This window comes from Diabrotica undecimpunctata, chromosome 3, assembly GCF_040954645.1.
Source record: "Diabrotica undecimpunctata isolate CICGRU chromosome 3, icDiaUnde3, whole genome shotgun sequence".
In the NCBI taxonomy this organism is placed as follows: Eukaryota; Metazoa; Arthropoda; class Insecta; order Coleoptera; family Chrysomelidae; genus Diabrotica; species Diabrotica undecimpunctata.
Window position 1 is genome coordinate 96,340,967 of NC_092805.1, and position 72,089 is coordinate 96,413,055.

The 72,089-nt window shown below is 32.6% G+C and overlaps 2 protein-coding genes across 2 annotated transcripts in view; one reads left to right on the forward strand and one right to left on the reverse strand.

The window, feature by feature from the left end:
• Window positions 1-10,044: 10,044 nt before the first annotated feature.
• LOC140435973 (uncharacterized) lies at window positions 10,045-41,591 on the reverse strand. The gene is made up of 5 exons (XM_072524685.1): window positions 41,585-41,591; window positions 37,374-37,496; window positions 37,095-37,295; window positions 18,383-18,746; window positions 10,045-10,332 (listed from the first exon to the last, which is right to left on the reverse strand). The coding sequence occupies exons 1-5, from the start codon at window positions 41,589-41,591 to the stop codon at window positions 10,323-10,325; spliced, it is 705 nt and encodes a 234-aa protein (XP_072380786.1). The 3' UTR covers window positions 10,045-10,322.
• A 28,213-nt stretch (window positions 41,592-69,804) lies between these two features.
• LOC140435974 (uncharacterized) overlaps window positions 69,805-72,089 on the forward strand; it is an 11,847-nt gene continuing 9,562 nt past the window's right edge. The window contains exon 1 of the mRNA XM_072524686.1: window positions 69,805-72,089. This exon is cut by the window's right edge and continues 1,223 nt beyond it. Within this exon, the coding sequence (XP_072380787.1) occupies window positions 69,805-72,089 (2,285 nt within the window).

Consider the following 72,089-nt stretch of genomic DNA (forward strand, 5'->3'; position numbering starts at 1 on the left):
TGGGTACTTACCCTGGATACTTACTCCAACATATAACACCTTGGTAATTTACATCATTACTTTGAATTAATTTAAGCTAAATAAATAGAGACAATGGGATACCCCGTAAATAAATAAGTAAATGAGCATAGGAATAAAAGTGCCCTTTTTCTAATGGGGACCATGGTAAAGCCCAAGATATCGAACTATGGAGTATTACATCAAGGTCTAGTTTCAATATAAGAGAAAGATAAACTGGGCGAAATAATTAAAACAATATGGATTATTACCTTTATTTAATAAAGTATTTATTTTATTCACATAAAATCAATCTGTTCGTGTACAACCATTAAATGGGCGCGTAGACGACTTCGGTACGTGAAAGCTCTCTGACAAATAGGACACGTGAAATTCTTTACACCAATTCCACATTCATATTTTTGGTGCCTCCAAAGGTTTCTTTTATACTTGTAAAAGTTATTGCAGTGTTGGCATCTCACACCATCGTCTACAATTACATAAAACTAATACATTAAATTTAAGTATATTGATAAAAATTGATTTTTAGCATTTTTTTTAAATTATAGTGAGGCATATAAATACCAGTCTACACAACTAGACGTAAATATATACATACAAAATACAAAGCTCTTATATTTCTTGATTTAGTACATGTTGTCACACATATAAATAATAATCTTTGTATTAGCTAAATATATTATATTATGTATATATATATATATATATATATATATATATATATATATATATAGTTTGAGTTTAGTTCTTGAACCTTTTTATATTTTTTAGTAGATTTTCTTGGGCTTAGGTTCATAAAAAAGATCTTCATATAAGATACTAATTAAAAAAGACATTTTTTATTTACTTTTTTCTACGTTTCGGCAGGAAATCCATGCATTTTTCAAGAAATACTGTTGACAAGCACGTAAAAGTTCATCGCTAACAAGTATGCATTAAACGTCACAACTAATATAAAAATAAAAGCATAGGACAGACCCACTAAGTCACTACATGTATAATGTATTTTAAAAATTAATATTTTATTTATTGATGTCTATCTCATGACTATCTCAAGTATATCAGCAGTTATAATTGCATGAAGAGTACAGGTCCCAGTACTGAAGTACAGTATCATTTGCTCTAACAAGTTGTTTTATATTCCTCAAGTAGGATTGGAACCAATTCAAAGAAATACCTCGAATTCCGTAGAAATTTAGTTTGTTTATCAAAATGTCGTGATTAACACAATCAAAAGCTTTGGCATAGTCACAAAAAACAGTGGCAGTATAAAGAATTATTGTTTAGTGCTTAATAGACCTCATGTAGTGCGGAAAACATAGCATCGCTGGTACATTTATTAGATAAAAAGTTGAAGTGGCTTTGTGATAAAATGTTGTTTTCAACGAGAAGGGGCATAAGTCGGGCTTTTATAAGTCTCTCAATATTTTGGAAAGCACCGGTAGTAAGGCAATAGGTCTATAGTTGCAGACATTAGATTTATCACTACCCTTATAAAAAGGAATAATAATGACTATTTTTTGGCACTCTGGAAATATACCTTCTTCAAAGGAATCGTTAATTACTGAGACCAGGACTTCCAACACATTATTTGAGAGATTTAACAAAATTTTTATGAATAATCCATCAGTACTACTCCATTTATCAACTGGTCTCATAAAGAATGAATTCGAGACCTTTTTTGAATTGGGAAGATAGGAAATAGGATGTTGTTGTGGCAAAATAGCTGATGTTATATTTTTACTCACATTACCGAAGTATTCATTTAGATTTTCAGGGTTTGGAAGAAAAAATGTTTGAGCTGTGTTAGTTTTATTTCGAAGATCGTTTATTATGGACAAAGTTTCCCTTGTAACATTTTTAGAGCTTCCCAGACGATTCTCATAGTACATTTTTTTAGCTGTTTTGGTAAGTTTTGGCTAGATTCCTCTGTACTTGGAGATATATTCAGTGACAAAGACATTGGTAGTAAATTTCTTGATGTACAGTAGTGAACGCATATTCTTGGCTAATATGCGGATACTTTTGGTAGTCCAGGGTTTGTGATGTTTTGACTTAATTGTAATTAAAGGAAATGCCTTTTTAAAAATACAGGCAAGCTTATCTAAAAAATCACTGAAATTATAGTCCACGTCCACAGGGGGAAAGTGCCACCCAGAAGTCAAGTACACATTTTGGAATTTACGAAAGTTCTGAGCTGAAAAAATCCTACCTAAACGTTGGGTTTTCGAGGATTGTTTGTTAAGAGTGTTAAACTTGGTATATACTGCTTCAGGATCAGAGAGTCCTGCAATAATAATTGTAGAACGTACATCAAGGAGTAAGAAATCTGAGTCAATATAATCAATTACGGTAGATGTTGTTTTAGTAATTCTTGTAGGAGAATTAAAGTGCATTGTGAAACTATATGATTCAAATATATTGACCAAGGATAATTGGGTAGCACTAGCAACAGCGAAATTAATATTCAAGCCACCCATTGAATTTTTCTGCTTTTATTGGACAGATTGTCTAACAAATTTACCAGGTTCTGAAAAAATAGTTCCCTGGAAGAGTCAGGCGATCTATAAATGTAAAGAATGTATTGATTAACATTCTTGTTATAAAAAGGATTCATTCAACAGAAAGTCATATTTTGTTATAGGAGAGAAATCATTATTTGTAGAAAAGATTAGGGTGCCACCATGAGCTGAACTTGGACGATTATACCTAGCAATTGTGGTATATTTTTCTACAAAAAAACCGCAACTATCGGGGGAAATCCTAATTCCTCTAGAAACAAAAATAGTTCATGTGTTTTATATCTCACAGAACGAATATTAATCAGAACGATGCTAAAGTTGTCATCACTATAATAATTTGAGGTTTCTAGTTCTACAGAACACGTCATATTACTTAAAACTTTGTTTTGGAGAGGCAACGGAATAGCAGTTTCGGTGACTTTCCCTTGATTTTTGGAGGTGGATAAAGGTGAGCTTTCACCTCAGTTTTACCAATTCCATAGGCATCGCTTAATTCTAGAAGGATTTTTCGTAGATCTTCAGTCGTAGTGAGAAGTCCTTCGGAAGCCAAAAAGAGTTTAACGCTTGTATTCGTGAATCCTTCGTAACATACTGAAGCAGATTGGTCGTGTAGAAAAGCAAGATGTAGTTTAATGGCTTTCAAGATATCTGGATTTAATATTATTTATGCACATTTGTTTTTATTTTATAAATTGACTATAAAATTAAGTTGATTAGTAAATGTTAAAGCTATTTAAAAAAAAGAGAGAAATTAAAATGTGATGATCAGGGAAAGTAAGTGAATTAAGAATGAGTTAAATGGTTGAATAACTAAATGTGAAAGAAAAGAAATCTTATAGACCACTGGAAGCGCTTAAATAGCCTGTATAGTAATTATAATAAATCCATCTAATAGATGGATCATAACCATTGTTAACTGCACTGTCACAGAAGCTGTAGATAAAATTAGTATCTACACAATAGGACAAACATGAAGAATGTCCTAAAATGAGATAGAGAGTAAAACATAGATTGCTGGTTACAAAATATGAGAGCTCTTACCTGTAATATAAGAATGTCTTAAACACTAACGGTTCAAAAAGCTATGCAAAGGTACAAAACGGTTTATTAAAGAGAAAAGAAGAGAAAAACAAATAGCATAAATAAAATCAGTACAAATACATAAAGAACTAAACAAAATTTCTACTACTAAATACTACTTACTAGTAAACAAGTCTTTCGAAAGTGTATGTGCACTATTGTCTATCCAAGAACTGTGGAGATGTGGTAACAATGTGTCAAAGACCACCCAGGGAACCATGCGAAAAATACCTTTAAATACTTCTAGTGTATACAAAAACGGGCACTACTGTATTATAATCAATATGTATATATATATCACAATGTGTGATTATAATTGATTGCTGTTATACCAACAGCGGGACAAATCGTTGACCGATTTGGAGAGCACTGTACCTGTTTTGAGGATTAAATCCTTGACGGATTTTTAGGGACTTCTGCCAAACAGAGATGTTGCTTCATCCACGTCTAAATTCGATCTGAGGGTAAGCGGGGTGCCTAATTTTTCGGGAAGTCTTTTTTGTAAGAGTTAAAGAGATTTAAAAAGCGCACAAAAAAACTATAATTCTAAAAACTATTGACAAATTGAAAAAGACAGAAAAGATTTTATTTCACGTTCAAAGCGTCTATGTATCTATTGATACGTATTTCGACTTAAAAAGTCTCATCAGAATAGTTATTCATAGCCGTTCTTAACGTGAAAAATAAAATTCTCTGTCTTATTAGAAGTAACAATAACATGACTTCGTTATGGACGCAATAGCGACATCTGATAGAAAAATCGGTAAGATAGTTTCGAAACAAATTCAGATTTCTGCTTTAATCTGGAGCCTTCTAAAAATTGCAAGACATGACCAGACGATGATAAAGTATATTGTATATTGACAAATTGTTTGACATTTATGACATTTATAGAGTGGGTGCATTTTTGTCAAAAGTGGAGTTAAATACTAAATTAAAAATATTTATAAATAGTTTTACATGTCCGAATGGAATTATTCGAACAGAAGCTTTCTGCTTTTCGCAGTTTTATTTACAGATTACATTCCATACCTCTTTTACCAACTGATTTCAATAAATAATTGAACATTATTAAACAAATTAGAGTTAACAATGGTTATAATCAATCTATTATAGATAAACTTCACAAAACAGAACTCAGACTCCTCCACCAATCAGCCTTTCCCTCAATTTCCAATATTTATTCCATTTATGCTTCTTTACCGTTCAATTATCGCAAATTATCCGAAAAAATTAAACAAATCATCACTACTTCTTTTGATAACATCAAAATTTCGGTTAAAGTTAACAACACCCTTAATAAGAGTTTAACCTATACCAAGAAACCCATACATCACATGAACCGCAGTGGTGTGTACAAACTTTCTTGTTCAGATTGCGATGCTACCTCTATATTGGTAGAACTTACAGATCTTTATTCACCAGATCCTCCGAACACTCCAAGAGAGAGTACACATCTGCTTTTACACACCATATAAAATTCAACAAAAACCAAAAAGATTCATGAAGGTGTCCAATTAATTCACAATATAAAATAAAGAAACGTATTAGGTTTTGATCTGTACGAAGACGTAAAGATCATTAAAAGCATGAAGAACAGTCCCAACTGTGTCAACAGACAGACTTCGCAGACAACTTTGGAACTTAATTAAAAAAGTATGTAAACCTTATAGATACTCCAAATCACAAAGAGTTAAAATATACTATTCTTTCACACCATCTGTAAAGAACAGCAATATTCAAAAACGATGATATGTTTGTCCACGAAATACTTGCCGTGATTGTAGCAGTATCTTGGCATGGATCACATTGTAAAATACTTTCAGAATTGTATGGATGCATGGAAGAGTATTTTACATATATTTAACTTTAAAATTTTTGCCATTACAGAAATTTCATGAAATTAAATACATTTTTTATTCTTTTGCATCCCAAAATCGTTTAATTTGCGTTTTTTATTTTTTTGTGCTAAACAAATTTATAAAATTAAAAAAAAAACAGTTTTTATAACATCTTACCCCTTATTATATCATTTATTTACTTGACTGACGCCAGGTTAAGAATCTATGATCTCGAATGAAACCCTTAATTCAGAAAGTTATCTTTTGCTAAGCTTCATGAAAGAAACAGAAAATTTTACAAATATTTTTTAATGTACACATAAAAAATTCCCCACGAGAAAATCTACGAATAAATAGCAGAATATAAACAAGACAATTCAGTAAGTTTGGATTGTTTTATTAGAAGTAACTTTAACATATTTGTCAATTTTTGTAGGAATATCAATAATACTATGACTAGCAAGTATTTATGTTACTTCATAAACTGAATAAGGAAACTATAGATTCTCTCGAAAATTGTACAAAAATTAGATTGCAGATTGAGGATCTGGGGCCAGAAATGTAGAATTTTTGATGGTGCAATTCCTTGATTTCTGGTGATACTTGAGATGAGATTTCTGCTTAAATTTGCCGTTACACTTATGGCAGATAAATTTTCTTTCACCGCCACATTCCCACTTTATATGTCTTCCCAAATTGGCTTTGTGGACATATAAAGCCTGACATCGCTTGCATGCATACATTCCTTCTTCAGTGATGTAGTAATCTAAATAAAACACACGTTATGAGTAATACGAACAATTATTGTCAGTGCACTCAAATAACACGATATATATTTAAGCAAACAGGTCACAAACGGGGCAAGAGCTTGGTTTAAATCGATCAAAAATTTCCAATGCGTTACAACATACTGGATTATGTAAAAGATTATCGAACAACAAAAGAACGAAAATAAATATTATAAAATTGTATTATTTTAGGTTAACCATATTCCAACAAATTGCATTTTGAACTGAAAACAATTTTTATATGAAGCAACAAGATGTAAAGAGACGTATCTTTGATGGCGAATTAGGTGAACTGCAAATCCAAGCTTAGTGGAAGCTGTTGAACGATATTAGGAGTAACCTTTTATTCCACCAATACACCTACAGCTTGCCCTTAAGTAACATCATCTTTCACACTCATTACGTAGAGAAAAGACGTTAAAATAAAAATAAACGATTGCATTTCTTTTTAATTGGAACTCCTCCATTGTTCTACATGTGTTTCGGTTTCTTACTTTCATTGCAACGTCGTTTCTCTACGTAAAAGTGCAAGAATGGTGGTTTTCAAGGGTAAACTATAAATGTACTGTCGAAATAAAAGGTTATTACGTGGCTGGCAAATTATGCCTGGCTGGCTTCCATGATTATTTGTCGATATTGTCCTTGATCTTGCGCGGCATGCAACAATTCATCTGATAATAAGCCAGGCCATTGACGAAGGTTTCGGAGCCATGAATATTTTTTCCTACCAATTCCTCTATAACTATGTATTCCTATATATATATATATATATATATATATATATATATATATATATATATATATATATATATATATATATATATATATATATATATATATATATATATATCCTATATATTCCTCAGTATTAACTGCAGTATCCACTATCTGCTACTTCTCATTATAGGCCCCAGGTATTCAAATTTTTGCTTTTTTGATATTTTGAGACATAAATATTCTACGATATGACTACATCTCGAAGGTTTCTAATGTGTTTATTATATTAACCTTCATGATCTAGGTTTCAGATTCATATAGTAATATAGGATACATATAAAATTTAAGGAATTTGATGCTTCGTTGTAACTTCAGCTGAGAATTGCACAGTATAGATATAAGTTTCATAAACGATACTCTTGCAATTTCTATACGAGTTTTAATTTCTTCATCCGGATTTCGTGTCTCTTTTATCCAACATCCTAGTAATTTAAAATGGTTAAATTTTGTAATCGGCTCATGGTTGACAATTAGTTGCATAGGACCAACGTCGTGTTTACTAACCGCAAGTAGCCTTGTCTTTGATGTAATTATGCCAAATCCGTTATTGGGGCATTCTCTAGTGACGCGATCTATCAATTCGAACTCCACATTGCCCTTCCAAGGCTTTGTTAAATATTATTTTTAAGTACACGTTAAACAATGGGGATAATACACAACTTTGTCTTTAAATGAAAATTTTGTCTATTTATTTGTCATCTACTAGAATAGAAGCTTTTTGATTCCAATGCAGATGTTGTAAAAGTCTTAAATCTCTATCATCTAATTCAATCTTTGTAGATACTCAGACAGCCTATCAAGTTGGACACTATCAAACGCCTTTTCAAAATCTATAAATCAGAGGTAAATTAATTTCTGTACCTCAAATATTTTTTGAAATTGTTCATTTTCCATTATTTGTTTATATTTCTGCTTAATTATATTAAGAAGTATCTTGAGAAGCAGTTTGAGAGAGTGACTAATAAGACTAAGTCTAAAGTCTTTACTACATGATGTATCGGTTTTTTTTTTGGGATTAGGATAAACGTAGACTCCAATCATGTTTCTGGCGTTATTAAATTTTGGTATATATGTATATAGTTATAAATGTTTGTTAGTTCTGAAACATTGCCGTCATCTAGAAGTTTGAGCCAGTGTGATGGTATTTTGTCAGGGCCTGGAGATTTTCCATTTTTGCTTTATTTGATGACTTTCTCTTCTTCCACTTTTAAAATACTAGGGCCAGTATTCGTAAATTTTGCGGTGTTAAGAGCGTAGGCGCAAAATTTCGGGCCAATGCTTTATAAATGCAATCATTTTTTTCGAATCCCGAGAAAACTAACAAATATTTTTGAAAAATTTAAACGCAGAATAAAAGATTACATTATTACCGAGAGCCGAAAGTCCCTTAGAATAAACAAAAAAAATTTTTGAATGAGATATTTGAAATTAAAAATCACACTAAATTTTCTCTTCTTTTTCACCCCTGTAACTTATTAAAATAAACATTATAGAAGTTTTTAGGGACTTTCGGCCCTCAGTAATAATGTATTCTTTCATTCTGCGTTTAAATTTTTCAAAAATACTTATTAGTTTACTCAGGATTAAAAAAAATGAATGCATTTAAAAAGCATTGGCCCGAAATTTTGCGCCTAGGCTCTTAAGTGGTGACCTCGTATCCAGAAAGAGGTCCTTTATGTAATTAGTCAATTCTTCATTTTTTCCATTTAAGTCGAGAATTATTTTAGCTTTGTAGATTTTCATGAAGTGTGGTTCTTTTTCTCTGAGTGTCGGTAATTTCTTTAAGTTTTTTGTGTATATTAAACTCGTCATGTTTTCTTTGTAGTTCTTTAATTTCACGACATCTTTGTTCCATACAGGACTCTTTTGCTCGGTTAAGTTCGTATCTTATGTGAGGATACATTTGTCTATATCGTGGTCGTCTTTATTTTTACACTTGCGTCTTTATTAAATTAGGTGTAAGTATTTTATCGGCCATCCAATCCTGGTTCTTTGTTGGGTCTTTTTTGGTTTCAAAACTTCGTTTGCTATGGTGGCCATAGAGCAATTCATTGTAGTTAGATTTTGGCCGATATTTTTTTGTTAGATCTTTCTAGCTGTTTTTTTAATCTCATGATTTATCTTATCTCTGAACTTATCTGCTATCACGACATTTCTTAGGAGTCTATTATTAGGTTTCTTCTGAGTTGTCGGAGCTTTTATTCTTATTAATTTTAGTTTGCTCCGTATGTACTTGAATATATTTTTGCAGATGTTTCTAAACCTATTAATGATAATGTAGCTAATTTGATTTCTGACTAACTTTCCCTCTTGATTAGCTGGAGATTTCCAGGTACATAGTCGTCTTTTAGGTTGCTGAAACAAAGTATTCACATACTTTTCAGTTATATCTTGTGTGATTATGGCGCCAACTTTTAAGTTTAAATCTTCCATAATAATAGTAGCTTCATGTTTTTTCGCGTTCCGAAAAATTTGTTTAATTTGGCTATAGAATTGCTTAATTTCTACATATTATTTGTCATCTGTTGGTGCATAGACTTGTATTATATTGATATTCAGTAATTTGTTTTGCATCAAGAGGTGATCATTAAAAGGAACACAATTTCGAACACATTTACAATAGCTTCCAATATGCTTGATTTGCAGTTAATTATCCATTAAAGAGAGGTTTCCTGATTTCTTGTTGCTTCATGTAACGGTCGCTACTAGCGTACTTAGGTTTGTTATACATATAGATGAAAGGCATTTTATTTTAGTTCAAGCTACCACAAGTGTTCCTGATGAGAGCTAAATAGCTCGAAATACATGTAGAACAATAGTGGAGCGCGAATTGAAAATAAATCAACTCGTCTACTTCCATTTCAGAAACACTTTAACTTATTAATGGATTGAATATGTTAATGTGTTCTCATTTATTGCCATTAAAGTAGATGACGGCTTTGTAAGGTACTCTCTCTGATGTCTGAGTAATGTCTGGTGAGAGGCAATATGAAATAAAATAGTCTCACAATATCAGCTTTTATTGCTAAAAAGGCTACACAGATCGTTGCTTTGTTATATTTTTTAAAACTAAATTTTTTTATAGTGGTTGAGCTGCGTTACTTTTTGTCTTTGCCAAATATATCGGAAGTTTTTTATCCTTATGAACAGACATTATATGATTGATCAAATGATGTTTTCTCTTACATTTGTGATGACAATATTCGCATTTGAATTTTGGCTCTTGTCCGCACTCCAATCTAAGATGGGATCTCAAAGATGTCATATATTGATAGCATTTACCACAATTAGCACATTTAGGCAGACCTAAAACATAATTGTAAATAAATTTTGACGATACATTAGGATACATTATATTGTTTAAGAGGATATTGTCTATACATATTTCTGTAGGAATAAAAAATGAATTTTCATGTAGAAAATGAAAACTTTCGAGTAGTTTTGTATATATAGAGCTGAAAAATTACCCCACCTGATTTTATTTGTGACAGTGACACCTCTTCTTATTGTGTTTAGTGTTTTTCAATATCTCTAGTGGAGTAGTGGAGTAGTACAGAATTATCTCTTTTGTGATTTAGTTATTTTAATGTTTGTTAAATAATAATGAAATATATCGATACAGAAACATGTATTTAATTGTGATTTCTCTTCTTTCTCTGTTTCTCTTCGCAAACCTTTATACATAACCTCCTTGATGTAGATATCTCCCCATTGCTACCATCTTTCTCCTTCCTGTGCAAATCTCATTGTCTCTTTGCCCGCCACTGCTCTAATGTTGTCTACCGATCTCTTTTGAGGTCTCTATGTGCTCCTTATCGTCTACTTGGTCCACACTACATGTTCCACATCAATTTTTCTTTAATAATAAGAATATATTTTCTCTCCCCTATCTTAAACGTTATTATTAATAAATTATTAGGCATTTTTAATGTCTTCTTCTTTTTATGTAGACATGACTCTTTCTATTTTTCAATGTGCCTCCAGTAAGTTGTCGTCTCATCGTTTTCGTGGTCTTCCTATTGGGGAACCGTCTTTACTACTCTATTTGTTGTCATTCGGCTTATATGATCGTTCCATTCTACTCGTCCATTTTTTACCCAGTTATTGATTTTCTCCACCTTGCATCTACGTCGTATATCTGTACTTCTAGCTCTGTTCCATAGTGTCTTTTTTTTTAATTGCCATATTGCCAGATTCCAGTAAGAGCCTAAGAAGGTATCCATTGAATTCTGACAGGAAACGGCAGGGGAAATCTTTTTTGGACATCTACGTCACGGAACAAGACACCCTGGCATCTTTCGGCCGAGTAGGATACTAGACCAGAAGACCCCAGAAGTGCCGGACTAACCGTGTTCCGGCTAAATCCTTAACCACCGTTCCAGAGAAGTGGGCTTGCCACTCAATAAACAATTAAACTAAAAAACTAATAATTTCTAAATAATCATACCTATTACCGTAAATCAGATAATGTTTTAGACGTTAGGCCATAAACTAATAAAATAATATTAGCCATAAATTTCATATCCCTGGCTCAATTTCCTCCTCTGTCCTCCTGCTCCTTTTTTTTCATCACCCAAGAAATCAGACAGTATACTTCTCTCCACTCTTTCTCTCCTCTCAACATTATGTTTCGGTACCCCACAGCCCTACAACCGGTACCCCATAACAGTACAGTCTGCCGAGGCAGATTTGCCTATTCTATTTGTGAAGGTGCCAAAACTACCATGTCCGATCAGAAACTGCGTCAGGAAGTAGTCTAGTTTCCTGAACTTACATTCCCACCACGGTCTCAGATCAGGAATAAGCTCCACCTTGCCTTTCCACTATCATTCGCCCATTCTCTCTGCCACTATACTATCGTTCTTTCTCTCTTATTCTCATCTGTATTTACATCCATCCTCCTCGCATACATCCTCGCCCGCTCGTTACACAACAAAACGATCGGTATCACCGCTCCAGTGACACCTAGAGCCTCACTTGAAACTGTCCTACATGCGCTAGATACCCCGAGGAGCATTTGCCTTTACGAAGTCTCCCTCAGTTTAGCGTATTTCGCAGTGATTAGTACGCTACACCCCACGGGGGCAGCGTAGGTTACCACCGACTGGAAAACTCCATTTAGCACCTTTCTTTTGGTGCTACCTGGGCCTCCAATCAGCCGTATCAACGCCTCCAGATTTAAATTCGCCTTCTCTACTGTCTTTTTGTTGTGTACTCCGAACCTTAGTCCTTCCACTATAAAGCGAAGAGAGGGTTTTTCCCGGGTCCCTTTGAGAACTAACACTATATATATATATATATATATATATATATATATATATATATATATATATATATATATATATATATATATATATATATATATATATATATATATGTTTGTTTTGAGGTTTCCGCGGGAGCTATATGTGCTGTCACTATTTTTCCGGGATTGACTCCGCGTTGTAAAATGCTGGTTTTCTTGAAAACCATTGTTTTGGCGACGTTTCGGCAAGGTCTCACTTGCCATTCTCAAGCCTGGTGGATCTACTTCTCGTCGTTACTCGATTAGTACTGGTCTAGTACTGGACCAGTACTAATCGAGTAACGACGAGAAGTAGATCCACCAGGCTTGAGAATGGCAAGTGAGACCTTGCCGAAACGTCGCCAAAACAATGGTTTTCAAGAAAACCAGCATTTTACAACGCGGAGTCAATCCCGGAAAAATAGTGACAGCATATATATATATATATATATATATATATATATATATATATATATATATATATATATATATATATATATATATATATATGTATTTAAACCATGGACGTATAAACACAGATTTACTCAGTTATTTACATAAAAATGCGAAGCCAAAATTATTTGACTAGGTTACATTCTCAGCACCTTCAAATGTTGTCACGTTTTTTTATTAAAATATCTTATTCACGTATCGCTGAAAATATTACTATATTTTATACTCTACAGGTACTATCAAACCAAAATAATAATTTATTACTTATATTAATATATTTAATTGTAATTAAAACATCAAGTGTGCACATAGTGTGCATATCATTTAATAATAGCGTATAAAACAGATATCAACCAATTATTTTATATGTAGAAGCACTGAAAACTATTTATTAATGGCAACGGTGTTTACATTTCTCTGTCTTATGGCTCTACGTCAAACTTCAAATGCTGTTCCATGTGATGTCCATGTTTGTTTACTTTTTACCCAAGATGAGGAAAAGTTGTTTCTCGATATTTTGGCTGTATTTTAAGTGATATTTGTAAATAGTGAAATAAACATAGGGCAATACGCATTTTAGTGTACTCTTATATTATAATAATGGTGCTACACTATTGCATTTGCAAAAAAACGAAATATTTACATCTCAATGTCTCATTTAATTTGTAAGTACTGTTTGTTTACATTATTAAGATGAGGAACTGAGGAAGCCTATTTGTTTACATTTTAAAATATGTCTTTCATAGGCGTACCATTGGGTTTATTCATATTCATTAATGTATTGAACAAGATATTAGTTCATGAAATTAGTACAGACATTTTTAAATTGTAAGTAGATATCATCTGATTAAAAAGATCTGTTTAGTAGCTTTTTAATTTAATATTTCTCATGAATTCAAATAAATTAGTGAAATGAATAAAACTCATTTATTTTTCTATGTAGGTTTCCAAATAATATTGATTAATGATAAAACTTACTCCAAACTTCAACAGAGAAAACAGTATCAAAACCTTTCAAAAGCATCGTTTTTGGTTATTAAAACTTGTAAGGAAGCTGAAAAATATTTCAGATTTTTTAATAAAACTATAAATATCTACAACAGACGAGTTAAAAACCTTATGAATATTTTGTTTAATAAAACCATAGAAAATGTCCCAAAATCAATTTATGAGCATTTTGGTGACCATATTTATGATGAAGATGCAATCGATAGTCACTCTATGTAACTTTTAAAATTGGTTCTTGAGAAATATTTTAAAATTGGAATTCATCATGAAACGAGGACTACTTTAGATGCTAACACCGTGCGCATAAGAAGCGTTCTTACTAAGACGGTTTTATTTCGCAATCAATAAAAATTTATTTCTGTACCAACGTCTTCTATTATGTCTATTTACCATTTTTACTTTAATATTTCTGTTCGCTAAATAGCTTTCCAATAATTTATACATTTTCACGCCTACTTTTTAATAAGTAGGTATATTTGCAAATAATTTTATGTCAAATGCCAGCTTTGAAATGATCAATAAATATTTTTGTAGCAGAAACCCTTACTACGAGGAATCTATTCATATTTTATTAAAACAAATTTGTCACAATTTTAAAAAATATGTTTTAATACAATTATCAATAAATATAGGTATGTACTTAAATTTGACAAATGTATATTTTTTAATTTTAAGTTTTTTTTATCGTACAATTATTTGATACCTATTAAAAAATTAACTTGAGCTCAACTATATTTTATTGTAATAATTTTAAAGCAAATAAAATTGTATTTTATTTTTTCTATAAAAACGTGTTTTTATACATTATTACTACTTCCAATTATTAACGTCTGAATAATTATCCCCGCGAGTAAAAATTCAAGCACGCTTATGTTCATTGAGGAAGTATCACAGTCTATCGATACCCGTTTTACTCCCCTTTACCCTCTTGTCAAGGTATATCAAAGCTTCAAAACAGTGTGTGTTTAAGGTATCTTATTGCTGTGTCCATCTATGTTTATACGTCCATGATTTAAACAGACTACGACTTCGAACTTTTCAGTCTTCGAAACTGCGACCTGAGCAATAGGTCGAACGCACCTAGTGCACTCAACTCTGACTTACTTATGATCCGAGAGCAGGTAGATATTTTTGAGTAGGTATTTGAGCTATTCTCAAAATTTTTCATATACCTCTTCCATAATATTCTAATACAGAAATGCAGATCTGACTGGAGTGTCGCGGTTATTAAACAACCCTTAAATGTAAAACATGTAAAAAATTTTATAACAAAAAATATCTTTGAGGCAACTTGTTATATTCTTTTAGTAAATTTAAATACATATTCAAAAATAAAGAAAATAAACAAGCCAGACGATTTGCGAGGAACTCTGCAATGAATACAAAAAATATGGTGGAGGCGAGTCGTTATTTCGACAGGGTATTTTGTAATAATAAAAATAAATATTCTAAAAAAGACAAGTCATTTTAGTGAGATTTTCTATCTGCCACTTGATTAAAAAATTACGCGTGCGTGTGAGTGAAAAGTATATCGACAGCTGTTTACGTCCTCGATCGCAGCGATTTCATTGGTTTGAGCAAAATTTGGCCAATAGACTTTGCCAAAGAATTAAAAAATATTAAATTTAAGCAGAGTTTTGTAAAAAATTTAATTGAACATTGGTCTACAGATAAGATGGTGCCTTTTATTGGTAATTTATGCATAAATTTAAGTTTATGTTATTCATATGTTATTCATATGTTGTAAATACTAATTGTATAAATATACGAAAATGGTTGCGTTTCGATTTAATTTGAGTTTCTTACCACTCCCTGACACGTGTTTCTGGGTCTTCCCGTCATCAGAGAGAGCTTGTAAGAAAACTCAAACTAAACCAAAACGCACCGACTACTCTAGCAATTATAGAAAAAATAATTACCAGAGTATGCTACTAGAGACATCTAGTGATGAAAGATGAAGTTAAATGTGTCGATAGCAATTAAAGTAAACTGTATACTCACGCTTAATCAAGCCATTAAGAGCGATGCTGGGAATATTTATATTCCACTATGCATTAACAATTTACTCATATAAATTACCATCTTTCTTGTACTCATTGCGTCGAGTAAGAACGATAAATATACGAAAATCGAGTGGTAAGAAACTCAAATTAAATCGAAACGCAACCATTTTCGTATATTTATCGTTCTTACTCGACGCAATGAGTACAAGAAAGATGGTAATTTATATGAGTAAATTGTTGATGCATAGTGGAATATAAATATTCCCAGCATCGCTCTTAATGGCTTGATTAAGCGTGAGTATACAGTTTACTTTAATTGCTATCGACACATTTAACTTCAATTGTATAAATATGACGATAGATGATAACATGGCCTGCGAAAACCACGAAGAAGTCGATATGAAGATAGTTCACCATGTGTCAAAGCTTGATACATTTGCAAATACCAATGTTCTTATTAAAACTTCTGACACAAAATGTTTTAATAATTATGATTGGAAACATGGATCATTTTCAAAGTGACCACCTGGAGATTTTTATGGAGCATGGTACTGGAAATCCGAAAAGATACATAAATATAACAAAGCTACACATGGAATTGTAACCATCTTTATGCTCGTACAGCAACTCGTACGAGCCTGGTTTTCACAATGGATGCGATTATAATCCTTCTTTTTTTTCAGACGAGAAAGGCGAGATAAGACCTTTTAAAATATGAATGAAAAATATAATTTATCAGAAAGCATTAACGGATCTTAGATCACTACCAGTTGGCGCGATGAAATTTTACAAACTTTGGACGAACTTGTGTGCGAGATGTATGATTAAAAAAATTTTAATATAAATATTGCAGGATTTCAAACATTTTTCACACAGTATAAGGCTAATAAGGAAAATGAGTCTTTTAAAATAATTGTAATCCACCTACTTTGCCTCCGTGAAAATCTGAATTAAGTAAACATCTGTTAAGAAATTTTCAGTTCTTTAACACGAAAACGGATGGATATTAAATATTGACAAATTCGATTTTCATTGGTGTGAGGGTGATTATTTGTCTCAATCAGTTAATTACTGCTCATGAGAAAACAAAAATAATTTCGAAAATATTGCTTAAGGTAATCTTACAGGTACTTTTTAGAACGTACCTTTTTTAACAAATAAAAAAATATCTGAGAAATCAAAAATATATAATAATTACTTCAAAATTTTGAGGCACAACAGCATGGGCACCGAATAATAAAACAATCAGAATGTCCACTCTGCTTGTCAAGATAAGTACGCGCATCTCGTTCGCGCAGACGGAATCAGCCATGTTTTAAACGGAACTAGGGCTGAAGTGAAATTTTATCTGGTGTGCATAGAAAAATTAACCCAGTTCAATTGCTTTACGGCAGCCATAGACATAATAATATGCAATATGTTATGTTGTGCTTTTAGTTGAAGTATAGATTAAATTATTTCAAATTTACTAAATTATATAATATTTTAAATTATGGTTCTGTCATAGCTTGTCACAAATTTCTCAATCCGAGTCTGTGTTTCCGTTTAAAATATGGCGATCGCGTGCTGACGCACTTCAAAGCCGGCATCTGAGAGTGGGCATTCTGATTGTTATTTATTCTGTGGCATGGGTATCGGTCAGGTCACGTAATATTGCTTTTGCCAATGGAATCGCTGCTATCGAAAATGCAAACAGCTGTCAATATAAGCTTTCTCTCGCACTTCAGCTTACCTATAGCGGTTTTTTACTCACATGCACGCGTAATTATTCTGATCACGTGGCAGATAGTAAATCTCACCAAAATGACCTGTCTGTTTTGGAATATATATTTTTATTATTACAAAATACCCTGTCAAAATAACAACTTGTCTTAACCATATTTTTTGTATTAATTTGCAAAATACATTTGCAAACATCTTGAAGAGTTAAAAATCCCCGAAATCGTCAGGTTTGTTTATTTTCTTTATTTTTGAATATTTAAAATAACTTTAAAAAAATAACAAGTTACCTCAAAGATATTTTTTGTAATAAAAATTTTTACATGTTTTTTTTTTAATTTAAGAGTTGAATGAACGCTACACTCAAGCCAGGTCTGCGTTTTTGTATTAGGATATTATGAAAGAGGTATCTGAAAACTTTTTGAAATGTCTCAAATATCTACCCAAAAGTGTCTACCAGCTCTCCTACTATTAGTCAGCCTGGAATTGCTATCATGAATCAATCGAAGAAAGCCGGTTCCCAAAGGCAGATAAACTCACTTCTAAGATACCTAGGCAGACTGGACTGGTTATCGAAGGCGAATGGAAGATGTACAATAAACCAATATGCTATTTTACGACCGGTTTAAAACAGACGATTTCCAGAAAAAGGGTCCAATAATATAAAATCTCTTCAAATCACTTAAACAACTAAGGACAAGGTTATTTAAAATATTGTAAACCAGTTTTATTTATTTAATGAACTTATTTATTTAACAAATTATTCGCAGATTTTACTATTATAAGTATAATCTATAACTAAAATACAATAATAACAAAATAATATACATAACTAAAATTCTTCTACTTAAAAATATATTTTATACATAATATTAGTATTATAACCTACCGTAAATTATGAAACTGCTTGAAACAATTATTTTTGGAATGAAAACATAAATGAACTTTGCATTTTTCACACTGAACTTTTGATTTTCCTTTGCATTTGATAAACTTGCATCTTTGACTGTTCACGGTCCATGACGGCCAGTGAGAAAATTGATCAGTTTGCACGTCTATATTGGGTCTAAGCTCAATATATTTTCCTTTACGTGGTTCTTGTGCAAACGAACTTGTAGGTTGATCTTTTTCTACTTTTTGCAAAGTTCCATTCTCAAGCAGTTGTTCAAGTGGGACGATTTTGAAATTAAGTATGTCAGGAGATTTTCCCATTTTTCGTGTTACTCGTCTATTTAATACAAATTTTTCTTCGTCTAAAAAAAGTTAAATTTAATTAAAATTTAATAAAAACCAGCAGTTTGAAAGTCCGAAAACGCAATGCAAAATCAATTGGGATACAAAAAATATAGAATGACATAAACATATTAATAAAATGGCGCCAAACAGAATATTAAAAATATCTCAAAGCCAATCTTAAATAGGACGAAGAAATATTGAACAAACTAAAAATTGTTGATGTGACAATTTAAAAGATACCCAGATTGAACAGGTACTTTGACTATTTAAAATGAAGAAAAAAAAGAAGGCAGTTAAATTTTTAATTAATCTTTTATTTTTTAATCCAAAATTTAGCCTAGCACATATTGTTTCAATAAAGAAACAAAACGTTTGGAATATTTTAAAATTATTTTGTTTTTTCAATGCTTTATTGAAACGCTATCAAGTCTATGAATGTATGTTCAAAATTAATAATTTTAAATTTACTCTGTTTTTAACCAATATCAGGAATGGTAGGTGAACATCTTGATATTCATACTCCATACTCTATACTGCATTTACTGAGCTTTATTTATATAAACAGTAACGTATAGGAAGAACACTTAATACATATAAAATATAAACGTTCCTAAAAAGGATCAAAATTGTACGTTTAAAATACTTACGAGATTTCAATGTATTTTGTTTCTGTTTGAGTCCGTTATGCAATAAAGCATGGGTTTCAAACCTTTTGCCAACAGTGCCCCACTCGATATGTTTCGTATCCAATTGCGCCCCCTGCTCCTTAAGTTTTACATTGTATTTTATTTACAGGATAACTAATACAAAATTAAACACGACTATTATTGATTGAAGCACTGTTTTTGTACTACAACTAGTTGTTTAATTTTCGGTTTCATAGTAGGAACTTTCCCAGCGGGAATGATTTTTAACCTGCGGTTTGTTTCATATTTCCACCAGTGTCGAAAAGTCAGGCTCAAACCGATACGTAGCCGAGAAAGACAATACTAAACACAGAAGTTTTTTAAAAGTAACCAACTTTAATTTAATTATAGATTTAAAAAAAAAATTAAGAAAGAAAATGTCTATGAAAAACGGGCGAATGGCCAACTTAACTTGTTGTGACTATCACGAGGGAGAGCTTCCTCTAGATCTTTTGCCAGTTACATTTGTCATCAACTCATCATGTCATCATTCTTTCATACCTTCTCTTATTCTACTAATAAGTATCAGTGTACTTTGATTGATAGTTTTAACAACTCTATTGCTTATGCTGTTTTTTGTAATGCAAGTCTTTATCCTTCTGCAGCTACCATAACTAGTGAAAATTTATTTTCATTTATAACTTTCTAAATAATCAACTAATTTTGATGAAATTCTCCTATTCCTATGAAATTTAGATTAGAAAGTGATTAAAAGAAAACGAATTAGAAGAGCCTGAGGCGTACAGACCTATAAGCCTGTTAAATATCTTAGGCAATGTCTTTAAAACTCTTGCGAAGACAAGGCTGGAGAGGTAGAAAATGAATAAATTTAGCATATACCACCACCAGTATGCATCAGGAAAGGAAAATCTGCGGTAGACGCTATAAGCAGGTTCAAGTGAGAGATATTTACATTTAGTAGCAGGTGGATAGTGTCTTTCTTTCTCGATATAAGACATGATTTTAATAGTGCTAGCTGGAAAATTATCGTCAGACCACTGGAGGACTTGGAAATATCTCTATCTGCAGAACTTTGTCAGGAATTACTTCACGAAAATGTACATCAATGTTACGAGGAGAAAGTCTATGAGGAACACGGTGAGAGTGCCGCAATCTCTGCCCTGAGACCATGTGGATGACTTGTGGGAACTAGTGGAGCACAACAAAAACTGGTCAATCATGCATAGAGAGAACTGAACCCTCGGCAAACTGAAGACGTGGATGGGAAGCTCATACTGACAGCCAAGAAGACTAAAGCTATGATCCTCAAGTGTACGAGGGCCAGAGAACTTCGGCGCCGACAAGGATTATGCCCAATATAGGAGAACCAGGCAGTGCCAAAAGGAGAATTTTAATGGAAGTGGTTTATTCTAGAATACTCTATGCATCACTGGTATGGCAACAAGTGCTTAACATCAAGAAATATAGGAGAATACTAGAAAAGGCTTAAAGAAGCTACCCAAGGAGGGTAGTACGTGCATACAGAACAACATCAACGGGGGCCATACAAGTGATCGCAAGGGTGTTACCCATCCACTTGATGATAAAGGAAAAGCGGAAACCTACGGGAAGGATAAGCAGGAGAAGATAGTAGCTAAGAATAGCAGCATAACGGAGCGGCAGAAAGAATGGAGAAACGAGCCTAAAGCAGCCTGGACGTTGGTATTAATTCCAAATACTGCAGTCTGGATAAAACAAACTGACGGCGACAGAAACACTAACTACTTTTTCATCCAGTTCATAACAGGGCACGGCTCTTTCAGGGATTACCTAGAAAGAATAGGAAAGGTAGCGGATGTTAACTTCGCAGAATGTGGAGGGTCTGATATGGCCGAGGACTGTGTATTTGAGCGCAAAATTTTCAATTACGACAGAAGTGAATTACAGAGGAAGGTAGGTAGGGTAAGCGCAAATACAATAATGCAGGTGGCAATGAGGGGAAAGACTGAATACAAGGTAATACAGGAGGCAGTAACTCAAATTGTCAGAAAGAAGGAAATAATAGAGAGGAATTTGTAGCAAAGGTAAGACAGGGAGAGGAAGAAAATTCGTGTCTTGAGAGGACCAACCGTATGAGTAGTTCAGTTGAAGGGGTGGACTTTAGTTGGTAGGCAGGGAGCTATGAGTGCACCTGTGAGCACGCCTCCCCGGGAGGAATGACCTTTCCACCCTGAATTCAACACACGCCAGAACATCCTTAACAGTACATGGCCTGGAGCGGACTTTAGAAGATTTACCACGTCCTTCCCATAAAAAGTCCAATGAAATAGTTAAAAACAATTTTCTCGTATGAGAATAAATTATGTAATAGAACTTAAAAAAAAAGTGTGTGAAAGTAGTTAATTGTTTATCAGATTTTGTGGATATCGAAGCTTGACGCGGGGTGGGATATATACACAATATCATAGCTAACGAACAAATGTGTTTTTGTTTTATTTTCTCGAAAAAAATTTTTCACCTTTCATTTAAAAGTTTGCTAGTTGCAACCCCCACATGTTAAATGTAAGAATGAAATACGCAATTAAATGAAAATTAATTTTAACATTTTGTAACCGACCCTTTACTAAATACCACAAAAACATCAAACATATTACTTTCCAATAAACCACTGATAAAGAAATTTATTAATACATTGACAGAATGTCAAGCAGGCAAAACTTAACAATAGATTTTTAAAAAGTATTGAATTATTTGCGCCAGTGACTGGTGTATTTGTTGCTAAACCCGGTGAATTTGTTCAGTGGTAGGGACCTGTGTCCTAAAGCCAAACTGGTGATGAGGTATTATTTGTTTGTCAAATAAAATTGTATATCCTGAATAACATCAGTTTTTCCAGTATTTTAGACATAACAAGGAGCAGGCTAATATATCTGTAGGACCATATTTCTTCCAAGAATTTTTCGGGTTTTGGAATTAATATTATTGGGGTAATTTCCAAACTGGAGGAAAATGTCCTGTTCTTAATATGGCGTTATACAGATGTGTAAGATAAAGTAGTGCTTCCTTTAAGAATCTTACTGTAATTAGGTCATATCCTGGGGATATTTTTGGGGTTTACTTTAGTGTAAATAATATTATTGACTTCGTTTGATGTCATTTTTTTTAGAGTAGTTTCAAATTAATAGGGAGATTCTAGATAAATTGGGATTTCATTATCTATATTAATACGTTCATCTGCAGGAAAAGGTTAAAAAATGCCATATTCACAGCAAATTGGAGAAGTGAGGATATTCTATTTGCCTGGTTGCTTTTGAGAGTGAATACTCAGTAGATTATGTAGGTGAAAGATGTCTGAGATAATAATATATGCCATTACTTTTGTAGTTATTTAATAACGCTTTTAATGGTGCTGTAGCTCTATTCAGATTGGTCTTGTCTTGTGGTGCTTACGTCAGCTGCCATTTACGTCTTAATATTCGTTTCCCAACAATTTTTTTGTTTAATTTTGTTGGATAATTCATAAGTAGGGCGGTTTATTTCCTTGATTGTCTTGGATTCCCATGCAGCTTCTTGTGTGGATTGGTTAAGGTATTCTGTGGCATTGTCAATTTTCAGGTTAGGTTAGGTTTTTGGTGTATTCGTGTTGTCGTTCTATACTCCAAAATTCTGTTATATTTATTCAAAGACATATAATACAATATAGACTGACTTATGCAATACAGTCGCGTTCCCTCGGTGCGACAGCGAAACTAACGCAAAGCAGTTCCTGCATCTCTGTCTAACGGGCCGGGTTTATCGACCACATTACATTCTTATTGGTCATTTTAGGTCACTTGGTCGATAAATCTGGCAAATTAGAAAGATATGCAGGGACTGCTTTAAGTCAGTTAACTATGTCGCACTGGGGAAACGGTCTGGTATTGCAACGATTAGTCTATCTTGTATACGTCTTCTTGTTTTAAGCTGTTTAAATTGTATCTATTATCTCTTAGCATTTTTAGATGACTTTTAATAAGTTACTTCTGTTATATAGTAATTATCGTTATTATTTTTGACTTCAGATATTTACTTTCTCATTATGGGCTCTATTGCATCTAAAGTCTTGAAATTGGCTAAGACCATCTTGTCTACTTATTATAAAGTCTATAATGCTGGTTGCGTCCATGTATATTTGTGTACTTCTCTATGTTTAAAGACCCATTGAAGGTAGTAGATAATTTAAAAAACAGTAAATATAAAACAAAAATCGACTGGTTTCGAGAATTTTTAATAGTATCATTAATGTACCTAATAATTTTAAATTAATGGACGCATCCTATAACTCATAGTAATATAAAAGATGGTAAGTTATAGGTCAATAATAAAATTTTTATACATCCATTTTATACATAATTTTAGTATCCTAACCTACGGTAAGTAAATTATGAAACTGTCTAAAACAATTATTTTTGGAATTAAAGCATAAATGAATATTGCATTTTTCACACCAAACTTTTGTTATTCCTTTACATTTGATCATCTTGCATCTTTCCCTGTTGATGGTCCATCCTGGCCAGTGAGAAAACTGATCAGTTTGTACGTCTGCACTGGGTCGCAGTTCAATAGATCTACATTTAGATAATTGTAAAAGTGGACTTGTAGAGCCACTTCTATTAATTTTTTGTAAGGTGTCATTCTCAGTTAGTTCTTCGATTGGGACTATTTTCAAATTAAGTATTGGCATAACTTTATTAGCTTTTCTCATTTTCCGCGTTATCCGCCTATCTAATACCCATTTTTCTTCTAAAAATAAAAATACGTTAATCTCAATTAAACTTTTAACATAAAAAAAACTATATGGTAGGGATGAAGTAAAACTTTTCAATACATTGCAAAATATATCTGGGACAAAAAGTATTTTTTTGTTTTTTTGTATCGAACAATAAAACACTGAAAACATTTGTTTTCAACACTTGCACAAAATTTATTACAAACTATTTTATCACTACAGCTGTTATGGTAGAGCAACTTGTATTTTTTAGTTTGTTAATTTCCATAAATTCTAATAAATATAACTTAAGAAATTTATCTTGAATGTGAAGAATTTGCAACTGGTCACTAAAAGAACGATTATGATCTAAAAGGTAAAGTGCGTACGTAGAGTATGTTATTCTATTATTGAAAACCTTTTTGTGTTCCTATATGTTTGTTAAAATTTCTACCAGTTTGACCAATGTAAGTTTTTTGGCAGTTGCTACATTTAAGTTTATATATACCACTGTGTAAGTGCTTTTACTTTTGGATCGTGTTGTTCTTATTAAATTGCTTAAGTTGCTTTTGTTCTGAAATCTGGTGTTATTCCTTTCTTTTTATGTGTTTGGCAATTTTAGTTGATATCTTGCCTGCATATGTAATCGAGCAGAAGTCACTAGGTTTTTTCTCGGGTGGTGGAAATACTAATTTCAGGGCTTTATTGTTATGTAGTTTTTGATGTAAAATTTTGTTGATTGTTCATTCGTTGTATAGTCCTACCAGAGATCTAAGAGAGTCTCTAAGAGAGAGAGAGAGAGTATTTATTATCAATAAGTGTCTACCGCAAGGCAGCGGGGATCGCCTCTGGACAGGATCGTACTTTTATTTTCGATTTGCATTACTTATTCGATTGTTAGGTGTGTTTAAAAGCCGGTCTTTATCATTGTCTACTAAAGTAAAAATATTTACATACACACTTATAAAACTTTATCGTTTCTAAATAGAATACAAAAGAACAGAGGCAAAAATATTTTAGAAAATTATTTTCACAATTGTGGTATGTCTAAAAGCTAGTTTTATACCGTTATCAACTGAATTTAAAAAATATTGACATAAATTACGTATACATAGAAAGTTTACCATTTATAAATACAATTCAAAAAGTACTTACATTAAAAAAAATACATGGACAAGTCAGTTTCACTATCACTGTCGTTATTTAGATATATAATTGTTTCTTTAAACAACCGATCTGTAGAACATGGGCAACACTATTTTTCCAGCTGTCATTGGCTATTTTCTCCATTTCGATGCCTTTTCCATACCGATGCTTTTAGCTCATGCCATATGTGTTTAATCGGATTGAACATGCAATAGTAAGCAGAAAGTCAATTTTATACCATCAATTTACGTGAAAATTTAGTGTATTCTAAAATAAACTCTCACAATTTTTTTGAGAGTTTATGTGACGGAGCTGTATAAAAAGAAACTACAGGTTTTATTGGGTTATCAGGTTTGTGTAGTTTAATAACAGAGTATAATTTAGAGGGCTGCGAGGTCATAATATAAAGTATATTTCTGTTCTATGCTGTTCTAGAATTTAATATCGATTTTGATATTTCTAACGCCAGTTTAATTTGTTTTTGATATTTTTCCGTCGGATCTTTGTTTATTGTTTTAATATTTTAATTATTTAAAAATTCTATTGTTATATTACTATATTCATTTTATCTTTAGCAATAATAGTGTTACCTTTTATTTGCTTTTGTAAATATCATGTTGTTTTCTATTAATTTATTTTTAACTGATATGGCGGTTTGATTCTCTTTGTAACAGAACTTTCAAATTAATTGTTTCTCTTTGGTTACATAGAAAGCATACAATTATAAAAAAAAACACAAAACTCGGAAAAATATCCACACTTCGTCCGTACCAACAAATTGTATTTACATCGTCATCTCTGGACAACACATGGCATACAATCAAAAGTGTTTTGCAAAAGAATAATGTAACCAGCTTGTGCTGTAATGTAATGCATGTGCCAGTTTTTCAGTGTAAATAAGTAATTATATAATAAAAAAACACAGAAGTTAAAACACTTCACACTTGTACTATGGTATAAAAAACATAGTTAATACTTTATAAAAAGTGTCGTCAAAATTTAAGTACTAGCATAACGTTTTCGATCTGAACAGATCGTCCTCAGTGCCTTGTGTAATTGTAGCTAACAATAAAGTTATATGTGAGACCTCCTATATGGGTTTACATCATTCCAAATGTTACATTTTGATTATAATCAAGGAATACAATTTCTGTCACCTCAGCCAGTTGGTCTATGTCGTTTTAACTGACAAGTACCATGCGTTAAAAATCGAGCAGGGAGATATGTAGTCCCTAAAGTAATTCAAATTTATCCATTGTCATCGACCTAGAGTCACAACATAATCAAAATGTAACATTTGGAATGATGTAAACCCATATAGGAGGTCTCACATATAACTTTATTGTTAGCTACAATTACACAAGGCACTGAGGATGATCTGTTCAGATCGAAAACGTTATGCTACTACTTAAATTTTGACGACACTTTTTATAAAGTTTTAACTATGTTTTTTATACCACAATACAAGTGTGAAGTGTTTTAACTTCTATGTTTTTTTAAACGATGGTATACAGCGAACTACTGGGTTTTTCCCATTAATTTTATAATTATATAATGTTGAACCCCCTTTTAGAATACGGTTTACTATTTTTAATTAGAGGATAGCTTTTTGAACTTTGTCAGTTACAGTTTTTGATATAAATATGTTTCATCGAATAATCTTGTAACTGCACTTACGAGGTTCCTATCAGATAGGTCAATATGTATTTCAAATAAGTGCTCATTGTAGGTTAAGGTATATAACAACAGTACAGAGTTTTTAAGATACAAGTTTTATTACAAACTACATAAAAATTGAAATTAAATTTAACAATTAACATATTTATTTTATTTGAGTCTTCCATATCAATATCTACGTCTTGATTAACTATATTTTTCCATTCATTTGGGAGATTTTTAAAATTATCGTGGTAAGTGTTAGGAATCAACTCTCGCTTTGACATAAACTCTGCAGATTATCATATTTGGCTTTGTTTATCTCTAAATATGATGAATAAGCTAGATCTAGCTTCTTAGAAAGGTTTTTACTAGAAGTTGCTAAGCTTTTTCTTTTCCTGGAGGTAGGTATCTTTAGCAAGTTTAAATTAATTTACTTATCGAATAGAAAATCATATTGAATATTGCCCACTCCAGAATATGTTTTAGAAATATTTATGTGTTTTACTAAGGTCCAGACATTTTTTTCGTTATCTTTATTTATGCAGATACCAATTTGGAAATGTCATACCAAATATATTGTCGTTATGGAGTTCAGTTGCCAAATACGATTCATATGTTGTTTTTGTACATCTTATTAAGCTTATCCATTGTTGGGGAATAAAAACTGTTTGGTTCTTTTTACGTCGTTTATTTCTCTTATTTTGGGAATGACCTATCTCAAAATAATTGTGCATTATATTTATAAAAAAAATTTGAGCTGCAAAATTTTGCAGATTTGCTCCATAAAAATCATCACTATAATACGAGAATCATTCGTAAAAAAAGTTCTCTATGCCGCTGAAAAAGAATGCAACGTAGTAGAAGAAATTTGGCAACACTGCCTTACGTATCAACTCTCCTTCTCTCCCTCACCCACCACTCATTAGACGAGAGGTTGATTGCAAACTTGCGTTCCATTTTCTCATTGGACGACTGGATGATATTTTTGACACGAGTTATTGAGGTAGGTAATCAGCATGTTCCATCTTTTCATTCGACAGTTTTGTCATGTGACCTATTGAAGTTATGTTTAAATGGTTTACAGATTGATTAGAAAAAAAAATATGAAAAATAATTATTTCTTGAGTTATAGAAATAGCAGGTCGCCGGTTAGATTCTGCATGATGAAAAAACAATAAATTCAGTTGAGACATACAGTCGTGTAATAATAGGTATAAGACGGAGAGATCAATAAAAGTACCAAATTAAAAATGTTAATAATCAATCGCTCGGATCAATCTGCATTGTCTCTATTTTTTAAAATAATTAAAGAGATATGTCTTATAAAGAGAAAAGCTGAGTAACTTATTTTTTTAGGTGGATTTGATTACCCAATACCAGGACCATCTTCATCAACAGCTACCCCAATTGGTAAGAGATTGTTTTATTATAAAGCTAAGTTACTTTATATGTTTTTTTAGATACATGCTATTTCCCACTACAATCTATAATAAATCTCCAAATGGGAGGTTTGTTGGAGAGTACCAACCAAAGTATGTACTACCAAAAATTATTTGTAGAAGGATAAAGACTAACTGTTTATTTTGATTACAGTTTTGATCCAGTTGAACTGTGCCAGCCGCTTAATATTGAAGTGGAGCAAATTGCAGAAGCAGGTACAAATATTTATTCTAACCCACTATTCTTCTCAAACAAAAAGGAGGCACAGGAAGTTTGGGGCAGGAGCCAATCTGAAATCGTAAAAGAAACAAAGGCAAGAAGTTGTGAAAAGCAATCAATAAGGCCAGAGAGAAATTGGAATATTTTAAAATATTATAATCTTTTGACAGATTTGAGGACTTTTGGGACAATTTGTAGATAGTTTGTGACAATGCATCATTATTATCATCAGTGGCATCACATCTTTCTTCAGAACAATCCTCCATTCACCCCTGTGTCTGTCAACTCTTCACCATGTTCTAATTCCAATAGATTTTAAATCATCCTCTAGGTTGTCTTAATACTTAAGTCTTGGTCTTCCTGTGGCTCACTGTCACATCAGCCCTCTTCTGTCATAAACCTTTCTGACTGTTGCACCTACATCTTGTCTGATTAAATGCTCTATCCATGTAAGGCATGCTACCTTAATGAATTTTATGTCAAGATTCCCAAAGCTTCTATACTACGCAAAGTTTTAATATCTGTGTTACAAACCTTGTTCTTTATATTAGTATCTTTTGGGTTTATTTGTAGTTTATTTTAGGTATATTTCTAGGTTTACTTTGTAGTATATTTTAGGTTTGTTTTAATTTTTGAAATTGTAATTGATTGTAACATACATGATATATGCTTATTATATTTTATTATAAACATTTTTATTTAACAATTTTATAACACAAAGTAGGCTAACAGAAATAGGTCCATATATTACAAAAGAAGAAATATTACACGCATTAAAAACAATAAAGAGTGAGAAAAGTCTTGGACCTGACATGCTTCCTAGAAGGAAATCCTAAAAATTCTAGATGAGAAGCACACTGATGTTTTAGTGACACTCTTGAACCAAATTTATGGTTTGTGCGTATTACCCAAAAAGTGGTTAACGTCGATTTTTATTTGTCTCCCCAAAAAGAAAAACGCAAGAGAATGCAGCGATTACCGCACCATTAGCTTGATGTCTCATGTGCTAAAGTTACTACTAAAAGCCATCCATAACCGAATATATAAAAAAACTGGATATAGACGTTAATGATACACAATTTGGTTTTAGCAAAGGCCTAGGAACGCGTGGAGCTCTTTTTTCACTTAATATACTGATACAAAGATGCCTGGACGTCAATCAAGATGTATACGCATGTTTTATTGACTATAATAAAGCATTCGATAAAGTACGACATAAACAATTAATGAATGTCCTGAAATCAAAGAAGATTGACTACAACGAGCTCAGGATCATATCAAATTTATACTATAAACAGCGAGCAAAAGTATGTGTTAACGAACAGCTGTCAGAAGAAATTGAAATAAGATGTGGAGCGAGACAGGGATGCGTATTGTCGGCAATTCTTTTTAATGCCTACTCCGAAGAGATCCTGAAAAATCTTGAGAGTGAAACAGAATAAAGGTAAATGGAGTTCCCATTAACAACATTAGATATGCGGACTACACTGTGATCTTAGCCGAAAATATTGAAGATCCTCAGAGACTGGTGACCAGAATAGCGGAGTATGGAAAAGAGTGTGGTCTAACAATGAATAACAAGAAGAGAGTAGACGGTGAGACTCGCAACTGGAAGGTTGACCATAGTATCACAGTCTATTTTCCTGCTTCTTGGCTTAGGTCCGAGCGACTGACGTCAAACAGCTACCCCAACCCAAGCCGGTCGGCGGTAAACCGAACGGTTTAACGTTGTCCGAATTTGCTCATGTAAGAAATCAGGATATCTCTGATTTAGTCTTTTTCAAGACTAAAAAAGACGATAAAACTGTTTTTACTAATAAAATTACAGATTTAATTTCAGCATCCAGTCCAATCAGACGGGAATTCCCACTTCACAGGAAGTTATTCAAGAACAAAAAATTCAGGCCCACCTCAAGGAGAGGTGGACCCGCCCAGGAACAGCTACAGGATAACGAAACAGAACAAGAAATAACATCAGTAGAAGAATCCACAACCACGATGGCTTCAAACAACGTAGAGATCATGGAAGAAGAACCATTCCAGGCAGTGAAATGCCAGAGAAGAAATTCAAATGAAAACTTAGCAGGAGCTAGACAGCGACCATCAACAAGTAGTGGAACGGTTACAACTCAGAACCGTTATCAAGTTTTATCTACAATCAACACTGAAGAAACACCTTCTACGACGACAACCAGGAAAGAAAGAGTGCCCCCTCTGGTCATAGCAGGACAAATTGGGAGTTATGCAACCTTCATCAAGGAAATAACGAAGTTATTAGGACACAATAACTTCCAAATTTCACCTTCTGGAAAAGCAGGTACAAGGGTGTACCTAAAAACCAATGAAGATTACGAAAAACTCAAACAGGATTTCATCTCTACATCAACAGCCTTCCATACATTTACGAAGAAATCGGAAGTAACGAAGAAAATCGTCATGAAAGCGGCCCCAGGATTGGACCTCGATGAAGTCGAAGCTGACCTCCGTGAACAAGGAATCATCGGAAAAGTCACCGAACTGAAAACCAGGAAACCAGGAGCACAAAGCAGCTCCTACCTGCTCCAAGTGGACAAACAACAGGATCTGAAGGAGATAAAAAGGATCAACGGAGTGCAAAACATAAGAGTAAGATGGGATGCTTACTCTAAACCATCCAGGGCAACGCAGTGTTTCAACTGCCAGGAGTTTGGACACTCTGCCAGAAACTGCTTCAAGCAACCTAGGTGCATGAAATGCGCTAACGGACATCAGACGAGACACTGCCCTCTCCCAAAAGGTCAGGTAAACAAAGTGAAGTGCTGTAACTGCCAGGAGGCACACACTTCCAACTATCCAATGTGCAGCAAGCACATTGAGTACCTAGACAGGCAAGCTGCGAGAAGAGCGAGGAACCAACCGCAGAAAACGGCTCCACCAGCGCCACATCCTTCGACCTTCAGGAAAACCACCAGCAGTGTATCATATGCAGAAGCGAGCAAAGGAGAGCAACAAACACCAAGGAATGATGGAGTCAAAAGCACCTGGGCTGAAATTAACGAAATAGTTAATGTACAGAAAATGATGGAAATTCTTCAAGATATGAAGAGGGAGCTACTACAGGCAAAATCATTTGCAGAAAAAGCAATGATTTTCATGAAATATGAAGAGATCTACAATGAACCATAAGCACCTGAAGATACTCCAGTTCAACATAGCATCACTGAGGCTAAGGATCAGCGAACTTCGAGAGACAGTCGTAAGGCATAACCCAGATGTCATATGCCTGTCTGAAACAAGATACATGACGGACTCCCAACTTCCAAGGATAACAAACTACGATGGATTCGGAAGAAGAGACGAACCAAACGACAGAGGAGTAGCCATCTATGTTAAGAACAACATAGAATGGAACCAGGTTTTGATGGATACACACCATTTCGAAAGTGTTGGAATCAAAGTAGGTATAGCTAATATCTTTTCAATTTACAGGAAGCACTCGGAAGAACTAGCCATAGAAGAACTGGATGCCTTACTCAACTCTGCACCAACCGTAGTCGTAGCAGGAGATTTCAACGCCAAACACACAGCATGGGGATGTATGACGGACACAGCACCAGGAACAACTCTACTAAGATACTGCGAGGACAGAGATAGGATGTTATTCGCTCCAGACGAACCAACAAGGATCAATCCAATAAGAGGACACAACAACTCAACACTGGACCTGTTCATCACCAAGGATGTAATAATGGAAGACGTCAGAACATACTTCGAATGCAGTTCGGACCACAAGCCAGTAATAGGAAGGATGACATCGAGAGTCGACTTGCCAAGGATAGAACCAGTAGAAAGATGGAGATGGAAAGATGCTAACTGGCCTAACTACAGAAGACAGCTAAACCAAATGGAAATGAAGAGAGAATTCCAATCAACAGAAGAAGTAGAAGAAAAGATCGAAGAAATCACAAGAAGAATCCAACGAGCAATGGAAGCCAACATCCCAAAATCAATGACGAACAACAGAGGACTGATCATCCCAACAGAGCTACAGGACATCATCAAGGATAGAAACAAGGCCAGACGAGCATTCCAAAGAACCAGAAGACAGGAATTCAAGGACTACGGAGACATCCTATCCGAAGAAATAAGAGTAAGACTGAGAAGTCTTACTGAAAACCAGTGGCACAACAACATCAGAAGAGCTGAAGAAAACCATGGAAACGTTTGGAAAATGCTGAAGGCAAGAAGAAGAGGAAAACAAAAGATGCCACAAATCATGGACAACGAGGGAACACACTACGACACCCAAGGAAAAGTTGATGTAATATCAAGGAAGATGGCAGCCACACACAGACAAAACCAGGATATGTCGGATGCAAGAACAAAGAGGAAAGTCGAGCAAGAATACAACAGGATCAGAAGAAGGAACGAGTTCCAAATAGACGAGGAAGACCATATCAGCCCAAGCGAAGTTGCAAAAATCATCAGGAAACTGAAAGGAAGCAGAGCACCAGGACAAGAAGGAATCCACAACATCACCCTCAAGGAACTTCCGAAGAAGATCATAGTACAGCTGTACTATATCTTCAAATACTGCCTGGAAAAAGGACATTTTCCAAACAACTGGAAACACGCCAAGATTATACCTCTTCTGAAACCAAGGAAAGATGGAAGAAGACCGGAAAGCTACAGGCCCATATCACTCCTGGAAACGATGGGAAAGATCTTAGAAAAAATCATCTACAAGAGACTCGTGAAGCATACAGAAAGAAGAGGAGTCATCCAAGAAGACCAGTTTGGTTTCAGAAAAGGAAGAAACTGCGAACTCCAATTAGCAAGGATCATCAGCGACACGAAGATAAAATTCAACAGGAAACAGAAGACAGGATTAGCCATACTGGACATAGAGAAAGCCTACGACACGGTTTGGAAGAAGGCACTAATCTACAAGATGGACAAGGCTAGACTTCCACACTACCTCATCAACATCTGCGACATGTATCTATCTAATAGAACATTCCAAGTTTCAGCTGACCAAAAGATGTCGACGATTCAAGAAATCCAGGAAGGAATGCCTCAGGGCAGCATTTTATCACCCATTTTATATAACATTTTTGTTTCAGACCTCCCTACAGATCCAAGGACTTCTACAGCCCTGTATGCAGACGACACAGCAGTGTATGCATCCGGAAAAGACGAAAGAAGAATCATAGATAACATGGAGAGCCACCTGGAAAGAATCACGGACTACACCGAAAAATGGAAAATCAAGATCAACGCCGAAAAAACGCAGTTCATCATTTTCGGCCAGGATAGACGACAACTACGGAATCAGATCACAGTAGGAGACAACAGAATTCAGGAAACAGAGACGGTCAAATACCTAGGAGTCCACCTCGACAGAAAACTCAACTTCCGGGTGCATACACAAAAAACTAAGGTAAAAGCTAATGCAGCTAAAAAACTAATACTTCCTTTCATTTTTAGGTCCAGTCCACTCTCGAAGGCGAAGAAAATTCAACTCTACCAAGCATATGTTAGGTCGGTGATTCTGTATGCTATACCAGTGTGGAGCTCCATTGCGGAATCACACTGGAAAAAGTTGGAAGCAACTGAGAACTCATGCTACCGAATCATCGACGGAACAGCATGGGAGGATAGAGTTACGAACGCGACAATCAAGAACAGGTTAGGATACACGCCACTAAGGGAAGTGGCCGAGAACAGAACCAGGTGGTTCTTCAACCAGGCCACTCGAAGACTGCGAAAGACCAGGGATATCCTCGAGAAGAACAGGATCCAGAGGATACACAGATCCACCCATAGACTGATCGACCACCTGATCAGGGTCTAACCAGGCGTGCAGGGAAGTAGGTACGTTTGCCGATTTTAGTACCTACAGAAGCAGACGAGGACACCACCCAGGAAAACCCAGGAACCGAAAGGAGAAATCTTCAAGCGCTGGCGGTGCACGAGCGGGACGTCGAGGAAGAAAGAAGGCTAAAATTTCTTAAGTTTTGACATGTAAATATCTTAGAATGGCAATAAACGTTTTTATTTTTTATTTTTTTATTTTTATTTTTATTTATTACAAGAAGACGAAATTTATGAGAATAACGAAAACTCAAAGAAATAACGAGAATCTACTAATAAGCGGGACCAACGTCGAACAAGTGGACAAATATGCAGATATGGGAACAATGATTAACTCCACAAATGATTACATTCAGAAGATCAAAATCAGAATAAAAAAAGCTAGAGCAAATTTCAACAAAATGAGAAGAGTGCTATGTACAAGTCATTTAAAATTGGAACTAAGAGTTAGGTTGGCGAGGTGCTATATTTTTTCGACTTTATTTTATGGAATGGAATTATGGACCTTGAATGCGACATCAATGAAAAAACTGGAATCATTCGAACTGTGGGTGTATAGAAGAATTCTGAAAACATCGGGGACAGAACACGTCACAAACAAAGAGGTTCGGAGAAGGATGAATAAAGAAATAGAAATTTTAAATATAATTAAAACAAGAAAATTGGAATATCTCGGACATATAACACACGGAGAGAAATACATCTTGCTCCAACTGATTATGCAGGGAAAGATCCAAGGAAAGAGAAGCATAGGAAGGCGTAGAATGTCATGGCTGCCAACCTGAGAGATTGGTACGGATGTAGTACATCAAATGAACTTTTCAGAGCCGCCGTCTCAAAAGTCCGAATAGCTATGATGATTGCCGACCTCCGCCGCGAAGATAGCACTTGAAGAAGAAGATAACACAAAGTATGTAGCGATAATATTTCTTAGTATTTTCTAAGGGTTTTCAAAACTTTTGAACCACTTTGTAATATATTTTGGCAAATTGCCAATTAGCCTCTCGTCACCACTAGGGTCTCGCTCTATTGCTTGGTGCCGGCACTGCCGGCCTAGCAGCCTTCGAAAATGGAGCTTCCGATCGACGTTACAGCCAGTTGTGAAATTCGTGCTGTAATAGGGTTTTTAAATGCAAAACGGATTTCACCTATTGACATTCATCGTCAGTTAATCGAAGTTTATGGGGAAAAATGCACATCTCTTCAACATGTTCGCAACTAATCATCGGAGCGGAAGGAGAAATTGTCGAATATTACTTGAAGGTCAGAGGTTTACCATTAACGACCTTGCTTTGCCTATTCCTGAGACTTTCCACACCACAATTCATGTCCAGTTGTGTGAAGCTTCTCCAACGCTCGACCTCATGTCTCACATCAAACTGAACAAATACTAAGAGATTTTGGCGAGAGTGTTGCCCCCCCCCCACACCTTCAGTCCGAACCTAGCACCATAGCACCAAGTGATTATCATTTATTCCCAAAATTAAAAAAAAACACTTGGGTGTCTTACGCTTCAGTACCGAAGTCAAGGAAGAGGTTACTTGCTTCATTAATCGATTGGCGAGAAAATTGGCGTGGCAACATGGGCATTTGGTGCATTGTCTGCAAAATTGTTTAGATAACCAAACGGCAATTATGTAGGTTAATAACATAAGTTTTAAAATTATGTGTAACACTAAGAACAAAAATAAAGCTATTTTTAAAATGCATGGGAATCTTTTTTACGAACGGCTCTGGTATATAAGTATATAAAGTTTTTATATCTTTTTCATACTTTAGTTGCAATGAAATTGTAAATACTGCTACTTCATCACTCATGTAGAAAACTCTTTCATTGTGTCCTATGTCAACTATTGTGAAATTATAAACGCATCATTTCCGTTTCTAATAAAACTGCTGACAGTTCAGACTAAAGTGTGTTGTCTTACAACAGTTTTATTAGCAATGTGGTTAGTGTACTTTAAATCCATCACTGCTTTTTCGTCTTCACGTGCATTTTGATAAACAGCACATAAGACACACCAGTCTTTTTGGTTTAAAAAACTTAAATGTTAAACATTTAAAACGTAAATAATGTACAAATTTCACGGTACTGTCTTAATATTACAGTAGACTAGATAGGATGTTCTTTTTGCATCCACTCGCTATACAAATCAAAAAATTTAGAAATTTTTAGTGTCTGTTTAAAGTATAATTTTGTTGTTTAAATTTATAAAACAATGAGACTACTGCTGGAATAGACGATATGTCTTTTTAAACAGTCTATTTTATTTTATCTACTTTTCGTTGTCGGCGAGTGGTATGTTTTCCACGCATATCTTCAAAAATTATACCAACTTCTGACATCTTTTTAGACATTGTCATTACCCAACTATCGGTTATATCAAACGTATCAAGAAACATTTTTTTACATACCACAACGTAGCTATCATTTAGCGGCAATTTATATTGAAATGTCCACTTCCTTCTAGATTCAATGGAACTATTTAAAATACGATTTTTTGGGTATCTACTAACTAAACAACTAATATATTGGGTTTGAAGGCTGTGATCTCCCATTTTCCAAAACTCTTTAAAAAGTTGTTGCCTTGTTGCAAAATTAATTTTTTCTTGACACTTTCGGATACATTTGTCCGTACAACCACCTTTAAGTTGTCGTTGTTTTACCAATTTACCTTTTCTATTTATAAATTGTTCCCCTTTGTTTTTCTTTTCTTTACGAATTACATCTTTCCATTGCGATCTATTAGCTTTACGTCTTTTTCCACGTTTTGTACTGTAGTTAATATTTTCTACTATCAATTCATCATTGTTACTTCGGAGGCCATCACCCGAACCAGAATGATTCTGAAGTAGAATAGAACTTTCTGATGATTCTGTAAACATTTAAAATAATTAAAAAATTCCAATTAAGTCTCACTCAGGTAAAAAAATTTTCAAAACAATATATTTACCAGATGATGATGGAATATACTCCGAACCGTCAGGAAAAAAAGCTTCTTCATTTTCAGTTTTCAATTCATCAAATATTTCATTTTGTTTCAGTAATATTGTTTTAAAAGTTATTAGTTCATCTCCTAAAAATAAGATTAGAACAATAAAAAGAATATTAGATGTTGTAGACTTAACTTAAAATACTTTATACAAGATCAAATCTTTTTCTGTCTATAAAAATTTCAAATATTTTTTATATTTACGGTAGGTATTACTCCATTTGGAATCTTTCTTATACATGCAGCCACATCGACGATATAGGTGAATAAATCAAATAAGTTTTACAACAAGAAAATAATAATAATAATATTATTAAAATAAAAACAATAAAATCGACAAAAATGTCAGTTACAACGTTATTCTATGCAGGAGTCGATATAACGAGGATATTAAGTAATCACATACTCACTCGAGACCAGAAATATATATATATATATATATATATATATATATATATATATATATATATATACATATATTGATTACCAAGTAGTATTTAATGGTTCTTATTTTTTGCTGATTTTAATACAATTTTACATAAATTTTTAATGTCATAAAATTGTGATTTCATTAAGAAAAACTGGTAACTAACAACATTTTTTTCTTCTAGACAACTTCTTTTGAAAGTAATTTTACAGCCCAACATAAAATTTTATTGAACTTTGAATAAATGAAGAACAATACGTTTTAAGACCAATTTATTATATTAACTACATTTCGCAATAAAAAATATAATATATATATATTTATATATATATATATATATATATATATATATATATATATATATATATATATATATATATATATATATACATATGTTCGGATAAATTTACGCGGTCAGATAAATGAAAATTACTAAGTTCTCGGGAAGAACCGCGTTGAGAATTTAATACTCGACGTTTCGGCACCCATTTTGGAGCCATTTTCAAGAGAGATACGGTTCGGTTCGAGTTCGGGGTCTCAATCTGCCTACGCGGTTATTCCCGAGATTAATTTATGACATTGAATTTTTTATTTTTATTCATTTATTATATTATTTATTTATATTCATTTTTTATTTTTATTTATTTATTTTTCTATTAATTTTAATTGTATATATTCTTTGTGATAAGCAAACAATATATACAATTTTCAGTAAAGTAAATTTTTGGTGGTCGTAACAATATATGTATATACACTCGCGATCATAAAATCCGGGTCACCTTGAAAATCACCGATATTTCATTTTTAACGAGCTTTATCGTAAATAATAATAACACAAATACAAACTAATGCATGTTTCTGAGAATTGTTGCGGTTTCCTTTGTAACAAAGAATTCCAATAGTGCCGATTTCGCGGTAAAGTGCGCACTTCCCAAAATGAACGCTACCTGTAACTCCGCTTGTTTTAAATGTCTCGTTTGTACTTCGACTTTCTGTTCAAATGCAACAGACAAACGTTTATTATTGCCACCATTAGTGTTTATTAGTGCCATTATTAGTGTTTATTTTTTGACAAAAATGCCTTTGACGGTTGTTGAAACGGCACAAATTGTTGCACTTGTGGAAGACGGTCACACTCAACGGCAAGTCGCAAGAACTGTTGGCGTAAGCCTTTCTACGGTTCAACGAGTGCTTCAACGCTTTCAGTAGGCAAGTTTGATAACCAGGCGACCTGGCTCTGGACGAAGAAGAACGACCAAGGCATTAGATGACCGTTTCCTTGTGTTTCAGGATTTACGAAACCGGACCTTAACTGCGGTTATGCATCAAAATCGTCTAGAGGAAGTACGAAATCGCAATTTTAGTGTTGCAACAGTCAGAAGAAGACTTTGTTCTTGACTATCTTCTCGGGTAATGGCTAGAGTACCTCCCCTTCGCCGGGTGCCTCGAGTTGCAAGACTAGCTTTTGCTCGACAATACGCGCATTAGAGAATTAACAATTGTAGCAAAGTGTTATTCTCAGATGAATCCCGTTTCTGCCTAACTGGATCCGATGCACGTGTAAGAGTTTGGAGGAGAACCGGTGAATGATTTTCACAAGCTTGCATTGCTTCAAGAATGCTATTTGGTGGAGGCTCGGTCATGGCTTGGGGAGGTATATCTTCCGACTTCCACACAGAATTACCCTTCATCGAAAATGGGTCCCTAACTGCACGAAGGTACATTACGGAGATTCCGGAAGAACATGTTATGCCCAACATGGCAGGGCTTGGAGAAAACGCCGTTTTTATGCAGGACAACGTGCGACAGCACGTTGCCAGGATCAGTATGTAATACTTGGACGAAGTTGGAATTACGAGGATACCCTGGCTAGCTAGGTCTCCGGACCTGAATCCCATCGAACATCTCTGGGACGATTTGAAAAAACGTATTCAAACCCATACACCTCCTCCTAACAACGCACCGGAGCTTAAGGATCTGTTAGTGAGAGAGTGGAATAACATACCACAACATGTAATCCGGAGAAAAATTGAGAGTATGCCCCGTCGTCTGCAAGAGGTTATTAGAGCAAGGGGAGGCAATACACGATATCGGTCATTAAAATTTCACTGATTTTTTACCACGTTCTGTATTTTCCATTTTTTTCGTATGTCTGTTTTATCGACAATTTGATTTGTTTTCTGTTTTTTTCAATAAAAACAATAAAAAACCATTTTTTTTTCTTTCAAAACAAACATTGATGACAAATAAAAAATACATTAACCAAAAAAAAAAAGGTTATTACTGCACCAGAGGCAAAAATATTTAAGAAACTTGAAATTTTCAAGATGACCCGGATTTTATGATCGCGAGTGTATATATATATATATATATATATATATATATATATATATATATATATATATATATATATATATATATTTATATATATATATATATATATATATATATATATATATATATATATATATATATATATATATATATATATATATATAAGATGCTGGTATTATTGACTGCTGATTTAAATATCAAGTGGTGATACTTGAGGATGCAGTCAGTCCATTTGGTCCACAAGACAAAGAAAACTCTTTTATATGGTTAAGCTAAACTGACTGGACTAATTTATTTTTCATCGACCATCAAATTAATAATAATAAAAACTATTGTTACTTGTTTTGCTTTCCACATAAAGTAACTTTATAGTCATTCATGTATGTATATTAATCAAACCAACATGGCAATGACATATATAATGACAATATAGATATTTTAAGAAAAATTAAAAAAAAAATTTTTAATAGATGTTTTGTTTTAAAAAGTACAACATAAACTGTAAGCTCACGACTAGTAAGTAAGACAATTAATAATTATAACCTGATAATAATTTTTATATTGATTTGTTCACAGATGTCTTGAAAAAGAATTAAAATAAATTCGAAAGCTTGACAGTAAGTCAAAGAGTTTTCTTTGCCTTGTGGGCCAAATAGACTGCATCCTCAACAATCACCACTTGATTCTTGAATTCTTGATTCTTGAATCTAATGCACGATGAATAATTGATATTATTCATCATTTTTTGCGTAGTAGTAATAATTTTTTTTTGCTGCGTTGACCGTACAAATCCTGAACCAGATCAAGAAGAAAATGATAATATACAAGGTCCTAGTTTTGACGTAGCCACTAAGCCTCATTTATTATCTTAAGGTGACCTTAGTCATTTGGTTCGTTATTTGAATTTATTTAAAAAAACAAGAGGAACTGTTTGGATTACGCCTTAGAGGTATAGGCTTCTAGGAGCACACTTGGCAAAAGTAATAAAGTAAGTTGCTTTAGAAACAGGTAAGAGGATTTTGAGGATTTTTCTCCCAAGAGCGGGAGTTAGTGTATTGTATTTCAGCAGTAATGAACACTTAAGGTCATAAGAATATACCAGAAGAGTGGCGTTTATTTTTAGACTGATCAAAAGTTAGCCTGAAGACTGTTTTATTTCATAACGGTAAACAATTCATTTCAGTCCTTTTATTAATTTATTTCTGTAAACATGAAAGACTTCTAGCAATATGAAACTGATTTTAGAAAATATCCAATATGATAGATACAGATGGAACTTATGAGGAGATCTTAAATTAATTGCTTGTTAGTTATGACATTATACAAAGAAATCATGGCCCGAGCGGAAATCCCTTGAATCAGTAAGAAATATGTTGAAAACATGATTTTGGTTGATCCTAAAAAAGTATACCTGCCATTACTGCATATCAAGTTACGGTTGATGAAAAACTTTGTCAAACATATGTACAAGAATGTACAAGGTTGTGTACTTAAAAGAAAAGTTTTCTAGTCTAAGTAAAGTGAAAATCAAAGAAAGAATCTTTGTAGGTTCAAAAATACGAGATATAATAACAGATAACAATTGGGACAGCAGACTTAATGACTGACAGCATGGACAACAATAAGTAATACATTAACAATCTACTGAAAGCTTACAGTGATTTGGGCTGTTTGTAACTTGAATAAATCTTATAGATGTTAGTGATGAACATGGAGAACGTTTCTATTATGATATTTTAAGTATGGAAAAACAATCTCAAGGCAAATAGAATCCAAAAATGCTGGATGACTACTGCTGGGCTCCGTAAAGAGATGTGCAAGAAGCAAGATTCTAAACAAAATCCCTCACAATCATCTTTTAACTACTACAAACCAGTATCAAAAACTATTATCTAGCTGCTACTAAACCAGTGTCAAAAGTACTATAAGAATTAGTCGTTAAAACTTTTGGGACAAAACATTAATATTTTATTAGTCAGTTTACTTGATAGGAAATTGGAGAAAAATATAGATATGCGAACTGCATGCAGAAGGAAGAGAAGGCATACATACAGAAGACGGATAATAAGCCAGAAAGCAGGGCGACAGAATACTGGGACTAAATCTGGAGAGATAATCAAAAATAATTAAGAGTTGGAAATGGTACCAGATGCAATGTAACCTAAATATATTATCGAAAAACTGGGAAAGATAGAATGGATGTCGAACAAAACGAATCTTATAATTTCAAATCAATGCTGATATATAAACAGGTCTAAAACCGATTAGGGATTCGAAGTTGGAGCCTGGAAACCAAAGCTAAGCATTAGTGAAAGCCTAGGTAATCACTCCCCTATCTTCCAAGCAGAAGTGTGGATATACTGGAATTTAAGGGAATGAAAGACCTGAACTAATTGCCATGGGAGGGGCAAAAGAAACATTCATAGACTCAGAGCCTTTCGTTGGCATAGCAATAAACACAGCAAAAAGAACGATATCGGACTGAGTGGAATGGATGAACGTAATCACTTGTACGGACAAGTGAGTTTTTAAATATTCGAAGGCTTAGAAGTGGTGAAGATCAAACAAAAGATCCACTAGACATGAAGGAATGATCTGCGAATTATCGTAGGTCACCTAATAAGACGCGCCTCAAGATGCATATGAATAAAATCGGACTGAGAGAAAGTGCGGATTGCAGATTATATAAAGCTGAAGACGAGACGGGGAAACACTTTTCCTGCAAGTGCCAAGGGTTGTATAGGATAAGGCTTAATATATTTAATTATATATTTCAAGGGCATAATAGACTTTGTTGCAAAGGCTGGGCTCAAAGATAAACTTAAAGTATTGATAAGTCACAACAGAGTTCTTGGGTCGATTGGAGAGGTGGTTTAACGTCCACTCATATTAAACCTAACCTAACATAAATATGCAAATATTAATGAACCTACTTGGTGAACCAAATATAAAATAAATAAGTTAAAAAAATAAAATTATATTAACCTTAGTCGTATCCGTAAAAAAGTATAAAACATAATCGATCAGAAGGCCTTGCTAATTCAAGGTTTAGTCAGTCATCAGAACTACCACTGTTCTATATGAAAAAAAGATACATAATAAATTTGATAGGTTTTTAAATATACTATAGAATACATACAGAATATACAGAATGTGCTATAAAATTAACAGGATATTTTTTTTTAATTTCACTTTAAAAACAACAACAATGATTGTGATAAAATGCGGAGCGGTAAGAACAAATATTGTGTATTAGTAAAATTCCTATAGATATATTTTATACATAATACATATTAGTATTCTAAATTACGATATATTGTGAAACTGCTTAAAACAATTGCTTTTGGAATGAAAGCATAAATGAATTTTGCATTTTTCACATTCAACTCTTGATACGCCTTTACACTTGACCATTTTGCATCTTTCTCTGTTGACAGTCCACGTTGGCCAGTGAGAAAACTGATCAGTTTGTACCTCTATATTGGGTCTAAGTTCATATTTACTTTTACGTGGTTCTTGTCCAGCTGAACTCGTGGGCCGTTCTATGTTTATTCTTTGCAAAGTATCACTCTGAGTTAGTTGCTCAATTGGAATAATTTTGAAATTAAGTAGTGGTAAAACTTCATCAGATTTTACTATTTGTCGCGTTATACGCCTATCTAAGAGCAACTTTTCTTCTGAAAAAAACTATAATTATTTTTGAGTACTAAATTTATATTAATATATCATATTCTCATAAGGAAGCACAAATAATAAGGAATATGTTGATATAAAATAAATTAAAGTTAAGTTAAATGTTACATCTGTGCGTTAGTAGAAAGCTACAACGCTATATGAGTTTAGTAACGAAAGTAAAATGGCACGTGTAAAGTTTGTTCAGCAGTAAACGTTTGATTTCAATTAGTACCGACTATAAACATCCTGAGTTAACCGATAATAGTTTAAAAGGCCCGGTTTCAGGTAAAATTTAAATATGTTTTCTGGTAAAATTTGTCAATCTTCATTTCTTAATGTTGATTTAATTGTGTACAATCCAAACTCATTATAATTTCAATAATACAGATAAGACTTATATTGACGAAACTATACTGATAAGAAGGTTTTTCGAATTCGATGGTAGTGCGCGACGGGTTTGCTATTCACCTTTTAAGTGGTTTTAAGGTATTTATATAATAAGTTTATGGAACTGAACACCAACCAGTATTTAAATACGAGTTCTTCATAAAATTTGTTTGTCTTTATGTATCACGGAAAGTGTTAAGTAGTATTACTCATTTTATTCATTACGTTTTCTATCATTATGTGGCGTCCGTCGGATAATAAAAAAAAGGGTGTGGCAGTCCAGTGGGACTGCCGGTAGAAGTTATACTTCTATACACGCGTTCGCCGTTAAAAAATTATATAGGTGTCAATCTGCACAATCATTACATATGTAATGCTATACGTAAGAGAGAGTAGAAAGAGAAAAAAAAATTAGTTATATAGATATATGGTGCATCGTTTGCTGTATATAAACATTTGACCTGTAATAGGAGTATAGTTAATAAAGTATTGTATCAATATTTTAATGAAAATATATATTTTTATTTTTATATATGTATAAAAGGAGTTGAATGCAAAAAAAATTTTACACATACTCTGCAGTAAAATTCATTGTTTATTTTGTTATTAATATAAAAATTACAATACAATAAATACACTGCAACATAATTCAATATATTAATACAATATAAATTAAAATGTAATATTTATAAGTATTTAAAACTGCCAATATACGAGGCATGTTTTTTAAGTAAGTACCGTTTTGCGATTCCGCCGCCGCAGCGCTACGGTCGGCGTTCCGCGCATGAGCGCTGGTTACCTACATCTCTTGTCTACGCACTGACGCCATTACAGTCTGATTCTTCATTGTATACTTGTTTACTCCAGTGTTTAAGATGCCTCCAACAATCGTGAGTCACGCTGATTGTGAAGTACGGGCTGTTATACGATTTCTTATTGCTAAAGGCGTAAAACCGATCGATATTCATCGTGAGATCGTTGAAGTTTACGGACAAAAAATTATGAGTGATGGAATAGTAAGGAAATGGATGAGAGATTTTAAAGATGGCCGCACAAATGTGCATGATGAAGAACGGAGTGGGCGTCCTTCGGTCGTTAATGAAAATTTGGTGCAGAAAGTGGACGAAAAGGTGAGAGAAAACAGACGCTTTACAATTTCATCATTGTCCGACTGCTTTCCTCAGTATTCTCGTAGTGTTTTGTATCGTATTGTTACCGAAAACTTGAATTACCGGAAATTGTGTTCACGTTGGGTTTTAAAAATGTTGACGGATTTGCACAAAACCCAACGTTTAGGCAGTGCATTGACTTTCCTTGAGCGGTACCACAGTGAAGGTAACGATTTTTTAGACCAAACTGTTACTGGTGACGAAACGTGGGTGGCCTACGTCACACCAGAATCGAAACAACAATCTATGGAATGGCGACATTCATCATCACCCAAAAGAGTGAAGTTTAAGCAAACAATTTCTGCCCGGAAAATCATGTGCACAGTTTTTTGGGACAGAAAAGGAGTATTGCTAGTGGAGTTTCTGCCTCGTAATGAGACAATCAATGCAGCGTCTTATTGTGAGACATTGAAAAATCTGCATCGTGCAATCCAGAACAAAAGACGTGGCAAGTTGAGTAAGGGTATCGTTTTGCTGCATGACAATGCCCGTTCACATGTGGCTAATCAGACCAAAGATCTTATCAAATCATTTAAATGGGAAACTCTAGATTATCCTCCATACAGCCCTGATCTGGCGCCCAGCGACTACCATTTGTTCCAGCACTTGAAGAAACACCTGGGCGGTCAGCGTCTTCAAGACGATGTCAAAACATTTGTGATGCAGTGGTTAACAAGTCAGGCGGCAGAATTGTATCAGGAAGGTATTCAAAAACTGGTGCCACGTTATGACAAGTGCCTCAATATTCACGGAAATTATGTAGAAAAGTAGATTAAGGTACAGGCTTTCATGTAAAAATAAAATTATTGCCATATCTTTGCACGTCTTTTTTTAATTCCAAAACGGTACTTACTTAAAAAACACGCCTCGTACATTATAACTTACTTTACGAAGATAAAAATAAAAAAACCAACAACTTGGATTATGTTGTAAATTTTCATTTTATTTTAAAATTTATGTTTTTTGCGTATATTACATATATTTAATAAGATTAACGTGAGGTTTTTAAATATTTCAAAAATAAAAAAGAAAATTCATAAATTATGATTCGAACTCACAACCACCAACGTATGAACCAAACACGTAAAGGATTTGCCAATTAGACATGACACTAACGGATTTCAAAATTGACAGTTCTCGATAAAACAGTGATTATTTTGAAATACAAAAGCCTAAAATAATTATAAACGTTTAATTTTAAATAATACAAAACATATCACATAAATTATAATATTAATACATATTATATTATATATAATATTATATATATATATATATATATATATATATATATATATATATATATATAATATATATAATATTAAATATATAAAGGAACATTTTTATTCTCGAGAGAGGAAGAGAGAGAAAATATATCTTCTGTCTCTCTCTTACTCATTATCTTACATATGTAATGGTTTCACAGATTCACTCTCATGCAAATTTCCAACTCCGACCGTGCGCATAGAAGTATAACTTCAATAAAGGGGCTTCTACTAGTGTTCCGGTAAAGAAGAAACATTTATCTGTAGATGCAAAGCAAATTGTGAAAACTATATAGAGTACCCTACTTAAAAGAGGACTTGACACAACTTCCGCTACGAGTGAAATATGCGATTTGACGAAAATATCTCTGACCTCAGTAAAAAGAATTACATGAAATCCCATAGAAACAAGAAAAAAACGTAAAGATTCCAGTTCCACCAAATGTATGGACGAAGCCGATAAGGACTTGATACGTCGAAAAGTCTATACCATGTACGAAGAACAACGCATACCTACATTATCAAGTAATTATGGAATCTCATAGATTACAAAATTTGCATTATGAGTATATAACTTCGATAAGAAAATTCCGCTCTGAAATCGTCCGATAATTTACCTCGACGAAATGGTTGGACACACATTCAAAACTTACAAGGATTTGCCGATTCCTCCGGTAAATGTATGACAAAAGCTCCGTCAAATAAAGGGAAAAGAATAACGATTTTACATGGTGGATCAGAAAATGGTTGGGTTCCAAATGCCCTATAGCTTTCTGCAAAGAATATTAAAGACACCTGCGTCAACTACTATGAAGATACAACTGCAGAATTTTTGAAGAATAGCTCAAAAATAATCTTATGCCAAACTTTTTTTTTTCCTTTAAATTTTATAACATATAGGCAAGCACATAATATCTTGCCATCGAGAAAAATCTTAATTAGCGTAGGTTGAATATTTGAAGTTTAAATGACTTTGGTTGAAAATACAGCCACTTCGCAAATCATAAATTTTAGTGAGTGACGCTTATGCCACTTATCATTATTTTTTCTCAGTCTAGTCTAATTAGGTTTTTTCGATGGCTATATATATATATATATATATATATATATATATATATATATATATATATATATATATATATACAGGGTGCGCCAAACCTCTGGATAAGAAGATCATTTAAAATTATTTTTGATTATACAGGGTCAGTCGGTACAGCGAAATCGACCGAAATTGTCTTTTTTTAATAGAACACCATGGTAATCATAAAAGATTCAACACAAATAAGATATTCAAACTAGTGCAGTATGTGTTGAGTTTACGCTTAAATCTCGTGATTGAAATATATGTAACTATATTGGGTCCTAATGGGAGCCTGCCAATCAAAATTATGTGAGTATTTTCCATGTACGAATTCGAAGATATCCACAATGTTATATTTTGGAATGTTAATGTAATATATATATATTGAGATGATATTGAATATAGGAGAAAGAAAATAATTTATAAGTTATATACTAGATAATATTAGATATAAAAAGTATTTGGTTATTTTAATAAGTTATATACTATAGAATATATTTATATGAGGGCATTCTTAAGAAATTAGCATATAATAAGTGTAAAAAGTTTTTTTTTTATAATTATGATATATTTAAGAGAGCCATGTGCATAGGCAACCAAATATACTCTGAAAGTGACAGTTAAGGGATGGTTGCAAATGTAGAAGTGGGGTTATTTATTGGTTTGAGATGTTTAATTTACATATAATTACGGATTTGAGGTAGTGTAGTTTATTAAGTTAGGCTGTTTAATTTACATATAAGTTTATATTCTGATCTGAAAAGCCTAAATGTCAATAAAATTCTCTATAGAAAAAGAGTTCTCTAGAACACGGAAGATAACCTTGTTTGCGAAATAGACTATTCGAGAAGATTCATATAATATGTAGGTAATAGAACAATTCGAATATGATTTCTTGCCAGATGATTCTGGAACAATAAAAAGATATAAATACTCGGTGATTTGGATTCAAAATGGTCAGACAGTTAGTTACAGTTAGTGAAGTCAGTTGTTCAGTAAGTTCAAGATTAGTCAGTCAGAATTAGGAAGAAAGTATAAAGTATGCAATAATCAGTGATTTAGTATTAAAATTTGATAGTATTGGAAAGTATATTAGAAGAATATTGGTTGGAGATTGGAAGAAATTAAAAATTATATTATGATTGGAGATTAGTAGAAATCAAATTATAATAGTTATATGGTGATTGGATATTCGTGTATTAAAAAGAAGAATAAATATAAATGCTATTAAGAAGAAAAATATTTTAAATTGGTGCAAGCTGATAATTGGAAAAAGTAATTTCACAAAAACAAGGATAACCGAAGCTGAGAACGAAGACATTGAGAGTTCAGTTTCATTTAGGCATTCAGTGACAGAAAGGTACAAAATTTTGTTAATATAATTTAGTTAGTGTCATAACAATTTCAATTTTAAAGATAGTTTGTTTAAAATTTACATTGTCTATATAATTTAATTAGTTTCATAAGAATTTCAATTTAAAGATCGTTTATTTTAAATTTACATTGGCTATTGTAAAGATATATGTGTGTTTCATAATAGATATAATAAAGATAATTTCAAAAAGTGCTTACAAACTAATTCTTTGAGAACCGCGATAAATATATATATATATATATATATATATATATATATATATATATATATATATATATATATATATATATATATATTGACGTTTTTTACATTTTTCACATTTGATCTCAGTGAAGATAGCTTCAAATTAGCTGTCAACTAAGTTTCACAAAACGAACGAATGCGTTGGCAGTGTGGCCATCTCTATATTATATAATGTAAATTTTATGCTCTTTGAATACAAAGAGAAAAAGCTTTTAAAAAATACATTTTTAGATTATTTTATAGATTCTGCAATTTTATTATAACCCACGAATAAATTAATATTTGTTTCTTCTGTTATTAATTGTAGTTAATTTTTAGAACAATTTTTTGGCAATTGCCCTTTGATAAGTTAGCGAATAGATTTGGCAATGGAGCCAGAACCCTCAAACCACCAGTTGCCAGATTGCAACAGATGTCTTTTTAACTCTAATTATTTATACTGACATTTTCCTGTTTACTTTTAAAAACTATTTTAAAACTACTTACTTTTTCTTTTTTTGTAATTCTAAACTAATAATTTTTATATATCTTATTGCTTTTGATTGCATATGTTTCATAAGTAAACTAAAATTTAACTTCACAACTAAAATTTAAAAAAAATCGTTCTATAAATATCATAAAACCATTTTTTTAAATTGTTTAAACCATTTACGAGGTTTATTTAGCATGAAATTTATTAACAAATTGCATACTCATAATTTACGCAAAGAGTACATACATATTATAAAAAGAAAGGTCTATCTAAGGTTGTGGTTATATTAGTTAATTATTGAAATTATAGTTGTTAAAATGTATGTATCTTTTGCCATTTTCTTAATGGCACTTAAATTAAAGGTTATACTAATGATTATTAAAAAACACAAAAAAGAGAACAAAACAGCTATAACTACTTTGCAAAATAGCCAGCCTAGATTTAATTTAAAATCGGAATGGTGAATTATGTCATATAGGTATATAATTTTTATGATTCTTGGATTCTCTGAACTGATTTCGGCAGATATAAAGAATACCGTCTTTGAGTTTAGTAGAGCTTTCGGAAATTTTATTTCCTTTTTCAAGACATTTTTTAATCTATATTTAATTTCTTCCAAATATGATCGTCACGAAAATAACGGCTTTAGAGATTAGTATTCTTGGAAGTAAGAAAGAGAGAAAAGCATTGACGAAGGGAATGTTGGCGTAAAGATTGCTTGATATTATGTGGATCATATTACGTTGGGTCATATAGTGTTCAAAATGTGGTTAAAATTTTAGACTTATTCGTCAATTAGTTTAAAATTTCAGTCCGTTAGTCAATTAGTTTAAAGTTTCAAGACACAAAAACAAGAATCTATAAAGCAGCAATTAGACCTATAATAACATACACGGCGAAGATAAGACCTGGCACATCTAAAACGAGACGACTGCTAGAAACAACAGAGATGAAAATACTCCGACGAATATCAGGGAAAAGTCTGTTGGATAAAGAGAGAAGCGAAAACATAAGAAGAGAATGCAATATAGAAGACATAAATGGATGGGTGACAAAAGGAAAACAGGAGTGGAACGAACACATCAGTAGAATGGCAGAGGATTGAATAGTACGAATAGCACGAGATAAGTAACCAAATGGACGAAGAAGTATTGGCAGACCAAGAAAAAGATTAAACATTTATAATTACATTTTGCTATTGGCCGGGAAAAATTATTTCTTCATAGTGAAAAAGTCTTCATTTTTTCACAAATTTAAAAAAAGTTGACCTACGATAATTAAAGATAAAATGTTTTCACTCACAATCCCTTTTTTTAATTCATAGCTTGTTGGTTGATAACAGTTGTTAAGAAACCGATTTAACGGCATTTAAGAGATCAAAGACTGAAGTTGTAATATAAAAAGTTTGAAAAAGAGTGCCGCTTATCGAAGTCGCCTACAAAGCTTTAAAATATGAAGCACCAATTCGTTCAGCTTGAAGTAAAGGAGAGGATACTTTAAAATTAGCGCTATAACCTATATCTCCAATTCTTGTTGATCCATTTTGGCGTTTCATTTTTAATTTGTACATAAATTTTTCGTACATTACTAATCTGCTTTTTGTTATTAAATTTAATGTCAAATTACCCATGTAAATTGTTTAAACAATTTTTAACTAACAAAAATTTAAACGATATTGTGAGAACGATTTTTATTAGAAAACATAGGAATAGATCACTCACTTCAATTTAAAATAAATTTTAAATAATTAATACAACTAAAAATGTTCATTTTATTTTAATACCATACAATTTACAAGGTTAATTTAGCATGGAATTTATTAACAAATTGCATACATACTCCAGTCGTCAAAATCGAAAATGCCACTGAATCTCTAAAAATCATACGAACAAGCTTAATTTTGCCGAGAATGTCAATTTTAGGACGCCAAAAAAGATGAAAAAAAGTTTACCACTTTTAACCCAAGGCTTTTCTCTAAACCATCCCTCGTGGAGAGGGATTTTTAAAATCGATTTACCAAGAATATAGGACATAAAAAGAGAACGCCATAGAAAAAATATTTCAAATAAAAAATGTAGCTACGATATTTTTGAACAAAAATGTTTATTAGCATTTTCTGTTTAAACTTTTAGTTCTTAGAACGTTAGAATGAAACGTTCTCTCAGAAACAACTCTTGAAACGATAGGTGGTTTTTAATGTCAGTTACGCGCGCGAACCAATGTTCAATAAAATTTGTATCAACTCGACGGTAAAAATTCGATATCTTTTGATCAAAGTGTCCTATCGACAAATATCAAGATTCATTTTAAAATTGAAGAGTGCAGCTTTTGTATGCAATCTTTGTATTTTGTCACAAATAAACACAGTTTTTATAAATATATTAAATAAATAACCGTGGCGCGATTTTTGCCATTTTTTATGATTCTCATGAAATGAGAATATCCCTTTCATTGATCGGCCACTATGAAGTTTCGATTTTTTTTTTTGAACCTATGCTCTATCCTTCCATTGTTGGATGTAGGTCTCCCCCAGTTCTCTCCATCTTTCCCTATCTTGAGCTGTTCTCTGCCATGTGGGACCTCCTTGTTTTCTGATGTCATCTTTCCACCTCATCTGTGGTCTGCCTCTTGATCTCTTTGCATTGTATGGACGCCACTTTCCGATGGCATTGTTCCATCGTCCGTCTTGGAGACGTTCATTGTGTCCAGCCCATTTCCATTTCAGTTTTGCTGCTTGTTCTATCGCGTCTAATGTCTTTGTTCTGGTTCTGATCCACTGGTTACGTTTTCTATCTTTAAGTGATATACCCAACATTTGTCTCTCCATCGCTCTTTGTGCCTTCCTTATCCTATCCAAATTGGCCTGTGTAAATGTCCATGTCTGCTTGTATACCTTGCTTCGTAAGTATAGAGGGATTGTTTGATTTTTTAGAACGTAATAAAGTTTGCCGAACGCTGCCCATCCCATTCTTACTCGTCTCGATATTTCGGCTGTTTGATTTTCTCTGTTAGCTCTGATTGCTTGTCCTAGATAGATATACTCATTTACCTGTTCTATTTTTTCTGTTTGTATTTTTATTGCCTCTTGGTCTTCCGTGTTTGTCATTACTTTTGTTTTGTTGAAGTTAATTTTTAGGCCTTTTTGCAGTGATTTTTCATGAAGTTCATTCAGTATTAATTCTAGTTCTTGTCGTTCCGAGGAGATCAGGAGTATATTATCCGCATATCTAAGGTGATTTAGGTACTTTCCGTTAATACATATTCCTCTGTTTTCCCAATCTGTTGTCGGACTCCTCGTTTAACTTTTATATTATCCGTTATTAATTTGTCGTCCAAAATTACGGTCATGGTTGCGTTTTGGTAAATATCATGTATCAATTGTCGGTATCTTGAATCTATGCTACTATTGACCAGAGCTTCTTCCACCGCCCAGTGTTCAATGCTGTCGAAAGCATTTTCATAATCTACGAATGCTAAGTACAGCGGAAGGTTGTATTCACTGGTTTTCTTAATTAAGATTTTAAGCGCATGTAGATGGTCGATTGTGCTGTATCCTTTCCTGAGTTCGGCCTGTTCCACTGGTTGGTAATTATCAAGTTTATAGGTTAGTCGGTTGTTTATTATTTTTGTGAAGGTTTTATATAGTTGTGACAAAAGGGAAATAGGACGGTAGTTGTTTAGGTCTGTTCGGTCTCCTTTCTTATGTATTAAGATTGTGTTGTCATTTCTCCATTGTTTAGGTATTTTACCTTCAAACAGACATTTGTTGAACAGTATTTTTAGCATTTTTTTATCGTGTCTCCTCCTTCTTTTAGCAGTTCCGCCAGTATTTTGTCCTCACCGGCCGCTTTATTTTTTTTTCATGTCGTTTATGGATTTTTCGATTTCATCTTCAGTTATTTCTGGTAATATCTCTGAGCCAACATTTTGTATTTTCCTCGAGAGATTCTGTTTAGATGATAGTGGTGGGTCATTTTTAGAACTGTATAGGTCTGTGTAATATCCTTCTGTGAATTTTACTATTTCTCCTAGATCTCTTTCTTCATTGTTCTCAGCTTTAAGCATGATTAATTTTCTTTTTTCTATATTTGTCTTCATTGTTTTTAAACTTTTTTTCTTCTCTATGATTTTCTTAATGCGATCTTCTTGGTATTTCTTTAAATCTTCCTTTATCTGTTTTCTTATGGTTTTGTTCCGTTCGGTAAACTCCATTGTATTTCTTTTGTTATCATTCAGGAGTTTCGATTACTATAGCCTAATTTTCAAAACTTGTAGCATGAAGTTTTAGTTTTATATTTTGACAACAAATGTGAGACATTTGAAATATGCTTAAAAACGCTGAAACGCTTAAACTTTTACATTACAAACGATATAAAGTGTTTAAAATTGCTCTTCTTCAATTATACTAGTACATTTTTCAAAAGTACCCAACTTCTGCTACAAATTACAGCCAAAAACCGTCTTTTTGGATACATTTCCTGTGACGTGCGATCGATTGCAATGTAAACCTTTAAAATTATTCGTTTATTAGTCATATTTCAAATACCTCATATTTGTTGCCAAAACTAAACATTGACATTTCATGTTATAGATTTTAAAGATTGGTGTCCAAAAATGGAAATTTCACTACGACCGGTCAATGAAAATGATACATTTAATTGATAGCACGAAAATCATCAAAAATGGCAGAGATTGCGCAACGTTTATTTATTGAACAGATATATAGAAACTGACTTCACTTGCTTCAATTTAAAACGCATTTTGATTGTTGTCGATAAAACACTCTTATCAAAAGATACCAAATTTTACCGCCGAGTTAATACTAATTTTATTTAACATTGATTTAGCGCGCGCAACTGCCGTTCAAATCGCCGGTCGCTTCAAGCGTTGTTAGTAAGAGAACGACTCATTCTACACAACAAGTGCTAATAACCATTTTTGTTCAAAATTATTTCAGCTATATTTTTCATTTAAAACATTTTTTTTACGGCGTAAAGATTCTTGGTAATTCGATTTTTTGCGTTTTTATCCCCCTACGATGGAAATTTTAGGGAGAAGCCCGGGGGTAGAAGTGGTAAACTTTTTTGCATCTTTTTTGGAAACCCAAAATTAAAATTCTCGGCAAAATTCAGCTTGTTTGTTTGATTTTTATGGGTCAGATTTCTGAGGACTGGACTCACCTGTTAATTTACGCAAAGAGCACATACATATTATAAACAGAAACGTCAAAAGCAATCAACAACATCTTGAGATATTCTATAGCTCGAGTTTAAAAAAAAACTGACTAACTTCGTCCAGAATAATCGTGAGATAACTTTTTTAAAACTTCCAGGTTTTCGAATATGAAAAAGATTTTTGCCGGAGCATAAACATAATTAAATTGTTTATAAGCAATGTGATAAATATATCGTTAAATAAAATTTTTTTTTTAATATTAGGTATAAAAATAAAAAGTTTTTTTGAGAGAATTTCTTTCTCTCTCTCTCGCTCTCTCTTGTATTATGCTGCCCGTAGAATTATCAGTTCATTTCGTTGCGATTTATCTTATTGAAAACACAGCTGTTTGTGATAGAAAAAGTTGAATAGCTTTTAAACTAACTGATAAATTATTCTAAAATTTGAAAATTCCACTTTGACCACTTTTTAACGGTTATTAAAAATTAAGAATTTTTAGGTTTTCTACAGTTTTCTAAGAAACAAATTAGTAAATCAACATCCATAAATCGACAGTTTAAAGTTTTAAACGTGATTTATCAAATAATTGCCTCCAAATCCGTTTAAATTACTTTAATTTTTACTTGTAGAAAAAGATCTTAAAATGGTGCATGTTTCGCCTTAAATTGTTAATAATTTAAGTCCACTAAATCCACTACCATAAACTTAAGGTTTTAGGTATCGAGGTTCATAAGACTCAAAAATCTATAACTTACTCGTCAGATACCCGGCCGGGTCAAAGTTCACAATGGGGTACCTTTTTATTTTATTTCTCTGGACTAACTATCTAAAACAAACAATGACGTCAAAGTAGCGACCTGGAACATCAGAAGCCTTTATGAGGCTGGAAAGCTAGCAAACGTGTGCCAAGAAATGAACAGATTGAATATAGATATTTTAGGTCTGAGTGAAGTTAGATGGCCTAACTCAGGAACAACAAAAATTATGAACAAAACACTCTATTATTCAGGCAACAATGATCCAAAACATTTCAATGGAGTAGGTGTAATAATAAACGATGAATTGAGTAACGCAGTTTCAAACTTTATACCACTCTCTGACAGAGCAATGCTGTTGCAAATAAGGAGTTCTCCTTTTAATGTGAATATTATTCAGGTCTATGCACCAACCGCAGATAAGTCAGATGACATACTAGAAGAATGGTATGAAGATCTACAAAAGCTCATGAAATTGACAAAGAAAGAAGATATTAACATCGTCCTAGGAGATTTTAATGCTAAAATAGGAAGAGGGAAATTCCAAAATATCGTAGGAGAATACGGACTAGGAGAACGAAATGAAAGAAGAGAGAGACTATTAGAGTTTTGCCAGCAACACAATATGATAGCAACAAACACTTGGTTTAAGTTACCTCAACGCAGGTTATACACCTGGACTTCCCCGCTACACACAAAAGAAAGAATAATAAGAAATCAAATAGATTATGTTTTAATCAACCAACGATTTCGTAACTCCATTACAAGTACAAAAACATATCCTAGTGCTGATGCAAATTCCGACCACAACCCTGTAGTAGCAAATATTCGCACAAGAATTAAAGTAATAAAAAATGCAAAGCCGAAGAACAAACCTAGTATGGAACTACTAAAAGATGTACAGATTAAAGATAAAACCACTGTAAAACTAAATGAAAAACTCTCAGAAATAGACCGAACGCAAATAAATATCCAAAATATAAATACAACTTGGCAACAAATAAAATCCATCCTCGTCAATTCTGCAAGGGAAGAAATTCCAAATACACGATTAATGGCAAAAAAAGACTGGATGACACCAGCTATTCTAAAGATGATAGACGAAAGGAGGAAATACAAAAATAAGAACACAAGCGATTACAAACGATTAAATACAGAAATAAGAAGGAAAATAAAAGAATCAAAAGAGAAATGGCTCGAAGAAAAATGTAAAGAAATAGAAGAATTAGAATTTAGACATGATTACTTTAATATGTACAAGAAGGTGAAAGAATTTTCATTCATCCACAAAAAACAACATTGCCCACTGGTAAATAACAACGGAGAGTTAATTCATAACACCAAAGATAAAATAGAAGAATGGGAAAAATTTATACAACAGCTGTTCCGAGACGAAAGAATAATTACAATAAATAATGTCACTGAAAGCCCACCAATTCTAAAAGTCGAAGTGGAATATGCCATTAAACAATTAAAGACCAATAAAAGCCCTAGACCTGATGAAGTTTATCCTGAAATACTTAAATTGATCGAAAGTAATAACATTGATTTGTTAGTAATTTTGTTTAATACAATCTACGATACTGGGGAAATACCAGAGGAATGGTTAGAATCTATTTTTATTCCCATTCCAAACAAGCTAACTCCAGGCGATGCGCAGATTTTAGATTAATAAGTCTTATGAGCCAAATGCTTAAAATTCTATTAAAAATACTTCACAATAGGGTATACAAAAGGTGTGAAAAAGAAGTTGGATACGATCAATTTGGATTCAGAGCCGGAATGGGGACCAGAGAGGCCTTGTTTTCATTACAAGTACTGCTGCAGAAGTGTTACGACCAACAAAAGGATGTCTTTCTATGTTTTGTAGACTTTGAAAAGGCATTTGATCGCGTAAACCATAATAAAATGTTAAATTCCTTGCAGAGCATCAACTTGGATAGCAAAGATCTCCGATTAATTAAGAACTTATATTGGAGGCAGAGTGCCAAGATTAGGATCGACGATCATACATCTAGAAATATTAGTATAAATAAAGGAGTAAGGCAAGGATGCATACTATCCCCTATGCTGTTCAATCTTTACTCGGAACTACTATTCAAGCAAGCCTTGGAAAACCTTTCCACAGGAATAAAAATTAATGGAGAACCAATATCTAGCATAAGATATGCAGATGACACTGTCCTACTGGCTGATACAGACACAAACTTACAGAGGGTTATAGACCACCTTAAGGATGCTTGTCGAGAGTTTGGAATGAAGATCAACGAAAAAAAAAACAAAAGTAATGGTGATCCAAAGAAAACAGAATATCCCTTACCTATAAAAATAAATGGGAATATTTTAGAACAGGTAAACCAATACAAATACCTTGGCTGTTGGATTAATTGCAAGCTGGACCCAGAACAAGAAATTAAAGCGAGAATTGCTCAAGCTAGGGATAGTTTCTTTAAGATGCGCGTTCTATTCTGCGATACACATATAAATATTAAATTGAGATTAAAACTTGTAAAATGTTTTATCTGGTCTGTTCTTCTCTACGGAGTCGAAACATGGACTTTAAAAATAAAGAGCCTGAATAGAATCGAGGCATTTGAAATGTGGGTGTACCGTAGAATTTTAAAAATTCCTTGGACAGCACGAAAAACAAATGAAGAAGTACTAGCGAGACTCAATTTAGAAAAAGAACTATTGAGAACAGTCAAAAGAAGAAAAACCAGTTATTTAGGGCATTTGTTGCGCAACGAGAAATACTACATCCCTCAGTTGATAATAAAAGGCAAAATAGAAGGAAAGCGAGGAATTGGAAGAAAAAAATTGTCCTGGTTACGTAATATCAGAAACTGGACAGGACTTGGATTTGAGGAACTCTTAAGAACAGCTGAAGATAGACAAACGTTTGCCACCATAACCGCTAACCTCCATTGATGGAGACGGCACTTGAAGAAGAAGAAGGACTAACTATACGCTTGTTTAACTGAAACCCATCATTCGTCAGGTTAGCCTTTTTTTTATTGTTAATTAAAAATACAATCAATTTAAAAATTTAAAAAAATTTACACGATTTCAAAAAACTTGTGTAAATAACAAAAAATGCATTGTTTTCTTAAAAAAGCGTTTATTTTTTTTTAGGTATGTGCAGGTCCAATTTTTTTTATTTAGTGTATTTACCAAAAACTATATCTCTGAGTTTTTTAGATTTTTCCGTATGGTGGAAAAACTTTTAAAATCCGAAAAACTGTTTTTATGGGCTTTGGGGGATTTACTTCATATTATAGGCTTCAAAATAGATCAAATCAAGGTTGTTTTTATAGGTTATATCTATTTTAAATTAAATGAGGTCTTTGGAACATTCAAAATTGGACAAAATACCTTCAACTCCCCAAAACCATGTTCTTCACGGTTTTTTGGCATTTGGCGGATCTAAACATATTTTTTAAGATCGATAAAACCTAAATCAATTTTTTTTATCTTTTATGTAAATAAAAAAATACGTCAGCGCAATTTTAACCACTTTTAAAAAAAGATATACGCTTTATTTGAAAAAAAAAACATTTTTACTTTATGAACACTCAACCCACGGGTCTATATGAATAGAAAAATTGTGACGAGTCTTACTTTTAATCACATAAAAAGTAAAAATATAAGAAAATTGATTCAAGTTGTCTCGAAGTCAAAAAATATATTTAACTCCTAAAAACCGTGAAAAACATGGTGTTTAAGGGGGTTTAAAGGTGTGTCAAACTCATAAAAAAACCTTGATTTTATGTTTGATTAAATACATCAAATGAAAAAAAATTGTACCTGCAGCTATCTCCAAAAGGTTTTTTGGAGTACGCTTTATTCGAAAAAATAAATGCAATTTTAGGTTATGTACACTCAACCTACGGGTCAATAAAACCTATACACTAGTATTTTGGAATCAAGTGGGGGGGGGAGGGGGTATTTATTTTGGCGCGAGGGCATTTTGTATATTTTAACGGGGGTTCAGATAGGCTCGCTACCACAGATAATTTAGGAGAAGCCATAGATATCTTACATGAATTGGACTTTGCATGTTAGAAGGTGGGCCTCATAATGAACTTGACCAAAACTAAGTTTATGACAAATATGGTCAATAAACATTTAACTACTCAAGAAGAAGTGGTAGAACTGGTGTAGAAATATGCGTATTTGGGTAAGAATCAGCTGGGATAACCAAACATGCGAAATCCAAAGAAGAATAACTTTAGCGTGGGCAGCCTTTGGAAAACTGCGGGACGCACTTAGGGCCAATATACTAATTAGCCTCAAAAGAAAAGTATTTGAGCAATGCGTATTACCGGTGATGACCTATGGGGCGGAAACTATGACTCTAACCAAGACTACGGTTTCGAAATTGAGAGTGGCACAACTGGGCAGGCCATGTAGCGGGAAAAAACGACTTACGATGGACGAGAAAATTACAAATTGGAGGCCAAGAGCAAATAAACGTAATAGAGGACAACCACCCTATACGTTGAGCTGACAGCATCAGGCGTATCACCAAAAATTGGAAACAAAGAGCACAAAATCTTAACGAATGGAGGAGTTTAAGGGAGGCCTATATCTGGAGGCTGGATGATGATGATAATGATGATGAACTGGGGGTACTCTTTACAAGCGAATGCAAACACTGTATGGAAACGCATGTTTTTCGTATCCAACTGTCAAGGAATGGTGTCGAAAATTTAAAAGTGGAAGAGAGAAGACAAATGATAAGCCGCAACCAGGTGCATTAAGTACTGCTTTAACAGTCAGGAATGTGGCATCTATGGAAGGCTTGATTAGAGAAAATCGTCGAATTGCAATCAGACCGATTTCTAGGAATCTTGGTGTGACTATAAAGAGTAGAAAGTTTGTGCATTATAGAACCAAAAAGGCTGGCGAAAGGGGTTATCTTTGCATCATATCATGGAATATAAGCAAAACGGTAGTGACTTTCTTTCGTCAATAATTGCTGGCGACGAATATTGGTATCATTATTTTGAATCATCCAGTAAGCTTATAACACACCATATATTGAAAAGATATACATTGATGTACAAAAAAAAATGCAAGAGTTGCACGTTAAAGTAAAGTGTGGAAGTCAAAAAATATGACAATAGCATAACCATATGACAGGGGATGAAAAAACACGTAATAAAGTCTAAATTAAAGAATGGATTTAGTAAATCAACAGAAAATCTTTAATTGTGAAAAAAATATATTATTAACAAAAACATATTTTTTTAGTCAATATTATTTAAATATAATTTATTAAACAAAAACATAATTTAAATTTTTAAGTGGTATATTCTTCTCCATATACTTTAACACCTGTGTACATTTCTCAAATGGACCGTTAAGTTGTATTTCCGTTTTGTAGTGAAATCGCAAATGGTGCATGCAAATTGGGGATTTTTACCACACTCGAACTTGACGTGATTATAGAGTGAACCAGCAAATCGATACTTTTTACAACATACTTTGCATGTATACAGGCATTTCTCTAAAAAACGTTGCATTAGTTTTTAATAAATTTTAAACAATTAAAAAAAAAAGAATTTACTAAGATTTTAAATATAGATTACTTATTAATTTATAGTTAGTTATATTAGTTTAAATATTGAAATTATAGTTGTTAAAAGGACTGCATTTTTTGCCATTTTGCTAATGGCACTCATATTAAAGGTTATACTAACCTGTGATAATCGACGCGTTTCAACCCGGAAGCCTTCGGAGGTTAATATTAATGATTGTAATAGTATTATTCTTAGCTTTAGGTTTAATTATATATATATATATATATATATATATATATATATATATATATATATATATGTATATCTATATCTATATATATATATATATATATATATATATATATATATATATATATATATATACATTAAAAGTGATTATTTCGACCAAAAAATAATTCATAAATACGTAGGAACTATCAGGTAAAGTAGTCTCTAATAAAAATCGTTGTTTTTTCTAAGAAACTCAATATTTCGCTATTTATTTGATACGTTCATCAGGAGTACACTGTAAAACGATTTGAACATTACAAAATTGGCGTACAAATACATTTAAAATACACTTACAGAAAATTAAAAGCTTTCACAAATAAAAACTGACATTAAACTGACATTACAGTATGTAAAATATTGAATGTCATGATTCAATTGTCTTAAGCACGTTCGTTACAGCAATACGAATAAAAAAAAGTCAAAATTACTTCAAATGTAAAAATAAAAATAACAATAAAAGATACGTTAGAAGAATGATATCTTTTTAATGAATTATTATTAAGGTTAGTTGTTATTAAGGTGAATTTTATCTATTTGGAAAATTTATAAATTTTGTTCAATACAATATATTAAAATATATGTTACTTAACTTCAAGTGTCCGTTTTCTAATTTAAAGTGTTTTTATTTTTGTTAATGTAATACAGCTCAAGAAATAATCTACTTTTGTAGTTGTCAGTCTGTGCCAAAATGTGAGCTTTGTTATAGTCTAGCATATAACCGGTGTTTTCATAGTGCTCAACTACTGCGCAAGTATTTTTTCCCAAGCGGCAATCACTTTTATGTAGTGTGATGCGTTGTTTCAGCCATTGTGATGTTTGACCAACGTAGCTATTTTGTGACATCCTAGACACGGTATTTCATCAACAACATTACTTTTGTATAAGGTTGGTACTGGGTCTTTTGGGGTGATTTTTGAAAATAGTTGTTTGTTGTTCATGGTATTATATTTAGCTATACTAATATCAGGAACGTTTTTGATTATGGATACGATAGAATGAGTTAGACCATAAATAAAGGGGAATTTTTTATATTTGATTGATTTGTTGTTAGAATCATGGACGGGACCGTAATAGAAATTGCTGCTGTAAATCAGTTTTTTTAATTTGTTTAGGATATCCGTTGTTACGAAAAATTTTGTATATGTCCAGATTTTTTTGTAAAAAGTTGTCATCAACAATAGACATTATCCTGTTTTTCATACCTAGTATGGTATTATATTTTTGACGGGTTGTATGATTTGAATAGTATTTGATATACCTGCCTGATGCTGTCGGATTTTGGTACCAATCCAATGTCAAAATATTGTCATTTGTTCTTATTACTCTTGTGTCTAAAAATGGTATACTAAAATCTGTCTCAGTTTCAATTGTAAACTGAAGATGTTGATTAAATGAATTAAAAATGTTAAGTGTGGTATTGATGTGATACGATGGAACTGCACATATTTATATATAAAAGGTAATTCAAAAGATAATTGCGTAATCACATTATATAAGAGATGATCAGTTACAACAGTTGCAAGGATTGAACTAATCGGGGAACCCATCGGTGTTCCAAAGGTTTGAGAATAAAATTTACCATTGAAACTAAAGTGTTAAAAATGAATTTAAGAATTTGCAGAAAATTGTCTTTTGATAATGTCGTGTAGTCTTTTATAAGGTTCCAATTTGATTCTATAATGTCCGTTACCATATTTAGTGGAATGTTTGTAATTACGACACTACATCTAAAAAAATTAAAACAATCATTTGATAACTGCATTCCCCTAACAAAATTTATAAATATTCAAAATAGCTAACATTCACTTTAATAACAACTAACCTTAATAATTCAACAACGAGATATCATTCTTCTAACGTTTCTTTTATTGTTATTTTTATTCTTACATTTGAAGTAATTTTAATTTTTTTTATCGTATTTCTGTAACTAACGTGCTTAGGACAATTTAATCTTTTCATTCAATAATTTACATACTTCAATGTCAGTTTTTATTTGTGAAATCTTTTAATTTTCTGTAAGTGTTTTTTTAAATGTATTTGTAGGCCAATTTTGTAATGTTCAAATTGTTTCACAGTGTACTCCTGATGAAGCTATCAAATAAATAGCGAAATATTGAGTTTCCTAGAAAAAACAAAGATTTTTATTAGAGACCACTTTACCTGATAATGCCTACGTATTTATATATATATATATATATATATATATATATATATATATATATATATAGAAAATATTGTATATAATGGGATATAATGCGAGTGAATAATAAAAGTAAAATGCAGTAGCCCCTGCCTGTAGTGATCCTTTCCCTAGTTAACATGCTCATTTTCTAACTTGGCTGCACCTTACTGAAGACGACCAATATTCAGAAATATGTATATACGGTTGCCTTCTATCGATATACCTATTTTATTTTTGTTTTTCTGTTTTGCCAGACATGCCATTACATTTTACTTTTATTATTCACTCGCATTAACCTTTTTTTTTTAACCTTTTCTATTTGTTTGAAATATATTTGAATTAATTGTTTATATATATATATATATATATATATATATATATATATATATATATATATATATATATATATATATATATATATATATACAGGGTGGTCCTTAAGTAATTCTACAAAAAGAAACAGTAGATTCTACACTTTAAAATATTACGATTTAAGCTAAATTGCTTTAATAAAATGTTGATATTAAGAAAGATACAGGGGTGTTAAAGTGCAAATTAAAAATTTTATTTTTGGCTATAACTTTCATGTTTGTAAACATTTATGCATAAAAATTTACAACTGGGTACTTTTAAATGTGAGAAATTATAATTTGATGCACACTTTGATGTAGCGGATAGAGGGCGCCACATATGCCACATATGTGGCATAAATTTGCACTTAACTTTTTTGCTCTTTGAGTGAACTGTATTTGTGATACAAAATATTAAAGATACATTATTTCAACAAAAAAAAGGTATACCTGTTAATAACTTTTAAACTCAATAGTTTTCGAGATAATCGCATTTTACAAATCAGCTGCATATTTTTGAGTTAAGGCAATTACCCCAGGCAACGAAGGAAAAATAGACAAAAACATTAATAAATCTAAATTTTGGTATAAAATACCAATAACTAAAGTTAATAGTTAACGAAATATTAAATAAAATAAATATATCGCCAGGATAATTAATAATAGGATATGACAAAAAACAGAATAATAGGATTTTACATCAAACATTTTATATTTTATGTTAAATTAAAGTCGTAATCAAACATTTTGTTTACAAACCAAATTAAGAAATAGTTAAACTAAATTACTAAACTTTTTGTTAAAGTAAGTGTTCGATATGTCTACCATTTTCATTAATTCATTTGTCAATATATTCCATAAAAATCATCTCATATTAAATAGCATCATTGGTTCTAAAGAAACTGTTGCAGTATTTATTTCTTCCCATATTTGGTTGCAAATGTTTATGGCATTCTTATAGACACGTTGTTTTAATACGCCCCATACACCAAAATCAAGCGGTTTAAATTCTGGGTTACGTGGTGGCTATAAAGTATAATGGACGAACTATATCCAAATCTTATAGTATATTATGTCGCAAAGGTTAAATAATGTATTAAACTGTGATGTATCTCATTCATTGGTTACTTATATACACTCATATAAGCTTACGAGTAACTATAATTACATATCGAACAAATGGACTATTATGATAATGATGATAATATTATGAACTAACGAACTAATATTATGCTGAACTAAATTGCCTGTTTGTTTACTATATTTATAACAATATCGGTTATTAGGCCAACGATGATGTTTTTGTAAAAATGCTGAGTCTTTAAGGTAAGATTTGTAGCAAAAGTATTATGAAACAAGACACGTGTGTTATTTCATACCTGTGATTTATTTTCCATTTATCATAATAAAAATGGGTAAACAACAATTTACGTAATGAATAATAAGTATTATTTTGGGTTTTTTTATAAATTAAATAATTATATCAATATCCTCACCACATTGCCAAGGAATATGACTGCCACGTCCAATCCAACGTTCAGAAAAGGTATATTTAACTATGTTCTCAACGCCTTCTCTCTAGAATGTGGTGGTGTACCATCTTACATAAACCATATATTTTGGTTTTTCAGCATTTTACAATAGGGAAAAAGTAATACAACGCCAGTAGGTATAGAAATTTAAGAAGCGATAGAAAAGGGAAATTGTATACATAATGACGGCCAGCGTCTGAATACGAACACGGCACCTAAAGAAGAAGATGAAGAATATTTTCTCCAATAAGACATTTAGCAGCCATAATAAAAATTTTGTAATGTTACATTATCATCTTTGAGTTGTTTTAATAAGAATAAACTATGAATTATGCTTATCTACAGGTTTTGAGTGCTTTACCGCACAAATATCACAACTAAGAATTATGAGGCAGCTGACTTATAAAATGCGATTATCTCGAAAACGGTTAAATTTTGAGGTTACTAACAAGTATACCTTTTCTTTGTAAAAATAATGTATGTTTATTATTTTTTAACACAAATAGAGGTAACTTTAAGAGCAAAAAAGTTAAGCGCAAATCTATGCCACACCTGTGGCATATGTGGCGACATCTATCAGTAACATTAATTTATGTATAAAATTATAATTTATCCTACTTAAAAGCGTCCAATTATAAATTTTTGTCCAAAAATATTTACAAACGTAAAAGTTATAGCGAAAAATAGAATTTTAAATTTCCACTTTAACACCCTGTATCTTTCTTAATATCAACATTTTATTAAAGCAAGTTAGCTTAAATCGTAATATTTTAAAGTGCAGAATCTATGGTTTCTGTTTGTACAATTACTTTAGGACCACCCTGTATATATATATATATATATATATATATATATATATATATATATATATATATATATATATATATATATATATATATAGATATATATATATATATATATATATATATATATATATATTGTAAGGCTTGTGCTTGTTTTATATTTACTTCTTTTATTTTATATATATATATATATATATATATATATATATATTTGATAATGTCAGCAAATACTTCTGGTTCATTATATATATATATATATATATATATATATATATATATATATATATATATTCAAAAACCATTTTACCACATACTGGTGTAGGGCGGCACTACAATACAAACATATTGAAGTATACTTCAATATTAATATAAAAATTTGTAAGCTTATCTATATTCTACTGTATATTTACATTATGTACAAGTTTGACTCATTCCTTCTTACTTCTGTCCATCGTCCTTGCTTGTGTCCATTTTGTTCTCCTTTTTCCGATAATGTTTCCTAGAGTTCTATTCCAGGCTGCTCGTGGTCTACCTTTCTTCTTTCTTTTTTGGGTTTTTGCCTGCCAAATTTCTTTCACCGCTTTTGTATTCTCCATTTTCTGAAGATGAACCCACCACCGTGCCTTCTTTCTATATTTGAGTGTTCCGTATTCTAACTTTTGGTAACTCCTCGTCTCAGATATTTCATTCCTACTGCGTGTATTTTACTCTTTTGGTCGCAACAAAAGATTTAATACAGGTTTATATATTGACCTTGAACAGTGTAGTTAAGCCGACTCTGTACGCGGCATCTGCGCGCCGACTCGTGGCAAGGTGTCATGTCAACGAGGAGAGACAGAACCAAGATGGCGAACAAGAACTGACAGTTTTTACGTTTTTTAGTTTTACATATAAGTTTTAAGTTGTAATATGTAGTTTTAAAATAATAAAAACCAAATATACAGTCCACTTAAGTCGTACGGATTTATCATACCCAACTACGGCTATCCACACAAAACATGGTCTTCGAGACGAATTAACGGATTTTTACACACAATTGGCGCCATTTTCCGGCAAAAACACATTTTAGAAGTTATAAAGGAAATATATTATCACACATTGGGAATCGAAGAAAGTCGATATTCACACATACACAATTATAGAAGTAAAAGTAAAATGATTTAGGGCAAAGCTAACCAGAAACCAACATACATACATAAAAACATCACGTGAGTACACAGTATCCTTTTTTAAACAAATCATTTCCATACCTATTATGGAAACAAATTTACATGATCAGTCTGTGTCAGTTTCTTGTTCCTTTATTATTAAGTTATTAAAACATCTCTGGGTCATATACTACTTGTAATAGATAGTATAAAAAGGTAATAAATTCAATAACAACTATGGCAGAACTCGCAAATTTAAAAAAAAAGAGGAACACAATTAAGGCTCAAATGACACGATTTAAAACATTCTTAAATAATTATTCAGATGCTAGTGCATCACAGCTACCAAGTAGAATTGAAAAATGTAGAGAGTGGTGGAGAGATTTTGATATTGTACAAGAAAACATTCAAAATTTGCATCTGGCGAGGGCATTGATATTGACTCAGATTTTGATTCACAGATAAATGAAAGATTAGATTTTCAGGATTTATATTTTGAAATAATTGGCATAGCAGAAGGGTTTTTGAATAAAACTGACTCTGTTTCAAACCAATCAGATACACAATCTGATACAATAAAAGCCTCATCAAAAAATGTAAAACTATCTCCTTTAGAGGTACCAACATTTAACGGTTCATTTCATAGCTGGTTAGAGTTTAGGGATGGGTTTACAAGTTTAATAATCAATAATTCAGAATTAATTGATGTAGACAAATTACACTATTTGAAAAAATCATTAGTTGATAGGGCAGTTGGGGCATTGGATGAGTTACCAACTACAAACACAAATTTTAATTTTGCATGGCATTTATTAGGTGAAACATATGAACGCAAAAAGTTAATAGCACGCAGTCATATTGATAAGTTAAATGAATATCCACATATAAATAATGAAACCTCATTCGAATTAAAAAAATTCTCTACTTCAATTAAAAAAGAATTGAAGGCATTAAAGAGATTGGGTTATTCAGTAGAACAATGGGATGTTATTTTAATTTGTATATTAGAAAAAAAATTGGATAAAAACACAAACAGGGAATGGCAAAAAATAGGGCCACTTAATGAGTTTCTGACAATCACAGAGTTTTTATCATTCTTAGATCAAAAAATACACAGCCTAGAAAACTCAGAAGATGATAAAGGTAAACCCAAGTCATCCTCTGAGACAAAACGTAAGTATGAAAAGGCTCCTTTTTCAAAAACATTTTTAGCATCACACAAACAGTGTCATCTTTGTGGACAGTCACATTATCTTTATGGGTGCAAATCATTTCACAAATGATCTATCTCAGTAAGACGAGCGGAAGTTGACAAAGTCAAGGGTTGTTGGAATTGTTTACGGGAAGGTCATACAGCTCAAAATTGTACAATGCGGGGTTGCAAAATTTGTGGTAGGAAACATAGTACACTTCTACATTTAGATTCACATTCATCAGGGCACAATGAACACAACTGGGAACGAAATACACAAGGCAAAGATAGAATACATCTACAGAGTCAAAATTCATCACATTCATCAGGGCACAATGAACACAATTGGGAACGAAATACACAAGGCAAAGATATAACACATCCACACGGTCAAAATTCACTTCAACTTCAAGGTTCACAACCACCAATACCACGGACACATAATCAAACTCAGGGTTTACATTCACAGGGACAATTTACACATTCTCGAACACTAGAGCCAAATAAGCAAGGGCAAGTTACACATATTCAGGCACATGAGGTACACTTACAGGGACAAAGCACAAATTTTAAGGGGCAACATGATTTAGGTGATGGGGTAACTCACTCAGTGTATTTGGGACAGGTTAAGACTAAGGACTATAGCACTATAGAAGATAGGGTACAAGTTAGCTAATGCAATCATACCAATTCAATTCATACAAAAACAGAGATTCTGCTTTCAACAGCATTAGTTTACATGCAAGACAATTTTGGAAACTTTCATGAATGCAGAGCCTTGTTAGATTGTGGGTCTCAATCAAACTTTATTTGCAAATCATTGTTAGAAAAACTCAATATCCCAACGGAAAAGGTAGACATTCCAGTGGCAGGTATCAATCAAGGTATTACAAAAATTACACGGGCCATGAAAGGTATAATACAATCTAAAACATGTAGTTATAAAGTAAGTGCATTTATGTTAGTTATAGATAGATATCTGACAATTTACCAGCTTTTAATCTTAATTTAGAAATGATTGACATACCAAAAAACATTATGTTAGCTGATAGCTCTTTTGGAGTTTCAAAACCTGTTGAATTATTGTTAGGTTCATCTATATTTTGGCAATTACTATGTGTAGGGCAAATAAGACTGGGAAAAGACAAACCTATACTTCAGAAAACCAAATTGGGATGGGTGGTATTAGGGCCTGTGAGAACAATTGACAAAGGGGTACATTTTTCGGGTATGGTTTCATGTGACTTTTCTGCACTCAGCTTGAATAAACAGATGGAACAATTTTGGAAAATTGAAGAATTGGATATACATAAAAAATCCTTATCAGTAGAGGATAAACATTGCCAGGAACTGTTCAACTCAACCACAACTAAGGATTTACATGGACGTTATATAGTACAATTACCACTTAGAGAAGATATTACAAAACTGGGGGATTCTTACAGCACAGCAATGAAGAGATTTCAAAACTTGGAGAAGAAACTGAACAACAATTCGAGTTTGCGAGAACAGTATCACAAATTCATGGAAGAATATTTAGCATTAGGACACATGACAAAAATAGATGACCGGGAGCTACAGATACAAGGAGATATACCAAAATATTATATACCACATCATGGGATACTAAAGACATCATCTACTACTACCAAGCTTAGGGTAGTCTTCGATGGGTCTGCTAAAACAGACAATAATTTGTCATTGAATGATGTATTAATGGTGGGACCAAGGCTTCAGAAGGATTTATTACACATCTTGCTACGGTTTAGAAAACATAAAGTTGTTATTGCTTCTGATATTGAAAAGATGTATCGGCAAGTTCTTATTTCTTCAAAACAAAGGGATTTACAAAGAATTTTTTGGAGATTTTCATCGGACCAACCTATGAGCACATACAAATTAAACGCAATAACTTATGGTTTAGCACCATCAGCCTTTCTCGCAATAAGATGTATACAACAAGCAGCATATGAACAAATGTCAAATTTACAAGAAGCTTGTCAAACTATTTTGAGGAATTTTTATGCAGATGATCTATTATCAGGAGGGGACACAATTGAAGAGGTTAGGAAGTTAAAACAGGACATCAGTTTCATTTTGAGCTCAGCAGGATTTCAGCTCAGAAAATGGGTCTCAAATAAACCAGAAGTATTTGAAGGGGACTTACAAAATAATCAAAAAGTTGAGCATTATTTGTCTGAAGACATCACTAGTAAAACTTTGGGGTTGTACTGGAATACTCAATTGGACATCTTGCAGTACAATATTAATTTTAATATACAATCTCAGACAACCAAAAGATCAGTATTATCAATTATTTCTCAAATATTTGACCCTCTGGGTCTTGTGGGACCAGTCATAATCACGGCTAAGGTAATTATGCAATCATTATGGAAGCTCAAATTGGATTGGAATGAGTCATTACCTCAGGATCTTCACACCGCTTGGAACAAATTTAAGGAAACAATTTTAGATTTACACCAAACACAAATTCCAAGACATGTGTTATGCTTACAACCAAAGGACATTGAACTTCACTGCTTCAGCGATGCATCGGAAATTGCATATGGGGTAGCAATTTATGTACGGTCAATAAGTCACGATGGGTTATATCATGTGCATCTACTATGTGCTAATTCAAGAGTAGCTCCGTTAAAGACAATCTCATTACCAAGGTTAGAGTTATGTGGGGCGTTACTCAGCGCAAAACTTGCCAGGGAAGTTATACATACAATGGACATAAGATTTAATAAAGTGCATTTTTGGACAGATTCGACAATTACATTACATTGGATAAAGGGCGAGGCTTCAAAATGGAAAACATTTGTGTCACATCGGGTTTCAGAGATTCAAAATTTGACTAAAACATATGAGTGGCATCACATCCACTCCAAAGAAAATCCAGCCGACATCATATCCAGGGGGATGGAACCAAAATTACTTAACGATTCCTCACTTTGGTGGAATGGTCCAAAATGGCTAATGGAAGATAAGGAGAAATGGCCTTATTTTAATATAAATGACTTAAGTACTTTGGAAGTGCCAGATAAAAGGCCAGTTAAATTTTCATTAATTGTTACAACATTGCATACAATTTGGGATAGATTTTCAAGTCGTAACAAGTTACAAAAAACCACAGCTTATATTCTGCGATTTATAAATAATTGTAGATTGCCAATAGGTAAACGTAAATGGGGTATACTTACTGTTGATGAAAGGGAGGGCGCACTAATAATTCTAATCAAAATGGCTCAATTGGAAACATTTGGTTCAGACATTTTGTCAATAAAAAGATTGGG

Bases quoted from the DNA above. Each gene is read 5' to 3' on its own strand.
- LOC140435973 (XM_072524685.1), bottom strand. The intron at 37,296-37,373 runs GTAAATATATTG...AAATGTTTACAG, and splicing joins GTATATTCCATCATCATCTG to AATCATCAGAAAGTTCTATT. The intron at 18,747-37,094 runs GTAAATTGGTAA...AACTTTTTTTAG, and splicing joins ACAATTTATAAATAGAAAAG to ACGAAGAAAAATTTGTATTA.